Below are 72,089 nucleotides of genomic sequence, written 5' to 3'. Positions count from 1 at the left end.
GAGATGCTCTTCTGCAGACCTCTGTTCTAACGAGTGGTTATTTGAGTTACTGTTGCCTTTCTATCAGCTGGAACCAGTCTGGCCATTCTCCTCTGACCTCTGGCATCAACAAGGCATTTGCGTTAATGAGCAGTTGGACAGGTGTACCTAATAAAGTGGCTGGTGAGTGTAACAAAGCTGTAAATAATATATTAACCTTTAAGAATATGTATCAAAACACTGATCTTAAAGCTTTTACTAATGAATGTGAGAGCAGAATAGGTGCAGCAAGCAATAGACCATATTTTAAAACTATCAAACGTGGCTTAGATAATAAGCAACAAAAGTCTAAGTCAGTAAGCATCATGTAGATAAGACCTTGTCTCTCTGTTTTAACAAATGTCTTTCTTCAGATGTTTATGCTATTATTTAGATTATAACTTGTTTTCATATCATATCATGTTTCTGTTTAGAACGTGTGACCAGCTCTGTTCAGTCGAGGAGACATCTTCTACTGGGTAAGAGATGTGCTTAATTTATAATCCAAATCACTTTTATGATTTTTAAAAATTGTCACAATTTCCGCCATGAATATATTTACTGTGTTTGTTTTGTGTTTGATTTTTTACTTTTTTTGCTATTATTTATGTGAGTAGTTAAGTTAACTTAATCGATATGTGTTGTGGCAATATGAAGGAATTGTGCGGAACCCAGCATTTTTCACAGTGTGTGATCCAACTTCATTCATTCTTTTTCTTTTCGGCTTAGTCCCTTTATTATTCAGGGGTCGCCACAGCGTAATGAACCGCCAATTTATCCAGCATATGTTTTATGCAGCGGATGCCCTTCCAGTTGTAACCCAGTACTGGGAAACACCCATACACTCCTCCATTCACACGTATACAATTTACTTTATTCAGTTTACCTATAGTGCATGTCTTTGGTCTGTGGGGGAAACCGGAGCACCTCAGGCACTTCGGGAAACACGGCAGCCCCGTAACCAGCCTGGTGAAAGGGGTGGTGCTTTTTTTTTTAAAAAGTGGACCTTTTTCAGGTTTATGCTTCATTTTCTATTTAACTATAAAGTTTAAATGCTGCATTTAAGCACTATCTTTAGCTGTATTACAGTAGCTTGTCAGATGGTCATCCTAACCACACTTTTTGATGTACCAAAAATTTTCCTAAAGATTTAGAATAAAGACATATGAATAAATCTTGTTTTTAAAATACTATCTTATCACACTGTATATCATTAGGAAACAAATAGGAATCTGGAAAAGTTTTAAAATAAAAACTGTAGCCTATATTGTCATTTATTAGGCAAATAACAAACATTAAACTTTCCTCAGTCAGAATTTGACCATTTGAATAAAAAAAAAAAAAAAATCTTTCATTCATTTTCTTTTTGGCTTAGTCCCTTTATTAATTAGGGGTCAACACAGCGGAATGAACCGCCAACTTATCCAGCATATGTTTTATGCAGCGGATGCCCTTCCAGCTTTAACCCATCACTGGGGAACACCCATACACTCCTATTCAGACACAACACGGATAATTTAGCTTATTCAATTCACCGGTACCGCATGTCTTTAGATTGTGGGGGAAACCGGAGCACCCGGAGGAAACACGGGAGAACATGCAAACTCCACAGAAATGCCAACTGACCCAGCCAAGGCGTGAACCAGTGACCTTCTTGCTGTGAGGTGATAGTGCTTCCCACTGTGCCACCACACTGCTTTAAAAGATAATTATAACATTATACCACTACTACTATTACTACTACTAAAAATAATAATAATAATAGTGTAGAGCTTCATGATTTTTTTGTAAAAAAGTAGATTTGAATAATCATAAATAACAACAATAGCCAAATTAGTATTTAAATTATTTGTAATATGGGCCGCTTTTGGTGTTTCAAAACTTTTATTGATCAGTTTTGTGTCAAGAATAATTTTAAGATTTATAATAAAAGTCACTTGTAAAATGTTTTCTCTATTTAAAAACAAAACAGCAGTAAAAGATGACTTCACTTGGTCTTAAAGGCTTATTCAATTTTTTTTCCCCAAAATTTATGATCATGCATAGCAGACAAAATAGGAGAAATAAGCTTGTATGGGATAAATTCTGGCCCTTTGTCAGTGAGGGGTGGGTCTTTTCGAACCACCTGAACCTCCCCTGGCTATGGGCCTGAATAATGATCATACTGAAATTCCACATTCCAAAAAATGATAAAAACACCATACTCTGATGCAGGTAAAACTGGGAATGATCCAAGTGATGGCAATACTTACCAAAGTTCCAGCAAACACTTTCAAAACTCTGCTTTAAAGTCATGCAACCAACTTTTAATCATTGATATAATCAATCACACATCTACTAATTTAGATATTTTCTTCTTAGTGTAATTTTTTGCACTCTTCAATAGCCAGCCTGGTGAAAGGGGTGGTGCTTTTTTCTCAAAAAGTGGACCTTGTTGCAGTTATATGCCTCATTTTCTATTAAACTGAGGTTTAAATACCGCATTTAAAGCACTATTTTTGCAGTAGCTTGTTGGATGGTCATAATAAGCACACTTTTTGATGTACCAAAATATTTCCTAAAAATTTCAAATAAAGAAAACACAAATTTATGACATTATATATCACTAAAAAACAAAGAGGAATCTGTTAAAGTTTTAGTTTAAAAACTGTAGCCTATATTGTCATTTATTAGGCAAATAACAAACATTAAACTTTCCTCAGTCAGAATTCGGCCATTTGAATAACAAATAATTAAAACTTACTAATAATAACGATATTATTATTAATAATAATAATAATAATAAAATTGATGATGATAGTGTAGAACTTCATGGTTTTTCTTGAAAAAAAAGTACATTTGAAAAATCATGGAGAACAACAATAGCCAAATTAGTCTTTTAATTATTTGTAATACGGGCCACTTTTGGTGCTTCAAAACTTTTATTGATCAGTTTTTGTGTCAAGAGTAAGCTCCAAGATTTGGAATAAAAGTCACTTGTAAAATGTTTTTTCTATTTAAAGATGACTTCACTTGGTCTTAAAGCTTCTTTCTGTGTTTTTTTTTTCTCTCCATAATTTATGATCATGTTATAGCAATAAATTACGGTCCTTTGTCAGTAAGTGGTGGGTCTTTTCAAACACACCATAACAAAATATAATAAAAACACCGTACTCTGATGCAGGTAAAACTGCTAATGATATGATGGCAATATAGAGCAAAGTTCCAGCAAACGCTTTCAAAATTGTGCTTTAAAATCATGCAACCGATTTTTAATCTATTGATTAAACTAATCAGTCAGACATATACTTATTTAGATAAAGTTCTTCTATAGGTGTAACTCTGCAATAATGATCATAATGAAATCACATAACAATATATGATGAAAACACCTTCTGATGCAGGTAAAACTGCACTTGAGGTCTTTTTTAACGAAGCAAGACATGAATTAGGCAGCAATTTACCTTCCAAAAGTGTTAGACCACATTAACACACGTTATGCAAAAAATTTATTGTGCAGCAATATACATGATCTATTACACGGGTGGATTTAAAGAGGACATAAATAAATAAATATGCAACAGTACAAAGCTTCATCATCATCATCATCAGCAGCAGCAGCAGCAGCCATGGAATGTTCAAATACAAACTATTTACAGGTCTGAATCTCAAATAAATAATGACCAACACATAGGCCTACATCATCATCACCTCAACACAAATCTAAAACTTGCAGCACTTTTTTTTATCAAATATGTGCCTGCCCAAATGTGTCAAGTTTTTCAAGTCCCAGCCTGCAAGAAGCGACATGACATGAAGTAATAAGACATGACTTATTTTATTTCTAAAAAGCCTTTTGAACAGTTTCCTTCAAGGTGAACTAACATCTCCTAACATACCTCAGCTTAACACCCGAGCCCGCTAAAAGACCCGATTCTTTCGAGTCTGACCCCAAAGCAGCTCCTCAGGTCGCCCTTCTTGAATCGACTCCACGAGCGCTTTGATGTGGACAGTAAGTCGCCTAGGAGACGCTCGAACATGCCATACTTCCCCGCCAGCGCGGAGTTTCGCGCGTCCGACTCCCACAGTTGCTCCGCTCGCTCGTCCAGCGCGCTCTTCTCAGCTGTAGCATCCTTCTGCTCCATCACCGACTCCTGGGACTCCTCAAACGGCTTGTTCACTTCTTCATCTAACAGCTGCTTTAGACTCTGCCGTCAAATGCATATGATTAGTTACCTGTCGTGAAATTTGAGTGAGCTGAAAACTTGAGACTCACCTGTAAACTGGAAACTGGTTTGGCGCCGACCAAGTTTAAAAGCAGAAGCGAGGACACGCAGAAAACAGAGATGTTGGCGATCATTTTTGTTTTATTGTTATTCTGTAGGTCAGCACTCGTCTGTGGTGGCTCGTGCGCGTCTCCGTTCTGCCTTTCCTCGTATACCCGCGCACCGTGTCCAGGTGCGCTCTTTTATTTCGCCGATTTCGTCACGGCCACACAGGAAAATACAACAAACCCTACGGGTGGGGTGGGGGGAGTTGGGGCTTTTCATTTTCATCAAGATCCCTCCTCATTGACCGAGCAATAAAATGATGACGTTTAAGTAGGCTCCTCTAAATTGTATGTCAAGTGCAGAACATCAGCATCATCTCGCGTTATCTCATCATCTTTCATAGAGGTCTACCCAAAACAACATAGAGGATTTCTTTTTATTATTCAGTGCTTTATGTACAACACTCTCAGAAAAAAGGTACACGGTGGTACAAATAATGTTCATTAAGGAACAGTTTTGTACCTTTGTAAAAGTTGTACCTTATATGAAAAGTCCACTTGAATGACACTGTTCTGTATCTTTTGTTATACAATATATGAATAAATAACAATAAATAGTTGTCATATAAAAGCATGAATCATAATTTAAAAGTGTATGTTTAAAGAAACTCATAAACATTCATTATTAAGTTCTATAATACAAAACAACTGGTGCATTCTCTAAAAAAAAAATGGTACATTGTTGTACCAAAGAAGGTACAGACCCTTGTCACTGGTTGTACCTTTTTATGCGACAGAATTGTACCTTAAGGCAAAGAAACAAATTTGTACCATTGCAGTTTGTACTATTAAGGACATGATTTGTATTATGGAAAACCAAAATGTACCTTTGGTTTTTAAAACCTGCAGATACAACATTGTACCTTCATTAAAGGTGCAAATCTGATCCATGAAGGTACCACTACAAGTAGACATTGTAGTAGTTATTATTAATATTATTATTATTATTATTGTTGTTGTTGTTGTTGTCATCCTTATTATTAGTGTTGTCCTTTTTTATCATTTTTGTCACTCCTTACCATTGATTGGTTTCTATCTGTTTTATTTAGGTTATTTACTTCATTTATTGATCTGTGCAACCTGTAATAATTTCTACTGTTATGCATGTTGTGTGTGTGTGTGTGTGTGTGTGTGTGTGTGTGTGTGTGTGTGTGTGTGTGTGTGTGTGTGTGTGTGTGTGTGTGTGTACACACACACACACACACACACACACACACACATATATATATATATATATATATATATATATATATATATATATATATATATATATATATACACATATATACATATACATATATACTTATATATATATATATATACAGTATATATATATATATATATATATATATATATATATATATATATATATATGTATATATATACATATATATAGTTTAAGTCAGAATTATTAGCTCCCCTGAATTATTAGCCCCCATGTTTATTTTCTTTTAAACGGATAATTCTATTAAACGGAGAGCAAATTTTCTCAACACATTTCTAAACATAATAGTTTTAATAACTCCTTTCTAATAACTGATTTAATTGAAATCTTTGCCATGATGACATTACATAATATTTTACTGGATATTTTTCAAGACACTTCTATACTATACTATACTTAACTAGGTTAATTAGGCAGGTTAGGGTAATTAGACAAGTTATTGTATAACAATGGTTTGTTCTGTAGACTATGGAAAAAAGAATAGCTTAAAGGGGCTAATAATATTAACCCTAAAATGTTTTTTTTATTTTTATTTTTATTAAAACTGCTTTTATTCTAGCTGAAATAAAACAAATAAGACTTTCAGAAGAAAAAATATTATCAGACATACTGTAAAATTCCTTTGCTCTGTTAAACATCATTTGGGAAATATTTAAAAACAGAAACAAATTCAAAGAGGGGCAAATAATTCTGACTTCAACTGTATGTACGTGTATATATATTTGTTCTCTTTTTTATGTACTCTGACCTGTCCACCCAGTTACCTTTACATGCTCACACAGACACACACACACCTGCCAATACCTGACAGTTTTTTATTTGTTTTTAACTGTTTTTTTCTTCTTTTTCTTTTATTTGTAATCACAATTTGCCATTAGAATTACAAAAAATCACAGTTGCCCCCTCCTCGAAATGACGTCTATTCTCTTTGTGATGTCATATCCTCTACAACTGTTCTGCCATTCAGATCTGCCACTATTTAATTAGAAATGCCTCACTTCCCTTTTTTCTTTCCACATTATCTTGCCACATTTATTGTTCTGTCATATTGTGGAAGCTCTTAACTTTGCGCACAGTTCACTGAGCACTGCTCTTTCCCTGATGAGAAGCCAATGGGGCTAATTAAGATTTTAACGACAGGCTGCACTGCAGTGTGTTCCAAATGTCATGCGTTCGCTAAACTGAGCGTATATAAGATGTGTTACAAAGAAAACAATCGCTAAACTCAGCATTAGTCAGTTCAGCATTAAGATATTTGCTTTTATTGTGCTTTTGAAATCTTCAGATTCCATTCATGTTCAACACAACAATTAGCGTTCGCAATCTTTATGGCCCCGTGTCATTAGATTTGCAGAGGGAAAGCTATCTTCCAGATGGCCTCCGACTTGTTTTGCTAATAGCTGTGCTAGATGCCGATGGCCGCTAAAATGCTAATCAGTCCCTGTTTGCCTTCATACTGTGCTCCAGTGGAAAGCATGCAAGAGATCATCAGTCAAGCTCTGGCCACCTGTCCTCTTCATGGTGGGTGGAAACCAGCCTCGGGGCTCTGTTGGTTTGAGCCAGGCCTCTCTTGATGTTTCAACCCAAACCTGAATAGCCAGCGGCCGCTTTCGAAGTATGAGATACATTTATCTTAAAGTTTCTCTCTCGCCCTCCCTTGATCTTGCCATGAGACTCAAACGTGTGGAGTTCAACACGCTGCAAGAAAACACATGCAAGTAGAAAAAACTCCAGCAAATACGTTAATGATCGCGCTGGTCTGAAAATAGCAACAAATCGCGTCAAACATGTCTTGTGCTTTATTGTGCTGGATGTATGATAGGGCCCGTTAAGTTCATTTTAAATGACCTTTCACAGTAAATTTTCAGTTTATTTAGGCTAATAATATGCAAAAAACAAAGCAATCATGTAGTCATGGTGTAAAAAAGGAACAGAAAACTGATGCCATGTCCATGTTCACAGCATAGGGGAAATACATTTTTTTCATGAGTAAATTGCGTGTAACACAATGCAAACATGAGAACAGAATCAGATTACCGTCCTGTGTTGCGAACAACATGGAATGAACAATACATTTGCTGCAAACGTGCAAAATGTTTTGTGCATTTTTATTGCATTTTTTGCAGTTTTTGTTTTCGTGAATCCACCAGAGGCCGATGTATACGTTTTTTCAGACCTCAAATTTCTCTTGCGAGTACCATTCGTGCCTGCTCTTCTCACATAAATCTGACTGATCGATCAACTGAGCCCAACCAATAGTATTTTCAAAAGCACAAATGGAATTGCTCATCAACTTTTTTTTAAACTCGACTGACAGTGTTTTCAAAAGCAATACAGAAAAAGAGAAGCTCAGATGTTTACCTTTTTTTTTCAGATTTTATCACATTCTCACCCTATTATTTACTTGCTTATTTTATTTTATTGGCTTCTGTTTTTTGTCTTACCCACTTTCTGGAACCATACTTTCGTTGATCGTCAATGTCCTCTCTGCATCTCAAGTTCACCGACGTACATGGTGGACTGGTAACAGCGGGAATACCATCTATGCGGTGGTAAGCGGTCAGCTTGTAAACTCAAAAAGGAACTGCATCATACTGCCCCGTAGCGTTCATTTTAAAGACAAAATGCAGTCAAACATACCTCTGACTACATAATTCGTGATTTCCAAATATGTGCATAGGACTACATTGGATATTTGCTATAACTATTTGCAGCCTGATCTCACGAGAAAACGTAAGTATTTTACGTTTTGCCAGTTTAGTGGCTAATTCGTACGAATTCGTACGAGTTCAGTCGTACGAAATGGTACGATTTTAAAAAGGAGGCGTGGCACCTGACCCCACCCCTAACCCCAACCGTCATTGGGGGATAAGCAAATCGTACTAAATTGTACGAATTAGATCGTACGAATTCATACGAATTAGCCACTAAATGAAAAAGTTACGAATTGCCGTGAGATTGTGTTGCTATTTTTTATAGAGTAAAATTATTCAACGAACTCACTAATTCTGACAGTTAGTCTTGTTATTAATTATGAAGATGAGTGATCTGGACCTGAATTTATCAAGCTTGTCAAAGCGCCATTTTAGTCTTGAAAATTCATGAAATATACTCATACTTTGAAACTTAAATTAAAAAACAAGGTATTCAATAACATGACATTAAGAATCACTAATACTCTCTTAGTTATTTAAGACAGCTCAAGCAGTCATTCAGGTGGTCAGGGGTTGATTTCCCCAATAGGCTATTTTGCAACAAAACTATGCTAGTTATGTTCCCATGAATTAACAATTAGCTCAATTAACTCAAATATTTCTGTTAGATTTAAAATAGATTTGATCATAAGCAAATGAGATGTGTGGTGATGTTGTTACAGAAACGTGACGCGAGCGCCGAGCTTACACTATGTGAAACGTTTACACTATGTGATAATTCACTCTCGGTGCTTCCCGTGTGAAACGACAATGCATCTCTAATCAAGTATGACACCACAAATACTCTAAGCTCACTTTAATGGTGGGCAGGAAGCTAGAATACAACGTCCGCCCTGAAAATGTGACGCGAGCGCCGTGCTCAACTGCACAAAACGTTTCCATTAACATTATGTGAGAAAACGGCAGTGGGTGGCAAATCACCGCTTGCCGCTTCCCATGTGAAACGGCTTTAATAAGGGGCTCTAGGCCTACTCAAGTATGCAACAAGTACTGAAAGCTCTCTCTGATTGTGTTAGAGGTTGGAATATAAGCTTGCAACTAAATCATTTTTTAGTTGTTCTTATTGCAGTAGAGTTTAATACCCTCATAGCAAAAATATCAGTTTATAGATATTGATGATTGCCATTACATTTTTTTTAGATCTTAAATTTCTCTCGCGAGTGCCATTCACGCCTGCTCTTCTCTCGTAAATCCACCAGAGGCCGGTGTCGACTGACTGAATGATGGAGCGATTGACTAAACCCAACCAATAGGGTTTTCAAAAGCACCGATTGACCTGCCCACTCACTTCTCTAAACCCAACCAACAATGTTTTCAAAAGCAATCCAGAAAAAGAAAAGCCCTGGCGAAAGCCTGAATTTCACCACATTTTCAGATCTTACCACATTCTCAACCTGTTATTTACTTGTTTTAAAAATTCAAAGGCCCACCTCTGGCCCACAAAATCTGGTTTTGCTGGGCCCACATGCTGCCGAAAAGTACGTTACATGACTGGACCAAGTCTGGCTTCCAGGCAAGGGCCAAACATGGACCATATCTGTGTCAAGTCTCAGCCAAGCTATTAACCCATAATTGGGCCCGAACTAGGCCAGATAGGCTGGTGTGTCACGATTGCAATGATATTGTTTTATTTAGTGGGAGTCCTGCTGATCATTTTATTCTTCTGTGCACAAACATAGTGGCTTGTACTCGCATTCAGCTACCAAATCTTGACCCGCGTTGAACACAGTTGCGTCAGATTGCAGGTCTTTGATTTGAATTATGATTTATTAATTATTATTATTCCAATGCCTTGACAAACAGTCCTGCAAAACAGTGTGAATGTGGGTTTCTTGTTGCGTAATGATATATTCAACATTGGTAATCTGTGAAGTAAATTGTCATGACGTCAGGCACAAGACGTCAACATGTTGTCAGATTGACATTGTACTCCAGTGTCATGAGACATTGTATTTTGTTTGGAAATGAAAATCGGGTTGACGTCACAACCCGTCAACAATGTCCAACGTCCAACCTAAAAATCAACCAAAAATCAGCTTCGAATGATGTTACAGCTTGACGTTGTGTGGATGTTACTATGACGTCTATTAGACATTGGATTTTGGTTGCCATACCTGACGAATAAATGTCAGTATTTGACGTCAATAAGATGTTGGCTCTATGATAGATTTTAGTCACTTTCCAACACAACCTAAAATCAACCATATATCAACGTCATTTGGTGTTGTAACTGGACATCAAAATAACGTTGTCCTTAGACGTTGGCTAGACATGGAGTTTTGGTCACGACGCTGGCTAGACATTGAGTCTTGGTGACCTGACGTCACGACCTAAATCAAACCTAATATTAACATCTTATGACGTTGTGTGCCTGCTGGGTAGGTTCAACCCTGCTGCACACTTACCTGTAGGTTTCAAACAAGCCTGAATAACTTAATTTGTTTGATCGTGTGTGTTAGGGTTTGAACTATATTGTGCAGAGCTGCGGCCCTTCGAGAACTGAGTTTGACACGTGTGACTTAGATCATGCAAACAAATGAGCATTTCTAGATATATTTCTTTTGTTTGTGAGGCAAGTTTTCACTGAAATGCCCCTACCATGGACAATTATCAGTTTATAGATATTGATGATTGCCATTACATTTTTTTTAGATCTTAAATTTCTCTCGCGAGTGCCATTCGCGCCTGCTCTTCTCTCATAAATCCACCAGAGGCCGGTGTCGTCTGACTGACTGATGGAGCGATTGACTAAACCCAACCAATAGTGTTTTCAAAAGCACCGATTGACCTGCCCACTCACTTTTCTAAACCCAACCAACAATGTTTTCAAAAGCAATCCAGAAAAAGAAAAGTCTTGGCGAAAGCCTGAATTTCACCACATTTTCAGATCTTACCACATTCTCACCCTGTTATGTACTTGTTTATTTTTTATTTTTTTGACTTCTGTTTTGGTCTTACCTGCTTTTTGGAACCGTTCTTCGCTATTAATGATTGCCATTACATTTTTTCCCATTAAAAACTACACAAATGACAGGTTTTGTGTATTCCGTAGTGTTTGTTAACTGTGTACTCTGTAGTGCATTGGACTCCCCAGAACCAATGCCTATCATGGACCACGATGGGCATTTTCAGCTGCCTTCATTGATTTGTTCTTGGATGAGCGATGGGTGTTCAGGTATAGCTGCTTGAGATTTGTTTCAGATGGGTGTGGAAAGGTTTCCCAATATGAATGTAGATAGACATTACAGTAGTGGCTCCAATATATACCATACCATTAATAAGCCCCCTATTTTTTTGCATATCTTTTGCATCTGCATGAACGTGCTGTATTGCCTTGACATTGGGTGTTTCTCAATTCCAAGAATGCAAAAAACAGACTCGTGTTCTTGTGAAGATAGGTCTTGCCAAGTTACCTCGGAAGAACAAACTTGGGAGACCGCAAGAACAGGGAATGTGTCCTGTGAGAAATGAGATGCTGTGTTCTTCTTGATGGTCAGATGACTCTTACACATTTTTAACTGTTTTGGAACTGAACTTTGGCAGTTAATAATGATATTACACGAAAACATGAGGACGCAAGATTGCTGAAGAACCCATATTGAGAAACAGCCTCTTCCAAGAAAACAGATTAGGGTGTGGCAGGTGCAAGTCAATAGAACTTGATTGATGTTGAATTTGAGTGGACTGGGACTGTGTTAGGATCTGAAGGCACAGATGAGTTTGTGATAGTCTCCTCAGGACCATATTCCTCCCAAACTACCAGGTATTTCAATCAGCCGACCCATCATCAGGAATCCTGGATTTGATTGAGTTTGTAAACTGGGGGTTCCTGGAGGAGGAGAAACCATGTGGAAGGGGTGGGTTCAGTGGCTACTCGCTGTGAATTTGTTAAATTTGGGGTAAGTGCTTAGTAGGTAGTTCTAGATGAACTGTGACCTTGTTTATCTGCAGGGACTTCCAGGTTGACAGCTATGCCTTATCTGCTGGCTGGTCTGGGACATTTTAGTGTTTGTGTCTCCGAATTGCCTGTTGGAGATGGACGTCTCATCATACCCTCTCACTCTCATGAAACAAGTGGCTCATGGCTGGAACTCAAGATTTCCTCAGAGAGTTCCTTCATCCAGGGTAAAAGAGGACACTGGTATTCAAATATGCACTGGAGTGGTATAAGACTAATAGTGGGTTGTCTGAGAGAGTTTTGAGTAATGCTTCCAGCTGTGTTGGTTGGAATAACAAAAGGCTCAGTAACTGCTTTTAATAGATTTCTAAATAACTTCAGCTCTAAGACTGATAATGTTTGCAAATGTATTGCCTCAGTGGAATCTTTCCCTTTTCGTGGCATCCCACACCTCCGTGGCTCTCCTCTATCTCAATATTCCATCCTTGCTCTAGCTTCTCTGTGCAAAGAGGTTTATCTAATGAAAGCAACCACTTCCATTATTGAACCCATCCCACTCCAATAGTATTCTCAGACACAATGCACTCAATGGAGCTAGTGACATCAATGTGAGGGGCAGGGTTAGGGGCGGGGTTAGGTGTGTGTATTAAAGGCACTGCATGCAGCCAGACCCTTCTCTTCTACTCTGCTGTTTAATTCTTGTTTTTTCTCTCTAGATGCTGTTTTTTTATATTTACTTATTTATATTTATTCATTTTCTTTTCAGGTTAGACCCTTTATTAATCCGGGGTTGCCACAGCAGAATGAACCGCCAACTTATCCAGCATATGTTTAACACAGCGGATGCCTATTCGGCTGCAACCCATCACTGGGAAACATCCATACACACTCATTTACACACTTACACTACGACCAATTTAGCTTACCCAATTCACCTATAGCGCATGTCTTTGGACCATGGGGGAAACCGGAGCACCCAGAGGAAACCTAAACGGACACGGGGAGAACATGCAAGCTCTACGCAGAAACGCCAACTGACTCAGCCGAGGCTCGAACCAGCGACTTTCTTGCTGTGAGGCAACAGCGCTATATTTATATATATATATGTATTTTAATGTTTTTTATATCATCTTAATATAATAAATGATTCCCTATGTGGTAGGATGGTTCCTGCAGCACTTTTTCTGCTGTTTATTTTAATAATGGCCCCTTTCAAATTCGCCATTTATAGTTACAATCATAATGCATATTGTGGCTTCTCAGTTACATACTCATCTCATTGATAACCTTTTTTTTTTTTTAGCCATGTCACCTAACAGCAAGAAGGTCGCTGGTTCAAGTCTCAGCTGAGCCAGTTGGCATTTCTGTGTGGAGTTTGCATGTTCTCCCCACAGAATTAATGAATTAGTATGTTTAATATTTTTAAGTCTAAACAAAAGGGCATCACGGTGGTGCGGTGGGTAGCACAATCGCCTCACAGCAAGAAGGTCACTGGTTCGAGCCTTGGCTGAGTCAGATGGGATTTCTGTGTGGAGTTTGCATGTTCTCCCTGTGTTCTCCGGTTTCCTTCACAAGTCCAAAGACATGTGGAATAGGTTAATTGAGTAAGCTAAATTGTCCGTAGTGTATGTGTGTGAATGGGGGTGTGTGTGTGGATGTTTCCCAGTGATGGGTTGCAGCTGGAAGGGCATCCACTACATAAAACATATGCTGGATAAGTTGGCAGTTCATTCCGCTGTGGCGACCCCAGATAAATAAAGGGACTAAGCCAAAAAGAAAATGAACAAATGAAGTCTAAACAAGGAATGAAGGATCCCTTTCCAAGCAATATTCAGTTTTAAGAACTCTGACACTCTTTGTTAGTCACACATTTCCTTGTCCACTAAAGGAATCTCACAGATGATAAAACACAGGACAGTCTGTCGGACATCCGTCCTGTCAGCAACATCCTCAAACTCTCTGGAACGACACTCTTGAGTCTTATCATGGGACCTAGTGGCAACAAAGCAAGCCTGTTACCGTAAATGAACACTCAGGAAAGATATGATTCCAATAAATATTGGATAACAGCACAACTTCTTGCCTACTTGTAAGGAAAAATTAAAGGCTGCATGCTATGGCATTTCAAAGCAATGACATTCACATATCCTTTACTGTATATAATATACTGACCAATGACAGAGCTTTCTCTGCACAGAAACCAGTTGATGTTATCATGCATTCATTTTCCTTCGGCTTAGTCCCTTTATTCATCAGGGGTCGCCACAGCGGAATGAACCACCAACTTATCCAGCATATGTTTTACACAGTGGATGCCCTTCCAGCTGCATCCCAATACTGGGAAACATCCATACACACTCATTTACACAAATACACTACGTCAATAGCGGAGCACCTGGAGGGAACCACGCCAATATGGGGAGAACATGCAAACTCCACACAGAAATGCCAACTGACCCGGCCATCCTTCTTTCTGTGAGGTGACAGTGCTAACCACTGAGCCACCGTGTCACCCTTGACGTTATCATTCCAAGGCAATGTGTTTCAGAGGTAAAATAAACTGAGGGATATTCATCTAAGGAAGGTGCTTGGGTTTTCAGAGAGTAGAATTATTCAATAGGTCTTTGGCATTCAAATTCATTAACGCCTCACAATGTTTTTCTGATGGAGTTTGGGTTTCTTGGCACAGCTGCCTTTGGCTAGCATTGCTGTCGTGAAAATACATTAATATTCAGTAGCTAATATCTTAGATTTGACTGCATTGACACCATGGGATGAGAGCAAAACGTATTTAGTTACTCAATATTTACTCATCCTCGATTGGTTTCAAGTTCTTTCTTCTGTTGAATACGAAAGAAGAAAGCTGAAATCCTACAGTTGGAAAAACACTTACTATGAAAGTCAATGACTACAGGTTTGCAAATGTGTTTCAAAATATCTCCTTCGGCGTTTAACAGGAGAAATCAACTTTTATAAAGGTTTGAATCATGTACCACAGGGGTGTCAAACTCAATTCCTGGAGGGCTGAAGCCCTGCACAGTTTAGTTCCAACCCTGCTCCAACACACTTACCTGTAGGTTTCAAACAAGCATGAAGGACTCAATTAGTTAGTTAGGTGTGTTTAATTAGGGTTAAAACTAAACTGTGCAGAGCTGCGGCCCTTTTGGAACTGAGTTTGACACCTGTGATGTACAAGGTGAATAAATTATGAAAAAATGTTTATTTTTGGTTGAACTATCTCTTTAAACTTGGATGACGCGATATTGTTATATTTCAATATTTCAGTTAAGCAAAATGTACTACTTTGCATGAAAACAGCAAGTTATTCTGTTATTTAATTGTTTATTTAAGGTAAAGGTCATTTGACTTTTACCCATATTGGATTTACCTCCTTCTCAACATCCCTCCCACATCCTTTAAATTACATCATACTTCACTCGTGGTTTGTCCAGCCCTCTGAATTCCAAACTACTGACCACACACCGCTCTATACATAACTACTGTCACCTCTTCACCATCAACTGTGGTTCTATTCTAGTAATGATAAGACCAAGCTTAGACCTAGTTTGATATATTTAGCCTTGCCCTCTGCTATATATAACATTTCATGCAAATAGGTTATGTGTGGTTGCTAAAGTACTGCTAAATGGTTGCTAGGGTACCCCTATGGTTTTAGTTTGACATGTTTCAAATCATGTGGCTTTGAAGAGAAGTGGGTCCCACTTTATATTAAGTGTCCTTAACTACTATGTACTTACATTAAAAAAATAAATACAATGTACTTACTGTGTTCATAATGTATTTGAGAACACTTGTGGAGTTGGGATAGAGGTTGGGTTATGGACAGGTTTGTGGAATGGGTAGTTTTAAGGGTGGGTTAAGGTGTAAGGGATGGTCAACAGTGTATTTACAAATGTAATTACAAAAGTTAATTACAGATATAATTACATACATGTATTTAATCAAGCATAAGTACAAAGTAAATACATGTATATACACAATAAGTACATTGTAACAAACTATTAGTTCCTATGTAAGTACATATTAGTTAAGGCCACTTAATATAAAGTGGGACCAAGAAGTGTGTTATAACTTATTGTTCATTCATTCATTTTTCTTCAGTGTAGTCCCTTTATTTATCATGGGTCGCCACAGCGAAATGAATCGCCAACTATTCCAGCATATGTTTTACGCAGCTGATGCTTCGTATTGGGAAACACCCATACGCTCTTGCATTCACACATGCACACACACACACACACACACACACACACACACACACACACACACACACACACACACACACACACACACACACACACACACACACACTCACACTATGGCTAATTACATTCTTCATTTTCTTTTCAACTTAGACTCTTTATTAATCAGGGGTCGCCACAGCGAAATGAACCGCCAACTATTCCAGCATATGTTTTACGCAGTAGATGTCCTTCCAGCCGCAACCCAGTATTGGGAAACACCCCTACACTCTTGCATTCACACACACACACACGCACGCACGCACGCACACACACACTATGGCCAATTTAGTTCATCCAATTCACCTATAGCACGTCTTTGGACTGTGGGGGAAACTGGAGCATGCAGAGAAAACCCACGCCAACACGGGGAGAACATGCAAACTCTACACAGAAATGCCAAGGACTCGAACCAGCAACTTTCTTGCTGTGAGGTGACAGTGCGAACCACTGAGCCACCGTGCCACTTTTAAAATGCATTCAATTTAATTGTCCTAAAATATTTTGATACAATTTTGTACATGAGGACCCCCCTTGCCCCTCAGGTTCATCCAAAACAATTACATTTAATGCAAGAACAATACAACTGAACAGGTTAATCTTTGAAGTTCAAGTAAATACATTTAAACAAGATCATATAGCCAACAAGAATTTTTGCTTAGCTACCATTAGAAATTAATTTATGATCCGTAGGGTAAATGTACAGTACATCCTGTATTTGTTGGCTGCCATGCTTCAGCTAGTACAGTATAATGTATTCCAGTGGGAATCAACTGTTTCCATTTTCACACAGACTACCAAAGTAATGTGGGAAATATTCTGCCCTGAAGCTGGAGCAAGATGTTACTTATTGGCCTTTAATGGGTACAAGTGTTCTCTCTCTCAGAGGAACCCCGTCTTTGGTGTCTGAATTGATTTGGAAAAAATACCCACAGATTTTCGAGGTGATAAAGTCGCTCAAGAATACGGTTTTATTTAGTCCAACTAAACTAGAAGTTCATTCACCTCTTAGATAACATAATACAAAAGATTTTCCTTTCCCAAGATTGAATAAATGTGTGCATGTCAGCTCCATTTATTCATTCATTCATTCATTTTCCTTTGGCTTAGTCCCTTATTTTCAGGGGTCGCCACAGCGGAATGAGCCGGCAACTATTCCAGCATATGTTTTATGTAGCGATTACCCTTCTAGCCAGTACTCTGAAACACCCATACACTCCTACATTCACACACACAGTGAGAAAATCTACACAGAAATGCCAATTTACCCAGCTGGGACTCGAACTAGCAACCGTTCGTGCTGTGAGGTGACAGTGCTAAGCACTGAGCCACCGTGTCACCAATTAGCTTTATTTTTGTCCAAAAAACCCCAAAATTGCTCAACATGTATTTGTTGGTCTAGTAACCAGTCAGGTGCTATACTACTAGCCCTCAAAAAAATCTGAAAATCAAATCTGAGCCTATGCATACTTTATAAATGAGGCCTCAGTTGATCATATGGGTTATGCCTTTTACAAGATGTAAGTTAAGTCATTTGTGTCTCCAGAATGTGTCTGTAAAGTTTCAGCTCAAAATACACATCCACTTAAAACCCTAATAAGTTGACTGAACTAAATTAATTGAGTAAACTCATTGCCTCAATTTAATTGAGTAATGGAGTCTGCCAAAACTTGCTTATTTAAGTTTATTTAACTTATAGTAGACTTTACTTAAATTGTTCAGTTCACCAAACTTAGTGCTATTTTATTTCTTAGATGGAAAATATGTTGAATCAGTGACCAGTTTTATTTTTTGCATATATATATATATATATATATATATATATATATATATATATATATATATATATATATATATATATATATATATATATATATATATATATATGTTTTATTTCTTAGATGGAAAATATGTTGAATTAAAGAATAATGTACCCAAAATAAAGTTAAGAAACCTCCAATATCTTTGAAACTTCTCTCAAAACAAAACAAAAAACAAAAAACAAAAAACAAAAAAAACAAAACAAAACAAAACAAAACAAAACAAAAGGTAAGCTTTCCTTAAGGTAAGCATAAAAAAAAAATTTGATAAAAAAAGCTGGTGTGCATCCGTGTGTGTAATAATATACTATGAAAAAATGTTTAAATGAATTTTAAACAAAACAAGTAGCCATTTATTCACATTATGATAAATAATTACGCCTGAAGCCATTTGTTTTCTGATTCAAAAAATACCTTGCATTTAAAAGGCTGCACATATTAGAATTTTACAGACAAGACTACATTTGTGAAAATGATCTATTTTTTTTTCAAAGAATTTATTATGATTTTAAGCTCACTACACTTTTATGCATTTTCATGGTACATAAGTTAAATTAACACATATTTTTAAGTGACAGGACCAAAATGCAAAACTTTAAGTTATGTTCAGTCAACTTTACTTAAGTTTTTAAGTAAAGACAACAATAGGGTTTTCAGTGTCAAATTACTTAATATACAATGCAGCTTGAGTTCTTTTTAATTTATTTATCAATATATGTCACATTAGCCCTTCCAGACAAAGATTCTACCCTAACATGCATCCTTTAGCCGTCCTTTCAGCTTCATTAAGCTGTCTTTGCTAACTTTCTGACAGATATCAATGACTATCTGTAGGGCTTGGGGTCCCTGCGGAGGCTACTGTTGGTGAACCCACAACAGAAAAGGGAAAAATAAAGCAGTTAGAAGCCAGGATTTAAAAGATACACTGCCATTTTACACTTTTCTCCCTCATTATATAACAGCTTTTCATTTTTCATGATATTATATATGAGGGAAAGTAGCAGAAGTTCAGTTAGTCTGGGACGGTTCTTTATTTTCTGTGTGCTGCTTCAGTCATTACTCTTATATCAAGTCAGTAACCAGCAGTTCCACTATAACATTGCGTAATTAGTCTTATAATTAATCCCTTCTTTAATGAACAGATTTGGAGGATTTTATAAAGCAACATGCTGGTGGAACCCTAATCGATCACAGCTCCATTGTAATTCTGTGAATGCATGAGGTATGACTACCTTTGAAACCTGCTCAAATGCCCAAAAGCGCTAGCTGTGCCATTCAAACCTGGAAAGCCACCGAATCACATTAACACGGGCAAGAGTTGTAAGAAGTGATCTGCATATTTGGTTGTTGTGTTGCTGGCTCTGTCTGCCCACACAGCGCTGCCTTTTTTGGGGTTGGAATGTGTCAGGCCCCTCGACAGACGCGACCTCCCCTCAGATACCTGTCAAAGCCATGTATATGAACCACAAAATGTTGCATCAGAGTAAATAGGAGTTGTTGTTTTTTTGACAGATTTCTATGTGTTGTTATTCATCCAGTGAAGTACTGAAGAATCATACTTAATTAAAAGTAGGGATGGCTGACGTGAAACTGACGTTTCGACACAGTGTCGAGATCCCGAAACGCAAGTGTTTCCAAACACTGCACCGAAGCATGATCCGAAGCACCCAAGTCACATGACTAAATTGTTTCAAAACACTTGGTCACGTGACTAAAGCGATTCAAAGCATTGATCACCTTAGAAGGGTTTCGAGACCTGGCGAATCTCCATTTCGCTGCCAAGTTGGAAAAAATTCCGTTTCATATGCCCTAGTGGACTGCGCATGTGCACGATGTTACTATGCATTACATGACTTTTTGGGTTCGAATCCCGACTTGTACAAATACTCCGAAATCATGGTTTTATGTGTTTTCATCATGTTTCTGTTTTGTGTAGCCTAAATATGATACAGCTGCAGTTACGCCATCAATTTAGCATCATTTTTGTAACACTGTAAAACAATAATTAATATTTTTACAGTACTGTGATAGTTTGGTTTAGGGTTTGGTTAGACCTTAATAAAATACAATAAATGGGAAATTTTATGAATAATATAAACAATTCTTGATAACTTCAGGCCACAGTTTCTGATCTAGCAACAACCCTGTTTTAAGACCAAAACAAGACATATTTATTCACAGATTGTTTATTCGGATATCAGACCAATGTTGAAACAAAACGATACAAGAGCAAAGCATTACCAACTGGTATTACAGCATTTCAAAATAGCTGTATTAGCCTGGATTCACTATCCCCGGATGCTAGTCAGACACCTTAACCGCTCTGCTACATTAATCAAAAACCAACTTTACAAAGTGGGCTTTAATACCTTAATGTGCTCAACTATTATGTGCTGCAGCTGTTTCAGTGCAATACATAAAAAAATCACCACTAGGTGTCACTGTAGAGTGGGGTTTCGAAACAATTCGAAGCTTCGACACATTTGCTTCTGTGGAAATATAAATTTATATCATCTAATTCCAAATGAACAATAATCTACGTATAACTTAAAAGTTATATTCTCTGGTTTTTAATTATATTATTTCATTGACATGCCAGCTTGGAGTGATATTTAACCTTTATCTTTCTGACTACAGGCTAAGCCAGTGATGCAAATGCTTTAAACGACTCTGTCTTTGTCTTCGGGTGTTGCTTTTATGCTACAGAAACCCTATGTTGATGAACTTGTGTGGTCAGTAGCTGGGCCGTTTTTTAACACCTATGCCATGCTGACTCCAATACTGAATTTGCATGCTTTGTTTAGCTATATCCCCTCCTCCTAAGAACACAATATAGACATGAAATCTTTGTCTTAAATCAGACTTATGTGAGATTTGAGAGACTTGTGAAAGAACTTGCAGACTGCGGACCTCTAGTAGGCTCTTGCAGACACATGGACATCTTAAAGACGCTGTATGACTGCAGATTAACCAACACGTCTCAATAAAGGAATTCTGCTTGTTTCGAGTCTCCTGGACTGGTTTCTCTCTTCTTTTCACTCATTTATTTTTTTTTACAACACTTCGACTGTTTCAGTGTTTTATGAAGCCTCGCTTTGCCCACCACTAAGTAAAAGTAACTTACTTGCCTAAAAATGTAGTGCAGGTAGAGTAAAAGTATCTGTTGTAAATATTACTCAAAGCGGGAGTAAAAAGACCTTTCGAAAGTGCTCAAGAGTAGTGAGCATTACGCAGTAAAAAGCTGATGGATGTACATGTCATTTGTGGATGTGTGTAAACGTAACATTCTGTAGTGCATATAGTTATTGACACAAAACGTCATAAGACGTTAATATTAGGTTAGATTTAGGTTGTGACGTCAGGTGACCAAAATTCAATGTCTAGCCAGCATCTGAGGACATCAATATTTTTATGTTCAATAATGAAGTCAAATGACGTTGATGTTTGGTTGATTTTAGGTTGTTAGAAAGTTACCAAAATCTAATGTTGAGCCAACATCCTAAACCAAGGTCATACTGACGTCAAATACTGACATTTGTTTGTCAGGTTTGACAACCAAAATCCAACATCTGATAGACGTCATAGTGGTAACGTCCACACAACGTCAAGCTGTAACATCATTAGTTGATATTTGGTTGGTTTTAGGTTGGACATTCGACAATGACGTTGTCGACCTGATTTTCATTTCCAAACAATATTCAACGTCACATTGGGGTAGAACGTCAATCAGACATCTTGTTTCACGTCTTGTGTCTGCTGGGTGTTTAAGGCCGTTTCGGTCATCCTACAGTAAACATCCGTCATCTTTCAATCAGTGACATGCATCTAAACAGTCTCTGGGTCAATGCGTGTAAAGATTTTCCCGTACACTTTTAATGCTTCCAAACAGTTTGCTGAAATTATAAATCACCCATGTTTTGCTTTTTATGTGTGATTTGACATGACAGGAGTTACAGGACTGATTATTCTAATCCCCATAGACAAAACAGAAATAAAGTAGTGTCTGCAGGTTGAAGGGAAATAGTGGAGTAAAAGAACCAATACTGAACTAAAAATGAACTCAAGGGAAAGTAAATGTACACATTCTGAAAACTACTCAGTAAATTACAATTCCTGAGAAAAACTACTTTATTACTGTAATTTGAGTATTAGTTAACAGTTACTTTACACAACTGGATTCATCTGAATATTGGAAACTGTCTCTGGTATAATCCTTTAAACTATACTAAACCCCTATACTAAACTAACCTATACCAAGGTATAACACAGCTTAGTTCTTTTAGTAATATGTGATAAGGGTAATCTCTCTTAGATGTGCAAGTTAATCATAAGTGATGTTAAAAAGTACACTACCGTTCCATTTGAAGAAGTATCCGACTTGAGTCCTTGGCCCTCAGTAGTTCGTTGGCAAAATTTCCAAGACGCAAGTCAGAACTTAGCATACTTAGGATTGAGAAATGCCCCTATACAGACCTGCGTTTGCAGCAGGTCGCCACTCAGAGCGACAGGCAGCTACAAAGTTGCTGCAAAAAATTCCAGGTGCGAGCATGTTGCGCCAAGGCTGCCGTCATTTGCGATCTCCAGCAGTTGATCTTCTTGCACATGCTGGATTCACCTGATTCGTTGACAAATGGGTTGTGGATCCATTCTTTGGCAGTTTGTGAGTTCTTCACTGGGTCTTTATCTCTTCGCAAAGAATCTTTCCAAAGACGTCTGTTTTTTACTCATTTTGCTAGCTTGAGGCATCAATTTAATTTATTTCGCTTTTAGTGACCCAGATCTGATTAATGTGTTTACACTTGCTATACAATTTACGATGTCACACATGCGTAAAGGCGCGTTCTAACATCTGAGCCACACATAGCCACAATGTAAGAAATTGTCTTGCTTTTAGCTCTGCTAAATATGCAAAGTTTGCCCAACTTTAAAATGATATTGAGGCGAAGGAGAAGGCAAAGGTCCGTCACCGTAGCTTCCGCCTATGGTTTATTTATGTTGTCCTCTTCCATTCAGAGGAATTTGTGGGTACGAGAGAGATCTCAGGTCTGGTGGGAGCAAATTGTGGCGACTGACTGCTTTTCCATGTTTTCCACGTCGATGTCTCCACACACACTCTTCCTTCTACGTCATTAAATCGTGGAGAAGTAAACTTGTCGATAGTTTAATGACGTACAAAACAGAACGCCTCAATAAATCCGATCTGCCTGTTTACATGTCACATATCCGATTTATATCTGATTTATTTCCACTTATAAAGGAAGCCTGAAACCAATCTTTAAATATTTAACGCAATCTCACGCCAATTCGTAACTTTGGATTTAGTGGCTAATTCGTATGAATTCGTACAATCTAATTCGATCCATTTAGTACGATTTGTTCATCACCCAGTGACGGTAGGGGTTAGGGGTGGGGTTAGGTGCCACACCTCCTTTTTAAAATCGTACATTTTCGTACGACCGAATTCGTACGAATTAGCCACTAAACTGACAATACATAAAATACTTACGTTTCCTGGTGAGATCAGGCTGGAATATCTGAAAGCATGTGTTTTTTTAATATTTATAGCAAATCCAAAGAACCAATATGGTCTCCTCATCATATATATTTCATTTTACAGGATAGATGATTTACGTTTTTTCCAGCGTTTATGTGTTTGCACTGAGCAAACCTAAAAACTTACACCCACTTCATATTCCTATGCATTCTACGTAAACAAAAAATAGACCACTGCACTGCTTATCACTTTTGTGTTGGCTGAAAAATTAAGCGGTTATGAGGTTATGACTTATTGACCAACCTGAAATTAATGCCTGGAGTATAATTCGAAATAATCTCCCTAGTGGATTAAAGGCACACTTGGAATAAATGAACGGATAGTTATTAAACGTTCTTTTGCCTCCAGAGCATTATTTGGACAGAGGTACTAAACAGCACCATCTCTGAATGGTTACCATGGTGACACTGCTTCATATTCCTAGAAAACGGTTGGCTGGTTTATTGCACTTGTCTGAATGTGGCTTAACTCTTTGTCCTCAGGTTGGTAACCAAACAGCACTGAAATGCTTGACTGAATAAATTATATCACCTAATATAGAAACAAAGCTGCACTCCTTTTAAAGTGTCTGCATTGATAACTGAATGCCAACAGAAATGGTTAGCACCATAGTTTTTCATCTGTCCAGCAAGGTTATAATAGTTTGGGATTTTTCATTCGTTTTAGTTTTTATTTTGTTTGAACTTTTTGTTTTTAAATCCAGTTTCAGTGTTTTAATTAATTATTTTAATTAGTATTTTTTTTTAGAGGCAGATTTACTAGTTTTTATTAGTTTCTATATTTTAAAAAATGTCTTAGTTTTAGTTTTGTTTTTATTAGTTTCAGTATTAGTTTTAGTTTTTTTTCTAAATAAGGATATTAGAGGTGCAAGATTCAAAATCATCAGAATAAATATTGTGTAATAAAAACTCAACCATACATTTTTCGAAACATGTATTCAGAGGACAAGTGAACACTATCATCCACCACTGCTATCTACCCATCCTTAATTTTAAATACAACAGTAGTCTTAAGTACAATATGTGTGCAAGGCTGCTTCTGAGGTTAAATACACAGTAGTGATGGGAAGTTCAGATCTTTAACACAAAATCATTTGTGACAATCCTTCCATGTTAGGGCTCAACATACCAAATTTATGTAGTCAGCAATCATAATTTCAGTCAGTTAAAACATCACCTTGATCTGAAAAATTAAGTTTGCAACCCAACTGAAGCATGATTGACTTATTTAAATTCTATTACGATTTTTTTATTACGATGAAATAAACTTACTTAATCAAACTTAGTTGATTAAATTTAGTTCAGTCACAGCAGACTGTTTGTGTTCGGTTCACAGAATCATGCCTGCGCATTATTATCGTTTCACTGCTTCTCAGATCTGATCGATCAGTGTAACGTTACTGTTCTAATCACTGAATAACAGTATTGGTTTATTTCGAGTCAGAGGGGGTATTAAGCATGTTAAAAAGTAAGTAGTTTGTTTGCCTACAAAGTGACTTCTGGCCTAGCACCTTCTTATCTGCACTCACTTCTGCAGATCTATGTGCCCTCCAGAAACTTGCGTTCTGTGAATGAACGTCGCCTCGTGGTTCCATCCCAAAGAGGGAAAAAATCACTTTCGCGAACGCTCACGCTCAATCTGCCCAGTTGGTGGAATGAACTCCCTAACTGCATCAGAACAGCAGAGTCACTCGCTATTTTCAAGAAACGACTAAAAACTCAACTATTTAGTCTCCACTTCACTTCCTAAGCTGCAATTGCCTCTTTGAATATCACACTAATTGTACAAAAAAAAAAAAAAAAAAAAAAAAAAAAAAAAAAACTACTAACACTTCCCTTCTTAGACTTTACAGACCTGAAACTTGCCTTTAGTACTTATTCATTGTTGCTCTTAGTTGTGTAAATTGCTTCCTTGTCCTCATTTGTAAGTCGCTTTGGATAAAAGCGTCTGCTAAATGACTAAATGTAAATGTAAAAATGTAGTTTGTGGATAAGAGTGCTTACTGGAGACGCGAATTGTTTTAAATGATTCAGTTCGATTTGGTGAACTATTTTAACCAGTTTGATTACTAATACAGAAATAAAACACATTATTGGGCACAGATGTGTTAAATTGACAATTTTAAGTCTCTGTATTTAATGCTGTCACTGTGCTGCTGTCATGTCCACTCTTTGTTTTTGTCACAGAGGCAACAGGGAGGATGATTGGAGAAGAACCGGCTCGATCTGGCCAGCGGCAGCAGGTTTACAGACTCTGAGGTGCCATACAGGTCAAACACCGGACAGCGTGAAGTAAATAGATTCACTTCTAAAAGGCATACAGTAAGATAGAATACAATGACAAAAATGAAGGATGTTTTTGCTAGAATTTAAGGTAGTTTCAGTTAGTTTTGTATGTACACAATACAGTTTCAGTTAGTTGTAGTTTTTTAAAAAACTTTCGTTTTTATTTTTATTTCAGTTAAAGAAAATGATTTTCAATTTTAGTTTCCGTTTTTTTGTTTGTTTTCGTTAACCATAATAACCTCGCTGTCTACAAAGCAAAAATTTGTGTTGCTTAAAACAAAACGTTTTTGTCATTGACGGGATTCGAGGCCAGCAAGGAATGATTCCAGAAAGCAGGTAAGAAAAAAAACAGCCAAAGCCAAAAAATAAAATAAAAAAGTAAATAACAGGGGGAGAACGAGGTAAAATCTAAAAACATGGCAAAATCAGGTGAGGGCTTTTCTCTGGCATCAACAACATGAAAGCATAGATCCATCCTGCCTTGTATCAATGTTTCAGGCTGCTGATGGTGGTGTAATGGTGCGGGGGATATTTATAACGCTATGTCATAAAACGTGAATCATCTTAGACTGGTTTCTTGAACATAAAAATGAGTTCACTGAACTCAAATGGCCTCCACAGTCACCAGATCTCAATCCAATAGAGCACCTTTGGGATGTGGTGGAACTGAAGATTCGCATCATGGATGTGCAGCCGACAAATTTGCAGCAACTGCATGATGCTATCATGTCAATATGGAGCAAAATCTGGTCTTTAGAGGAATATTTCCAATACCTTGTTGAATCTATGCCACAAAGAATTAAGGCAGTTCTGAAGGCAAAAGTGGGTCCAACCCAGTACTAGTAAGGTGTACCTTATAAAGTGGTTGGTTAGTGTATATGGATGTGAACCTGTTCACTGATGTTCACAGATGATTCAAAGTACCCAGATGTTATTATGCTTCAGCAGTTGTTATCTCAGAAAAACATACCTTAGAATGCTCCAACTGACCAATCAAAATCAAGTATTCCAGATGTAGTGTATTAATTAAAAATAAAAAAAAACACTTATTGTCCCCATCTTTTTAAGTCATAAATAATCATAATTGAGATTACAAAGCTATTTGACCAGTGAACTAGAAAATTTTATTGGTTTTCATCTGAAATAAATCTAGTCACCATAAACTTGAAAGACAGATTCCATAAAGCCCGATTCAGTCTTCCCTCCTGACAGACTCTGGATTGTGCGGGAAATGCAGTGGATTGTGACTGTCAGCGTGGGGAGAAAGAGGCTCTCTGGCTGATCTGAGAGGTGGCAGGTCTGGTTCCTGGTCGTCTGCCCCCGTGACGAGCACATTATCTGCTGGAATGCAAGCCCAGTCATTTCCAATAATGATTCTGCCAGCTTCCACACCTCCAGACAAGTGAGTGTGGGTGACATGAGGCTGCGGAGGGAGGGAGGGGGTCTGAGATGCTTGTCAACTTGACTTCCAAGCCCCTCATTCACTATAATGTGATGCAGAGGTTAATTGTGGAGCTGTGTAATAAGTGTTAATGTTGTTGCCTCTGACGTCAGCCAGGAAGAACAGGGGACATCTGGTCAATCCCCTCTGTACCTTTTTTTAGACTGTCAAATATGCATTAGGAAATGCAAAGTATAGCTTGCTTACAGTCATATAACTAAGATCGCCGCGGCTATTTCACATGGCAGGTTTTTACATCTTTCTTACATATTGAGAGATCGTGTCGATCGACTTGAAGAGGGAATATGTCCTGACATAATCCACACAGACGCAACTTAGTAAAGTGTGAAGTCATGAATCATTTTAATCGTTGCATTAGTCTGAATGTAAATCCCCTCATCAGGCAGCGCTGGAGCAGTGTAAGAGAGTGGATCAAAGCGCATCAATCGAAAGGCATTAAAAAAAGAAAATGACACAACTTAAGACACTTAAATGCTTGCATTTATTGTATTTTCACCAGCTCTGTGATGCACGTCCTCAGCTTTATACATTGAGTTCAATTAAGGCTAATTTATACTTCTGCGTCAAGCGCATGCGCATGCGTATGCTACGGCGTTGACGCATAGCCCTACGGCATGGCCGTCGGTGTCGCTGACGTGCACCTCTCAAAAAATGTAACTACACGTTGCAACGACGCATAGCGCAAGCTCTGTGATTGGTCGGCTTGGTAGCGCTGACGAGTCTGGGCGGGACCGATAGCCGCGCAAATGGCGCGACCTCAATGGAGCAATTGTTTACAAGTATGGAGTCCTGTGAAGGAGCTCCGGATGGAAATTTTTGTTATGTGTTTACGTCATGGTTAAAGTTGTTGCACGTCCGCCGGATCCTGCCTCAAAATGAGCGAGTTTAAGCCACTTGTACATTCAGGAAGTGTTCAGGAAAAGCAAAACACCAGCAAAGAAACTCGACACAGAGGAACATTTACACCTCACTGCCAACTAGCATTTCGGAAGTGGTAATGCAAACCAACAGAGACAGCGCGCAGAAGTATAAATGCACAGCCACGCGCGTTGCATGCGCCGTAGGTTACGCCGGTCACTTGACGCAGAAGTATAAACCAGGCTTAAGAAGGAGGAGTAGGGGTGGAAGAGGGGACTTCAAAACGAAGCTAGCATTGGAATGAAACCCAGGGTATTTATAGTATTTAGGAGTCATCTGATTGTAGCGTAGTGAATTGGATAATGCGGATCCAGCCACTAGCAATCATAAGCACGTGATCCTGTAGAAAAATTTCCCATGCAGTAAAAAAGTCAGCCATTTTCTTCCCTTTTTTTTTAAATAATGTTTGTAGCGTATCTGTGTTCCAGGCAGATTGCTCCCTTCAGTTTAATTTTCCTCTCATTTTCAAGGCTATGCCCTCAATATTGATTCAGTCCAAACTCATTTTCTGTACAGTGCTTGAAGTACTTGACAAACACCAGAGCAAGCGGGCTCCACTTTGTGTGAAGAGCGCCGTGCATTAAAGCACGTTCAACTGGCTGCTTCATTTCACTCAAGTTTCCGTGTGGGACTATTCATTTAATCACCAATGTCTTACAGTGCTGCTGTACTATGGGAGGAAAACTGAGAGGAAAAACAGGAGGAAAACTGAGAGGAAAAACAGCAGGTAAACTATTATATTTAATGTGTTTACCCAAATCAACAGCAAAACTAAATGTTTATTGTTGTCAAGAATCTGCCAAATTAATAATGTCGCACTATCCCTTAGAGCACCAAAATAGGCTTCAGCTTAAATGATCGCCTGAAGAAAGCAACTGCTGGCACATTTGCATTGTTTTCCATTGTCTGGTCCTGACTGGACTGATCTGGTTGTGGGTAAGAACACCAGTCACAACGTGAGCTCCGTGTTGGCCATCTGAGGTCATTGTTCCCTACTTTTTTGTGTTGATTTATTTTTCAAGAATCATATTTTATTTTAGCATATCAGCTGTTGACTAATGGAGTCAACTTTACAAACTGGATGACATAAAACATTTCTAAATTAATCTATCTGCCTGTCTCTCTGTCCGTCCGTCCATCCATCCATCCATCCATCCATCCATCCATCCATCCATCCATCTATGTATCCATCCATATATTTAAAGTCAGAGATATTTCAGTTTGTAAGGTAGATTATAGTTTTTCTTGTTTGCTTTGACCTGGTTAAAGAAACTAGGTTCCACTTCATTTTCATTATCACTTTCCCAGCAGAGCAGAAGTCAGGTCTTGCAAATGTATAAACCCTTTTTCATTGGGTTGACACAATTCCCCCCACATTTTTTAAAACAGTTAACACGGCTGTCATTCAAGCAGGCCAAACCCCGTTGTTTTAGCTATGGTAACCAAACAGAAACCATCTATTCATAACCATTAGAAACTACCAAGATCAGTATGAATTCACTGAAGCACCAGTTTGACACTGCTTCACACAAATCTTCAATTAGCAATCAGTCTGCAAACATTAAAAACAGTAGAAGGTCTGTGTTGTTCTGTGCCAGCATGGATGTCCTATGCTCCCAATAGATTTGACTGTATATTGGTTCACATTTGTTTTCTATAATATTTACAGTACTTTATTACTTTTGTCTGTCTTTTGTTTTTACTGTATTTCAGTTTTCAGCCACAGTTTGAAAACTGTTATAAATTCAATATACATTTAATCAAAGCATTTTTTATTCTGGATCCGATTCTTTGCATAAAGGCGAATTTGAATAGAAAGAAAACAAACTGCATTGGCAATAAGCTACAATGGCAAGCAATGGTGCACTGATTCACACTGAGTTCTGTATTTCGTTGTCCATTGTGTAACGGTTAATTGAAAAAGCTCATAGACTTGTTTTTAAGTTGTGTTGTTTGAAGGTAAAACTAGCTTTTGTTGCATATTTTAATGTTATTTCTTTACAGTTTTTCTCGATTGCTTGGATGCAGTTGTCAACTGAAACTCCACATTTTCAAAACAGTTAACACAAAGGCCTAAACAGCGGTCAAAATGACACATTTTGCTTGCAAAAGGCACATATCATGTCAAAACATTTAACATATGCAACAAAAGCTAGTTTTACCTTCAAACAACACAACTTGCAAACAAGTATATGAGCTCTTTCAATTAATCATTAAACAATGCACAACAAAATACAAAATACAAAACTCAAAATGCACCACCATTGCTCGCCATTGTAGCTTATAGCCAATGGCATTTGTTGTCTCTATTTGGGCTGTCAAATTCGCCTTTTTGCAAAGAATTGAATCAAGAATAAGATGTGCTTTGATTGAATATATATTGAATTCATGACATTTTTCAAACTGTGGCTGAAAACTGAAATACTGTAAAAACAGACAAAAGTAATAAAATACTGTTAATATTAGAGAAAACACATGTAAACTAATATACAGTCAAAACTATTGGGAGTATAGGACATAGCCATATTGACCTCCTCCATCAATGCTGGCACAGAACAACACAGACCTTCCATCGTTTTTATAAGGTTTGCAGACTGATGGCTAATTGAAGATTTGTGTGAAGGAGTGTCAAACCGCTGCTTCAGTAAATTCATACTGATGTTGGTAGTTTTTAATAGTTAGGAATAGATGGTTTCTGTTTGGTTACCATAACTAAAACAATGGAGTTTGGACTGCTTGAATGACATCTGTGTTAACTGTTTGGAAAAATGGTGGGGAAAATGTGTCAACCCAAATGAGAAAGGGTTTACACATTTGCAAGACCGGTCCTCTGCTCTGCTGGGATAGTGATAATGAAAATGAAGAGGAACCTAGTTTCTTTAACCAGGTCAAAGCAAACTAGAAAAACTTTAACGTTTTGACACAGTATGTGCGTTTTGCTAGCAAAATGTGTCAATTTGACCATGAGTGCCACTGTTTAGGCCTGTGTGTTAACTGTTTTGAAAATGTTGAGTTTCAGTTGATGGCTGCATTAAAGCAAACAAGAAAAACTGTAAAGTCCTGCTTTTAAAACTTGCAGTTGACAGTAAGCTGCATATATTAGTACTTTTCAAATCTGCAATGTCCACTTTCAATTTATTTGATATTTGCAATTTTTATATTTTAATTGATGAAAAATTATGAAATGATAATAATATTTTTTGAAAATGAGATGTTTGAGTAAAGTTTTTCTTGTTTGCTTTGACCTGGTTAAAGAAACTAGGTTCCACTTCATTTTCATTATCACTATCCCAGCAGAGCAGAAGTCAGGTCTTGCAAACGTGTAAACTCTTTCTCATTGGGTTGACACATTTTCCTCACCATTTTTCAAAACAGTTAACACGGATGTCATTCAAGCAGTCCAAACTCCATTGTTTTAGCTATGGTAGCCAAACAGAAACCATCTATTCCTAACCATTAGACACTACCGAGATCAGTATGAATTCACTGAAGCACTGTTTTGACACTCCTTCACACAAATCTTCAATTAGCAATCAGTCTGCAAACCTTATAAAAACGATGGAAGGTCTGTGTTGTTCTGTGCCAGCATGGGTGAAGGAAAACACATGTAAACCAATATACAGTCAAATCTATTGGGAGTACAGGACATAACCACTATTGACCTCCTCAATCCATGCTGGCACAGAACAACACAGACCTTCCACCGTTTTTAATGTTTGCAGACTGATTGCTAATTGAAGATTTGTGTGAAGCAGTGTCAAACCGGTGCTTCAGTAAATTCATACTGATCTTGGTAATTTCTAATGATTAGGAATAGATGGTTTCTGTTTAGTTACAATTGCTAAAACAATGGAGTTAGGACCGTTTGAATGACAGCCGTGTTAACTGTTTTGAAAAATGGTAGGGAAAATGTGTCAATCAAATGAGAACGGGTTTACACATTTGCAAGACCTGACTTCTGCTCTGCTGGGAAAGTGATAATGAAAATAAAGTGAAACCTAGTTTCTCTAACCAGGTCAAAGCAAACAAGAAAACTTTAACTTGTTAAAGGGATAGCTAACTAACCCCTGAATCCCAATTTTCTCATTTGCTCATCCTTCGTTTGTTTCAAACCTTTCTGAGTTTCTTGTTTGTGAAATATGGTGTAATGTCTCCTCCCTGTGGTCAAACTCTTAAACGTGAAGACTTGATGCTGTGAAAACTTAACTTGGCTAAAAGCAGGCAAAGCTAAGTGAATTAACGATGACTAATTCATTCAACTTTTTTTATAATAATAAAAACCATGTATTTTAATTTATTTTTTATTTTTTTGAAGAGAAAAGAAACCCAACATGACCACACAGGCCTAACATTGTTTATTGATGAGCTTCAATAACTGGAGTGATATGGAACAAATTGGACAGACATGCAGGACCAACAACATTCATCTTTTCATTCAATTACTGTAGGTAGGTGTCTGAAATCAAGCCTTGATGCATCTGTCATTTTAAACTATTAAACCATCACAATTTCTTTTAAAAATGTTCAATTTCATATCGATAAGTTTTTCTTTAATATGGCGCATGCGTAAGAGGGGAGACTGATTTACAGCAAGGGTACTACACCCCTATACGGTACATACCAAGCAGAAATAGGCAATTTGTCCTGTCATAAGCATACAGTACACATCAGCTAAAGCTTAATGTTATTTTCTCACATTTTTTCCCCCTTCATCACAACATATACAGGAAAATATATTTACAGTATTTCACCAAGATGTAAGCTTCTCGTTCTAATGTGTGCTCACATTCCTAGGGACTAAACTGGTTTACTACAGGATAATCACCCTACTGTACTTCTATAATTTTAAAGGGTGTAGTACTTTCAAAGAGGCCAGACTGATCTACTACAGGTGAGATTTTACTCATGTTTTCATTCATATTTTTACAATACACAAATATTTTTCAAAAATGTTTACAGTAAATCACCCTACTGTAATTTTAGAATTATAAAGGGTGTAGTACTTTCGCATAGGCCAGACTGACTTACTACACGTGAGATTTTACCAATATTTTCATTCATATTTGTACAGTACACAAATGATTTTCAAAAATATTTACAGTAAATCACCCTACTGTAATGTTATGATTTCAATGGGTGTAGTAGATTCTTAGAAGTTTCACTAACTGATTACATGTGAGATTTTACTCATATTACATTCATAATTTTACAGTACACAATTTTTTTTCAAAAATATTTACAGTAAATCACCCTACTGTACTTTTATAATTTTAAGAGGTGTAGTACATTCTCAGAGGCCTCACTGACTTATTACAGGTGAAATTTTCATTCATATTTGTACAGTACACAAATAATTTTCAAAACTGTTTACAGTTATTCACCCTACTGTAATTTTATGAATTTAAAGTGTGTAGTACATTCACATAGGCCAGACTGACTTACTACATGTGAAATATTACCCATATTTTCTTTCATCATAGTACAGTACACAAATATTTTCCAAATATATTTACAGTAATTCACCCTACCTTACTTTTGTAATTTTAAAAGGTGTAATACATTCCCAGAGGCCAGACTGATTTACTACAGGTGAGATTTTACCTATATTTTCATTCATATTTGTACAGTACATAAATATTTTTCAAAAAATGTTTACAGTAATTCACCCTAATGTAATTGTATGATATTACAGGGTGTTGTACATTACCAGAAGTTTCACTGACTGATTACAGGTGAGATTTTACTCATATTTCTTATTCATATTTGCACAGTACACTAATATATTTTTCATTTTTTAAAAGTAAATCACTCTACTGTAATTGTATGATTTTAAAGGGTGTAGTACATTCTCAGAGGCCAGACTGATGTACTACAGCTGAGGTTTTATATTTTCATTCACATTTGTACAGTACACAAATATTTTCCAAATATATTTGCAGTAAATCACCCTACTGTACTTTTATAATTTTAAGAAGTGTAGTACATTCTCAGAGGCCTCACTGACTTACTACAGGTGAGATTTTACTCACATTTTCAGTCATATTTGTACAGTACACAAATACTGAAGAAAAATGTTTACAGTAAATCACCCTACTGTACTTTTATAATTTTAAGAGGTGTAGTACATTCCCAGAAGTCTCACTGACTAATTACAGGTGAGATTTCACTCATTTTTTCATTCATATTTGTACAGTACACCTCCCCCCCAATTAAAAAAATGTAAATCACATTACTTGTACAGTACACAAATATTGAAGAAAAATATTTAGTGTAATTCACCCTACTGTACTTTTATAATTTTAATAGGTGTTGTACATTCACAGAGGCCAGACTGACTTACTACAGGTGAGAAGTCACCCCCATTTTCGTTCATATATGTACAGTACACAAATTTTTTTCAAATGTGTTTACAGTAAATCACCCTAATGTACTTTTAGAATTATAAAGGATGTAGTACTTTCGCATAGGCCAGACTGACTTACTACAGGTGAAATATTACCCATATTTTCATTCATATTTGTACAGCACACAAATATTGATGAAAAACGCTTACAGTAAATCACCCTACTGTAATTTTCCCTTTCTAAAGTGTGTAGCACACAGTTTTTCACAGCAGACTGACCTACTACAGGTGGGAGTTTAACCGTTTTTTTTTTTTTTTTTTTTTACTTTATTTGTGTACAGTAGAGAAGTATTTTAGGGGGAAACACTTTGATTTTCAGATACATAACTATTGAGATTTTGATAAATCTTGTGTAACAATAAAATAATTCTTAAACAGTAAACACATAAATTAAATGTTTTCCTTCCAACATGCCAGTCTTTTGTAGTGGTGCTGCTGTTTATATATGAAAATGTATGCATAAATTTGTGGTGCAGAGGATCCTCTGTTACTCAGGAATATACAGTGCATTCAGAAAGTATTCATAGCGCTTCACTTTTTCCACATTTTTTTAATGTTACAGCCTTCTTCCAAAATCCTTTTGTTTTGTGAACTTTTGCTTTTGCATATTTTATTAAGTTTATTAAGCAAATGTTGTTAATGAATACTATAATAATTTTAACAGCTTATAAGAACCCTTATTTTCTTGCTGACTAAGGTTGTAATTAAAACTAGAGATAAACTGCTTTTTTTTTTTTTTTTTTGTAAATCATCTCAGTCATTTAGCCATGTACAGCATAGAATGTTCAAAAGGCATTAAATGTAAGACACTAAAATTCTTGTTTAGATTTTTTTTAAAATTTATAATTCTTTTCCCTTTTTGTCTTGGCACTGCTTTTGCTTGAGTGTGTGTGTGTGTGTGTGTGTGTTTGTGTGTGTTATATTGTACCCTGAGTGCCTTAGCCAAAGTAATTACCCCCAACCTTCATTTAACTGGAACACAAAGGGTTTGGGCACAGGCTTTTGTCATTTTAAAGCCTCTAAATAAGGGCTTCTCTGTCTCTAATCATTCATCATGTGCACCGAATTTCTCTCTCATTATCTGCCACTTCTACTAATTGAGATGATTTTGCTGTGTTCTTTGAGGATCCGGCTGCCATGAGATACTGCCGGCTGAAATTAAGACAAACACAGTTTCCTCTTATTGCGTTTTACCTCCAGCTGCAGACTTTATAAACTGATAAAGGGAGACTGTAATTACCTGATTCTTCTCTGTTTTGAAACAGTAGTAGGCGATTTCGGACGCAGCCTGTGTTAGGAACATGTCAATTTCAGCACACTTCTTTTATAAAGCTCTTTTCTAATGAGCTGGTTATCTAAATCGGGCAGGGGGAGAGGGTTGTGAGGACCAGGATTAAGAACTGATGGTTTAACAATATATTTTTAATTGACTGTCATCAAAAACAAATAAATAAATATAAACGTGATCAAGAACACCAAATAGCATCAAACAATATACAGAGGAAAATGTTGACCAGATAACAAATAAACTCAAATTTACAAATAAACTCAAATTACAAATAAACTCAAATTTAGAAAAAACAAACAAACAAAAAAAACACACAAACATGTGAAAGAAATATGAACAGTTTTTTATGTGTGTTGAAATGATAGAAAATATTGTTCTCGCAGTGAAAATGAAATATATAAATATTAGGATGAATTGTTACACATAAACATCTTGTTGGGATGCTATGGGAGCAAGAATACTTACTATGCCATTAAAGTATACAACATACTCAATACTGGAGAGCCCTCCACATCACATATATCTTGCAGGAAAGCCCCTCATATGACAGCTTTTAAAATAGACACAATCCTAGTAGAAAGTGCCCTGGCAAATCTGCTCAAATGCTTCATACAGTGCGTCCGGAAAGTATTTACAGCGCTTCACTTTTTACACATTTTTTAATGTTACAGCCTTATTCCAAAATGGATTAAATTTATTGAGTTCCTCAAAAATCTACACACAATACCCCATAATGACAATGTGAGAAAATGTTATTTAAATTGTTGCAAATTTATAAAAAAAAAATTCTGATTCCACTGATCATTCTTGAGATGTTTCAGCAGCTTCATTGGAGTTCACCTGTTGTAAATTCAGTTGATTAGACATGATTTGAAAAGGCGTACACCTGTCTAGATAAGGTCCCAGGGTTAACAGTGCATGTCAAAGCACAAACCAAGCATGAAGACAAAGGAATTGTCTGTAGACCTTATATGTAGACCTTATTACACAGGATTTTCTCAAGGCACAAGACTGGGGAAGCTTACCGAAAAAAAATTTGCTGCTCTGAAAGTTCCAATGAGCACAGCGGCCTCCATCATCCATAAGTGGAAGATGTTTGGAACCACCAGGACTCCTCCTAGAGCTGGCTGGCCATCTAAGCTGAGTGATCGGGGGAGAAGGGCCTTAGTCAGGGAGGTAATCAATAACCTGATGGTCATTTCATCTGTGGAGAGAGAAGAATCTTACAGAAGGACAACCATCTGTGCAGCATTCCACCAATCAGGCCTATATGGTAGAGTGGCCAGACGGAAGCCTCTCCCCACCTGGAATTTGCCAAAAGGCATCTGAAGGACTCTCAGACCATGAGAAACAGATATCTGGTCTGATGAGACTAAAATTGAACTCTTTGGAGTGAATGCCAGGCGCTACGTTTGGAGAAATACAGGCACCGCTTATCACCAGGCTAATACCATCCCTACAGTGAAGCGTGGTGGTGGCAGCATCATACTGTGGGAATGTTTTTCAGCAGCAGGAACTGGAAGACTAGTCAGGATAGAGGGAAAGATGAATGCAGCAATGTACAGAGACATCCTGAATGAAAACCTGCTTCAGAGTGGGAGACAGGGGCGACGGTTTATCTTTCAGCAGGACAATGACCCAAAGCACACCGCCAAAATATCAATGGAGTGGCTTCACAACAACTCAGTGAATGTTCTTGAGTGGCCCAACCAGAGCCCAGACCTAAATCCTAAAACTAAAACTCTTTTTTCACATTGTCATTATCGGGTATTGTGTAGAATTTTAAGGAAAAAAAATAATGTAATCCATTTTGGAATAAGACTGTAACATAAAAAAATGTGGAAAAAGTGAAGCACAACAGTATGAATACTTTCTGGATGCACTGAATGTGTGAGTGATAGTCTTGCCCGGGGTGCCCAAACTCTGTCCTGGAGGGTTGGTGTCCCAATAGTATCTGGATGCAGCCTTTATGATGCAAGCTGAGATTGCATCACACGATGCAATGCCAGATACAATGCACTCAATGGAGCAAGTGACGTCACTGTGACGGGGAGAGTTGGTTGTGGGGTTAGGTGAGCGCATTAAAAAGCATTGAATGTAGCTCAGACAGTGGCCTATTGTTGACTAATTTTATTGGCTGACGCTGCTATGACGATCGCGTCAGCCCCAACTTCAAACACACCCTCTGCCAAGCATTGATGCTGAAGCATGAATGGGGCGTAAGTTAAGAGCTGGGACGTGGGTTGGTTGTTGTGGACGAAAGTGAAGAGGGTTGGGAAGTCGCAGAGAGAAGAAAGTGAAAGTGAACAGCAAACAGGTGAGGAGGGAGATCAGTAAAATGAGGTGCCGGATCAGATTTCAGAGATGCCGGATCCGGCACAAATTAAACCCTGACTGTTACCGTACCGAAGTGTTCTTAAAAGGGTTTGCCACGATAGTGGAAAAGCAGCTCAATGTCAACGTGCAATGAACAGTGGTGTTTGAAGGCTTGAGACGCAGAACACAGCCGCCCTTGACTCTTCTAAAGGTCATTAATAATATAACAACACTAATACTAAAACAGTTAAGGCGTTTTAGAATAATCAAAACAACATTTCAGATGTCTTACAGTGTGCTCAGCCTGCTGGTTTGTCCATTCGCACAAATTTTTTCATCACATGATCTCTTTGAACAAAATCACATGACCTTTTTAATGCTCATACTGGAATTTGTTCGGTAAAAGTGTTTCCATCTCAGTTTATGTGCATCTTTTCTTATCGAATAAAACGTTTGTCCTACTCAGTTATGCGCATACGTTTTTTTATGCGCATTATCAAAATTGATTTGCATCTAGGTGTTTCTATCAACTATTTTATTTAAGCGCATGTCCAAAATGCGCATAAAAATAGGTGGATGGAAACATAGCTTTAGTGAAGTGAAGGGTCGGTTATTTAATCAACATATCGCATGGTAGCAACTCAAATTCTTTAGGTACGACGACAAGGTACTTGTGAAAGTGGCCACTGAGTGTATATAAAGGCCCACAGAGCAGATTCACTCATCTTCACGCAAAAATATAAAACACACAACCCGGGCTCATTGTGGAAACGTAGCCCCGCGGACGTTTCTGCGGACCGCGATTTACGTCCCGGGAGGTACGTATTCGAGCGGTTTTTGTTTTCGCGGATCCGCGAGAGGCCGCTGTGCGCGTTTTTTCGCGTCTCGGGCGCCTTTCGGGAGCGCGCGCCGTTCGCGCCCACGCCGTTCTCGCGCGAAAAGCCGCCAGATCGGCCGACTCGGCCGCCCTCCTCTTCCTCCTCCTCCTTCCCTAAACCCGAGCGACGGTTCGCAAAAGCCGTCCAGAAAAAAAAAAAGCAAAAGCCCTCGTCTTCGATTTCAACCGCGTTTTCGGATCCTGCCGCGTTCTCGCCCTTATTTACCTGATTTCCGGAACCTGCTGTTCCCCGGACTCGATCCCGGTCGTCGTCCACCGCGGCCGGCTCCTCCTCCTCCTCGTCCGGGGCCTCCGCTCCGCCGACGCAACGCTGTGAGCTAAGCGGACAAACTGATTGTATCGGGAAAGCCCTCCACTCGGAGGCGAGCTGTCGGCCGGCTAGCGCGAAGAGGAGGGGCGAAGCGGAGCCACACCGCCCCGCAGCGTTCGCTCAAAAAAAAACAAACGCGGCCTTTACGTACCTCCGGCCACGTAAAACGCGGTCTCCAGAAACGTCCGCGGGGCTACATTTCCAGAATGAGCTTGGGTTGAAAACACACTATGCAGACTACTTTAGTAAGTGTTCAGATCAGCTGTGAGACACTGCACCGGGAAGCAGAGAACTTTTATCGTTGTGTTGTTCTGGTGGGCGCTCCTCTGTCTCCTGCTCCCCCTGCAGCGCCCCGACCATCGATCCCAGCGTGCCAAAGCTACTAGCGCAGTTTTCCACCTGTACAGAAACAGACAGTTTTATCTTGTGATACTGGACTGAAAATTGGACTAAAATCTTGTAATGCAAGGGTATATATCCTAACCCATTGTTTCTCAACCACGTTCCTTGAAGACCACCAACACTGCATCCTTCGGATGTCTCATTTGTCTGTCACACCCATTACAGGTTTTTTAGGCTGTACTCACACTAAGCACGGTTGTCTTGAACCGTGTCCAGGTGCGATTGTCCCCCCTACCCCTCGACCTGCACTCACATTGCAGTTTTTGCGTTCCTAGCTCAAGCACGCTTACATTATCAATGATGCGACCGTTCAGTTTAGAGGAGAAGCGCTCTCGCTCAGCAAAGTGGAGATTGCTTTAGTTATATTGTTTTGTATTATTTTAGGTCTTTTAATATGCAGTGACATACAGTTAAATCTTTTGCTGAACAAATCCATCACTTTTGATGCTCATGAATGTCCATGAAAGTCATCGTGCTGCAGGTATTACAAGGTTTGCTGAAGGTGCAGCTGACGTAAAGCAAGGGGTTTGTATCTTTAAAAAACTAAGACAGTTCATGTTCAATGGAAACTAAGACTGATTAATAAATCCATATGAAATAGTCCTTTAAAAGTGACGTCGGGTCTTCGCACTCAGTCGTGCTTTGCACTCACAAAGCCCAACCGAACTGTGCTCTGGCACACCTCTTCCAATCGGGCCAGAGCTGGCCAACTGAACCTGAGCCAGATTCGGAGCACGCACACTTGTCAAACGAACTGGGAAATGGGACTCAAACATGCCTGGGCCCTTTACCCCTACCCCTCGTTTTGAGAGTTCACGTAAAGGGATCTCCCAATTATCTCTACACAGAAGTCAGGAGATTCACTAATTTGTATTTTTTTTGTTATTATTATGAATACAACAAACAAGCACATGTTTTAATATATTCATAACAGCGTTCGTGTTTTAAAGTCATGCTTTTTAAAAAAAACACCAAATACATTGCTATGTATAATCCATAATAATAACTCCTGTATAGTAGTACTACAACATACTTTTACATCTGACACTAAATGACACTCGAATACCCTGTCAGAAAAGTCTAGGAATCAGGCATGTGCACAGGTAGAACTCAGCCTGTGCAGAGCACAAGCCCTTTTTTCTCTTGGAGAAAAAAAAAATGCCCCTCAAATTAATCAAAATGCCCCTTCACTTCTCAATCACCAATCCCCCATTAATTTAAAACAAATTCACAAGTTAAATATCATTGCAGGAGATTTAAAAATATATATAAATGTGTAAATTTTGCAATAGTTTTTTTTTTTTTTTGCAAGTTTTGTTGAGCCTAGGAAAGATTGGCAGTCAGCTCGGCTTTGACTTTGTCTTCTTCTGATTGAATGACAGGTTGTAACAGGCCTGGATTGGCTAATCGGGAGGACCGGGAGAATTCCCGGTGGGCCGGTTTTGGCCGCAAGGGCCGGTGTCCCTAGCTCCAGAATCTGTTGCTCTCAGCAGTCACACTTTTTAAATTAATTTATTTATTTACTTGACCACAATCTTCTTATTCATTATTTTACCAGCTCTGCTCTTTTTATCTATTTTCTCGGGCATGATGCAGCCTGCAGGTTATTGATGATATAGGTCAAATGAGTCGCATCTTAATCAGCTGTTGTGGCTCGGTGGGTCACCGACCCGGGTTTGATCCTCATCTGAGTATTTTATTTTTTTCATTTTTATTGTTAAGACATATAATACTGTTACTGTTGTTGCACATTTGAAGTTCTAAAGCAGCTGTTTTCTCAAAAAAAGACGTGATAGTGTAATTAGAAACTGAATTGGAAATGAATTTATTTTAATATAGATAGTCGTGAACTGAGGTGGGCCGGTCTGAGGCTTGAAACTCCAGGGCTGAAAAGGAGTACCACTCCGGCCCTGGGTTGTAATGCTGCTGCCATTTTCTTAAAAAGATACAGTGGAAGTAAAGGACTGAACATGAAAACTGTAAAGCCTAATTTAACCTAATGCGTGGAGTTGTGGACGTACAGCAGAAGCAAATACAAGCATCAGATGTGTGTCTAAAATAAAATATTTATTCCATTTTTCTTTTCCCCCCTTTTAAATATCGATCATTTGATGCACTTTGCACCATTCTCTGTATCATGCTGCCTGACTGCCTGTCTGGGTTTCAACTACGTCCGCTAAATGTTGTCATGGGGGCGGGTACTTTCACTTTTCACTGCTCACCTCTGCTCGTGTTCAAACCAAACTAAGATCAGCGCGGTTTAAACTAAGATCGGTGGGGTTTTTTACATGGCGGGTTTTTTACGTCCTTCATACATTTTGAGAGATCGTGTTTATCGACTTGAGGGAATACGTCTTAATAATAATAATAATAATTACATTTATATAGTGCTTTTCTGGGCACTCAAAGCGCTTTACACACAATGGGGGGATCTCCTCATCCACCACCAGTGTGCAGCATCCACCTGGATGACGCGTCAGCTGCCATTTTGCGCCAGACCGCACACCACACACCAGCTGATTGGTGGAGAGGAGACAGCGATGAAGCCAATTGGAATATGGGGATGGTTAGGAGACCATAATGGACAAAGGCCAGTGGGCAGATTTGGCCAGGTTGCCGGGGTTAAGCCCCTACTCTTTTCGAAGGACATCCTGGGATTTTTAATGACCACAGAGAGTCGGGACCTTGGTTTAACGTCTCATCCGAAAGTCTTGACAGTCCACACAGACGTGACTTAAGGCGTGAAGTCATGTAGGATTTTACTTGTTGCATTAGTCTGAATGTAAATCCCCTCGTCAGGCACTGCTGGAGCAGCTTGAGAAAGTGGACCACAGCACGTTTGATGCAAAGGTTTTAACAAAAGAAAAATGCACAACTGAAGACACTTAAATGCTTTTATTAGTTGTATTTGCACCAGCTCTGAGATGCTCATCCACAACGTCATGCATTGGGTTAAATTAGGCTGTCCAGTCTCTGTGTTCAGTCCGTCACTACCATGAATGAAACCCAGACAGGCAGTCAGGCAGCGTAATACAGAGAGTGAACCAAATCACATTGGTGCAATTATAATGTATCTAATTTTTTTTTTTTAAATGCTATACCTCGATTTAATATAAAATTAAATCCTCTTAAAACGTAAATTTGAATTAATCGAAAAAATCACCCAGCCCTACTTTCGCCATGTATTTGATCAGAAATATAAATGAAACAATAAGTAGTGTATGTCTCAAAAACAACTTACATTCTCCATAGACACGTTGCTTCCAACAGGGGCTTTTTTCTTTCTTGAGATATTAGGGTTCCAGTGGCACACCAAACTGTCATTCTGAACGCTGTAGTTTTTGTGACCAATCAACCAGTAGGTGTCCATTTTTCCTTTTCCCTGAAAAATCAAATCGATTGTTACAATTCCAGAATCTGTAATTTCAGCAGTTAAACCAAAACTTGTCTTAAACATTTCTGCAGTATGCATTCTCCAACAAAGGCTCACTGTGAAAACGTACCCCGTATACATTTCTGGAGAGCGTGAATTATGTAGCCAGATCTACGCATGGCTGCATTTCGAATTTAAAAAGAACGCTACAGGGCGGTATGACGCCACCAATGGCTTCTATTTCTTCTCGCGCTATACCAGCTGGCCATTTGCTTCTGTGTTGATGGTTTTTCCGCTGGTAACAGATTGCTCAGTAGCTCGCCGTGTACAGTATGTCAGCGGATTTGAGATGCAGAGAGGAGTTGATTGTGATGACGGGGTTCAAGTAAAAAAAAAAGAATAGTTCCAGAAAGCAGCTAAAACAAAAACAAAAGGCAAAAAAGAAAATAAACAAGTAGATAACAGGGTGAGAATGTGGTAAGATCTAAAAACGGGGTAAAAATCAGGCGGCCGTAAGTGCTTTTGTTTTTCTGGATTGCTTTTGAAAAACACTGTCGTTTGGGTTTAGGGAAGGGGTGATTGGGTCACATGGTGCTTTTGAAAAACACTGTTGGTTAGGTTTAGGGAAGGGAGTATCGGTGGGTCAATTGGTCAGTCTGGTGGATTTACGCAAGAACAGCAGGCGCAAATGGCACGCAAGAGAAATTTAAGATCTGAAAAAGCGTACACAGCGGCCTCTGGTGGAAGTAAGTACCTCCTGGGATGTATTTCAGGATCTCCAGAAATGTATATAGGGTGTATGTATCAATAATGAGCCTGGGTTGGCATTCTCACCTTTACTTCAACCTCACCCCTCAGCTGCAGTTCATATGCATTGTCCTTCATGAGTGCCAGATATGTAGCAGAGCTTGCGTGAATCTTCTGCGCTGAAGACCAGATCAAACAAATATTTAGGTTCTGATTTATGGAAAATGACCAAAGATGGGAGGAAAACAAACACATTTGATGTGTCTGAAAAAAAACAAAAACTGTCCGAATTCATCCTGTTAACCAGGATCCTTCATTCTAAACATTTTATTTATGCTTCACATATCCTTCACTTCACAACGGTTAGAAAAGTATCTTTATTCTATGTAGTATGAATGGAATTCAGACGTACTACTACCAGTGTTGGGTAAAATACATCAAAAAGTAATTAATTACTAATTACATAATTAGGATTGTATTTAAATTTATAAATTCATTCATTTTCCTATGGCTTAGTCCATGGTTTATCTTGGGGTTTCCACAGCGGAATGAATTATCACCTACTCTGGCATATGTTTTATGCAGTGGATGCTGTTCCGGCCACAACCCAACACCATGTATTTAAATCACATTTTTAATTCCAGTGTTTAAAAAGTATCTCAGGTACTCGATAAGTTATTTAATTACTTGACTAAACACTAAAAAATGCAAGGTATAAATGCACTACATATAAATCTCAATGCCGCATAGACAATATAAATTAAACTCTTAAATAGAGCCAAAACAGGACATTTTAGCTTTATTATAAAATGTAACAATTTAAGAATAACAATAACAATGACACATGCATACCATATATTGACATACATTTCTGACTAAACAAGTACATTATAAGTAACTGTAATTAAATGACCTGAAAATGTAAAGAAATATGTCTTGCTTTACCTACTTTAACAACATGGTGGATGTAGTATGCAGTGTTGGGTGCAATTAGTTACAAAGTAACTAGTTACTGTAATTAGATTACTTTTTCGCAGAAAACGCTGCACATGATAACTAGGTAGATAAACATACGCAAGCTGGTAGATTCCATTCGGGAAGCTGTGTTGACTGTGTCTCCAAACAAACAATACCGAGGCATCTTGTATCCAACAACTCCAGCAACACAAGGACCTTAAATGGTATGAGACATAAAAGACATCATCCATTATTATTAATACATAAAGTATAAAAATAACTATACAATTTTCATAGACAGTTGAAGTCAGAATTATTACCCCCCCCCCTTTTAATTTTCCGCAGTTTCTGTTTAAAGGAGAGCAGATTTTTTCAACTCATTTCTAATCATAATAGTTTTACTAGCTCATTTCTAATAACTGATTTATTTTATCTTTGTCATGATGACAGAAAATAATATTTGACTAGATATTTTTCAAGACACTTCTATACAGCTTAAAGTGACATTTAAAGGCTTAACTAGTTTAATTAGGTTAACTAGGCAGGTTAGGGTAATTAGGCAAGTTATTGTATTGCGATGGTTTGTTCTGCAGACTAACGAAAAAAAATTGCTTAAGGGGCTAATAATTTTGTCCTTAAAATGGTGTTTAAAAAATTAAAAACTGCTTTTATTCTAGTCAAAATAAAACAAATAAGACTTACTCCAGAAGAAAAAATATTATCAGACATACTGTGAAAATTTCCTTGCTCTGTTAAACATCATTTGGGAAATATTTAATAAAGAGAAAAAAAATTTAAAAGAGGCTAATAACTATATATATATATATATATATATATATATATATATATATATATATATATATATATATATATATATAGAAGGCCCCTACTGGCCCATATCTATCAGCTGATAACCACTGAAAATGCCCATTTAATCAAGTAATAACATTCAAAGCGAGTGCAAATTAGCCATTAAATCAAATAGTTACGAATTGCCATGAGATCATGTTGGATTGACACAAAATGAGGACAGTTTTGGGAGAACATTTTGGACCTTTTCTTTGTTACTACGAACTAGCATTGATAAACTTTTGGCAAGATAAATAGAAAGCTGCATTACAACTGTAGCTGATGAATCATTGACAAGAAAGATCAAGAATAAATATTACATACAAATGTAATACTTTAGTATTATGCACTAATTCATGCACATGTAAGAGGTACTGTTATTATTTCTAAACCTGTAATCAGCAATGTTTGTGTAAAGTCATGATTCACAGACCAGTGTGTATTCCGGCGCGGAGCTGAAGGCGTTTGGTTGGCATATGGGGTATCGGCACCTGTCTGACCGCAGCCACCAGATCCAGGGACATTTTAGCGATCTCATCTGCATGCCTGTCTCCATTTCTTTCTGGCAGTCCACTGACCACCATGTATGCGTCTCCTATAGTCTCTACCTGTTTCATACACACAGATTCTGAGTTAATAGGATAGTTCACACCCAAAACGTAATATTCCATCATCATTTACTCACCCTTCACTTGCTACAAACATGTTTGAGTTTCCATCTTTTGTTGAACACAACAAGTTATTCTGATGTCAGCTGGAAACCAATGATTTTGATGTTTTTGTTTACCCTACTATGGAGGTTTCTTGAAAATTTCGGGGGGAAAAAGAAACTCAATATGGTTTGGAACCAGAGGGTGAGGGAATAATAGTGATAGAATACATTTTTGGGTGAACTATTCCTGTAAAAATGAATGATGTAATGTGATGGAAGTAAAGCAGAGGTGTGCAGTGGTGCTCTGAAATGAAAAGTTGTAGTTGATTAAATCTAACAAAATGGTTTTGTGATGCATCATTTATACTACAATTTTAAACTAGATAGACAAACATTGATGTTGGCTTCCCTACTAAAAAAAACAGCTTAAACCAGCCTAGGCTGGTTGGCTGGTTTTAGCTGGTCGACCAGACTGGTTTTAGAGGGGTTTTGGCCATTTCCAGGCTGGTTTCCAGCCATTTCCAGCCTGGTATTAGCTGGTCAGGCTGGGAGATGACCAGCTAAAACCTGCTTGACCAGCCTAGCCAGGCTGGGAGCCCAGCCAAAACCAGCTATGTCCAGCTTTAACCAGGCTGGTCAAGCTGGTTTTAGCTGGATTTAATTGGTCATTTTCCAGCCTTACCAGATAAGACCAGGCTGGAAATGGCTGGAAACCAAAACCCCTCTAAAACCAGCCTGGTCGACCAGCTAAAACCAGCCAACCAGCCTAGGCTGGTTTAAGCTGGATTTTTCAGCAGGGTTGAGAATTATAGTTTCAAAGTAGCTTTAAAAGCTTGATGTTTAAACAGTTTAAAGAGTTAAAAAGATAGTAGTTTCAGTGGTTTCTAAGCAGTTGTTCTGGTGTTCAGACTGGCTATTTGCATGATTAGCATGTTAGCTAGCTACATGATTATCATGCTGTTAGCATGTTTCCAACATGATTATCATGTCACTAGCATGTTGATAGCATAATCTTAGCAACATCAGCATGTTACATATTTACAGCATGTTTATTTTGTCATGGCCATGTTGCTAGCAGACATCCCAAGCCTCCCAGATGTGCATAAAGACTCCCGCAAATGACTGATAATCTCCATCGCGCCATCATTAATCATCAATCATGTTAACAAAATGTTACTAACATGCTAATTATGCTAACAACATGTTAGACTTTATCTTGGTTAAAGTGTTAATCGCATGTTGCTAGCATGAACAGCATGTTATTAGCATTCTTTTTTGATGATTAGCATGCCATTAGCATGTTGGTAGCATGATTAGCATGTTACTAAAATAACAAAATTTGTCTGTTACTAGCATGATTACCAAATCACTAGCATGCTGATAGCATGATCTTAGCATGATCAGCATTTTGTTAGCATGAGTACAGCAAGTTTATTGTGTCACTGGCATGTTGCTAGCATGATTAACATGATACTAACATGTTGTTAGCATGATTCTAGCATGATTCTACTGTTACTGACATATAGAATGGTTAGTATGTTACTACAAACTACAAACTATTGTTAACATTGGGACTAGCACAGGGATGGGCAGACTCAGTCCTTAAGGGCCAATGTCCTGCAGAGTTTAGCTCCAAACCATAATCAACACCTGTCTATAGGTTTTTAGTGATTTTGAAGCCACTGATTAACATGTTCAGATGTTTGATTAGTGTTGGAGCAAAACTCTACAGGACACAAGTTTGCCCATCCCTGAACTCCCTGCTGAAAAATCCAGCTTAAACCAGCCTAGGCTGGTTGGCTGGTTTTTGCTGGTTGACCAGCCGGGTCATTTTCCAGCCTGACCAGCTAAGACCAGGCTGGATATGGCTGGAAACCAGCCTGGAAGTGGCCAAAACCCCTCTAAAACCAGCCTGGTCGACCAGCTAAAACCAGCCAACGAGCCTAGGCTGGTTTAAGCTGGATTTTTCAGCAGGGCTAGCATGAGTATTGTTAGCATAATTAGCATGTCAGTAACATTTTGTTAACATGATTGGCATGTTACTACTTTGTTGCTATCAAAATTAGCCCCTTACTAACATGTTACTAGCATAATTACCATATAACTAGGATGTTGATAGCACGATTTTAGCATGATCAACGTTTTTATTGTGTGACGGGCATTTGCTAGCATGATTAGCATGTTGCTAACAAAATTAATCTGTTACTAACATGTTACTAGCATTATTACCATATCACTAGCATGTTGATAGCATAATTTTAGCACAATCAACATGTTGTAAGCATGTTTAGACCATGTGTCACAGGCATGCTGCTAGCATGATTAATGTGTTACTAGCATGTTGTTAGCATGATTCTAACATAATTATGGTATTACTAGCGTAGATAGAATGATTAGACCGAGAAACTCGGTCCTCGAGGGCCGGTGTCCTGCACAGTTTAGCTCCATACATATTGCAGTAAGCAAGATGTTAGTAAGATTCTATCATGGTCCAAGTGTTAATGGAATGTTGCTAGCATTAATAGCATGTTATTAGCAATCTTTTTGGATATTTGGCATGTCATTAACATTGCTAGCATGATTAGCATGTTACTACCATGTCGTTAACATGATAAGCCTGTTACCAACATGTTACTAGCATAACTGCGTTTGGGTGGTCTCTCCTCACCACCACCAGTTGCAGCATCCAATGTGACAGTGATAAAGCCTATTCGGTGGATGGGGATGATTGGGAGGCCATTATGGGTAGGGCCCAATGGAGGGAATTTGGCCAGGACATCAGGGCTACACCCCTACTCTTTACGAGAAGTGCCATGGAATGTTTAGTCACCACAGAGAGTCAGGACCTCAATCTAATGTCTCATCCGAACCAATTACATAAACCCTACATGCTTTCATATGCTCTATCAATAGAAATTGTAATAGTTAATTTCAGAATATGCTGATATGATACCTTGTACACATCATAGGAGTCAATGCGTGTGTCGAAGCACATGTAGAGGTTATTCAGCATCTCAACAACTTGTAATGGAGTGCAGGAGGCCGATATAGCAGTAAAACCCACAATGTCAGAGAAGAAAATTGTCACCTGGAAGAGAATAATTGTATTAGTTGTGTACAAAAAATAACAATCAACCCAAGAAAAATAAGAATAACCACATTGCTATATTTAATGAAGAAGAGAGTTGATTGTACACTGAAAAAAATGATTCATTGTTCATTCATTCATTCATTCATTTTCTTTTCGGATTAGTCCCTTTATTAATCTGGGGTCACCACAGCGGAATGAACCGCCAACGTATCCAGCATATGTTTTAAGCAGCGGATGCCCTTCCAGCTGCAACCCATCACTGGGAAACACCCACACACTCTCATTCACTCACATACACTACGGACAATCTAGTTTACCCATTTCACAAATAGCGCATGTCTTTGGACTTGTGGGGGACACCGGAGCACCTGGAGTAAACCCACGCAAACACAGGGAGAACATGCAAACTCCACACAGAAACGCCAACTGACCCAGCCAAACCAGTGACCTTCTTGCTGTAAGGCGACAACACCACCTACTGCGCCACCCCGTTGCCTAAAATTATTATTTAGATTTACAATTTTTTTCAACCTAAGCTCATTCTGAAAACGTAGCCCTGCGGACGCCCTGGAGACTGCGATTTACGTGGCCGGAGGTATGTGAGGCCGCATTTTATTTTTTTAAGCGAATGCTACGGGGTGGTGTGACACCGCTCCTTTTCGCGCTCACCAGCTGACAGCTTGAATCCGTGTGGAGGGCTTTCCCGCCACAAAAAGTTTGTCCGGTTAGCTAGTCGTGTACGTCGGCGGAGCAGAGAGCTGGAGGGGAGCCAGCCGCTACGACTGGGTTCGAGTCCAGGGAAGAGCGGTTCCAGAAATCAGGTAAGACAAAAATGGAATCTAAAAAATAAAGTGAACAAGTTCATGACAGGGCGAGAACGTGGTGAAATCTGCAAACGTAGTAAAAATCAGACGAGGGCTTTTCTTTTTCTGGATGGCTTTTGTAAATTGTTGCTTGGGTTTAGGGAAGGACGAGGAGAAGGAGGAGGGTGGGTCGACCAATTGGCCGGTCGCCCAGTCAATTATTCGGTCATTCAGTCAGTCAAACAGACGATCTCTCGACAGCGGCCCCCAGCAGCTTTACGCGAGAATAGCGCGGGCACAAACGGCACTTGCAAGAGGTGTCCGAGACGTGAAAAAGCGCGCACAGCAGCCTCTTGAGGATTCGCGAAAACAAAAACTGCACAAATACGTACCTCCCAGGACGTATTTCCCGGTCTCCAGAAACGTCCGCAAGGCTACGTTTCCGGAATGAGTCTGGGTTGGTTGGTGAGTGTTGCAAACAATTTATATGGGCTGAATTAAAACAAACAAATTAAGTTTAACAGCATTAAATTTAAGTAGTTTGTTTTAATTCAGCCCATAAAATTTGTTTGCAATGTAGGGCCGGTTCTGGGATTGTTTGACTGAGGTGGCAAATCAGACAAAAGAGCAAATATTATCGGAATTGATACAAAAGACCCCTTGTGAAAGCTTGACGTATAAAATTGACATTTAATATTTTTATTTAAATAATTACAATATCAAGCCAAATGTATTAGTTAAAAAAGTTCAATAAAAATAACAATAAACTTCTAATAAATAGAACATGCTAACATGAATTGTGCTTATTCACTTACGCATTTATTGTGTTCCAATATGAAACTTGTAATCATCCTGCTATGTCACGCTACAGTATATCAGTTTCCCGACCCAATTCCAAGAGGCACGCAAACAGTACATATTTTGTTGGTCTCCCTTATCTGACCCATTCATTTCAGGTTTTGGAGTCTCTTCTAATGTTCTGTTGAGTTGTTTCAGGTGTGTTTGATGAGGAAAAGGTTGAAAATGGGTTTGGAAACACTGCACTATATACCAGTTCTTCTTCTTATTAAAAAAAAGGATTTGCTTTAAGTGCTCTAAATCGAAGGGGACAGGCTTCAGGTGCACGCATTGCCCATACAGACGTGTGTCATTTACCCGACTCCCTCATGAGCTGTTTTATCTCCTGATGAATATGGAATACCATAATTACAGGCAATTACTACAACAAAAAGAACAAACAGAAGGGGAGCATGTGCGCTTTCCTGACACTACCGTCTTGCCAACATCCCTGATGAATATGCTTGTCTTTTTGTAGACTTGAAATGGATTTGGTAAAGGGGCTCCAATGAAACTATGATTTCTAGAAATGTACAGTAGACTCGAAAAAAGTTTGTTCAAACTACTACCGGGTTTCCCCAGGTGCTCCCCTACAGTCCAAAAACATGTGCTAAAGGTGAATTGGATTAATTAAATCAGCAGTAGTGTGTGTAATTGAGAGAGTGCATGGGGGTTTTCCAGTACAGGATTATGGCTTAAAGAGCATCCGCTGCATAAAACATGTGCCAGAATAGTTGGCTGTTCATAACGCTGTGGTGATCCCTGATAAATAAGGCACTAAGCCAAAGGAAAACAACTAAATGGTTAAGTAAACCTAAGGAATTGAGAATTAGAGAACTAGAAGAATTCCACTCTAAAGAATTGAGTAGAACCCATCGTTTCTTTACAGTGTTTACAAATAAAGTACCTTCTCGTAACTCTCAGCCTCAAAGTGTTTGTTTTGGCGAAGCTGCTTGGCCACCGATTTGGGCAACATCTGATGAAGGAGATCTTCGGCGAGACGCCGTTCTCTCTTCAGGTCTTCGGTTTTCTCCCGGAGGCTCTGAGCGTAGTCTTGGATCCATTCGGTCATTTGTTTAAAGGAGAGCAGAACTATGGGGTAAATGAGACAGGCAATGGTGAGCAGGCAGACCTTCAGGCTGATGCTAGATGAAATGTCTCTGGATTTCAGTTTCAGACTCCATCCAGCTCTGAAATGAACACATCTTTGCACGTTCATCAAGGCCAAATCTGTAGATCCTTCTGAAGACGTGCTAGTAGTGTACAGAAGATCCTTAACGTTCGTGAGGTTTAAATCAACGTCGATGTTTTCCATCCAGCATTGATGGAGGTTTTCAGACATGTCTTTTAAGACTGTTAGGAGTGCAGTCACTTGCCATATTTCATCCTGATTCTCCACCTTCTTGAGGTAATTCAATTCCTGAGCTGTCAGGAGCAGCTTCAGAGCAAGAACATCAGTCCAGGTTGGGTTGTGTTGGAGAAGACTGACGTCAATGTCCTTGACGCCCCATGTGTTTAATATCTCTTCAATTGCTAGAGTAAAAACTGTGGTGTCATTAGCATCCGCAAAGTTGCCTCTCCATGTAGCGTTGAGCATCTCAGAGAGATTAGATTGAAGATGATCACAGAACTCTTGTAATTCAATGTCACACGGCTGCCCCAAACTGTCCAGGTCAGTACTAGTGCAACACTGGTTAGCTGTGAGCATTATCAAGGAGTTTGTTTCTTGCTTATTTTTATCTACAGTTGATGAACTGAGCTTTCTTAATGTCTGGAGCTCTGCAATGAGGGCGAGTGTGACGTTTGTGCTGCAGGACGTCAGCTTTTCAAGCGAAGCTTCGGTGGCTTGCCATTGAGCCAACGATGAGTTGAAGTCCATGGCCACGGCTGACAGAAGAGCCAGCAGAGAAATCACACACGCGATCAGAATTCTCCGAACAGTACGGTTACGATTGTCACAACTGAGTAAAGACAGCCTGCGAAAAGAGCAGAAAACAACTCTCATATCGTGAATCATGAAGTGTTTAAGTGAGTTAAGCATTTTCTTTTGAGCCAACTACAAGTAGAAGACCCTTAACAGTTGATTACATTCAAAATTGTAGTTGACATTTACATCTATATATTATTACAGTTTTTCTCAGTCGCTTTAGTGCGTTTCTCACAACACCAGTGCATTTCTGCACAACAGTTAATGCATTTCTCAAAACAATTAGTGCAAACTGCAAAACCTAGCTGATAACCTGCAAAAGTGCGTCACATGCTCAAAATGGAGAGTTCATTCCTCAAAAGCAAGTATTGATGTCAGTCAAAGTGTCAGTATCATCAAAATGAAAAGTCCTGACACCATTGTTTATGAACAAGATAGTCAAATGGCTTTGTCATGTTTTCATTATGAGTTTACTCTGGACATTTTTTCAATGCAAAAAAGTCAGATGTTGGTGACACTTGCTGAAAACACACAAGATAACACTATTTACTCTTTGCAGAGCCATTTGAAAACTACAGTAAAGTGAGACATCGCTGCATTTAGTGAGGTATCTGAGTACAAGACACTGAATATGTATGTTTCACATTTTTACTGCATTTGCTCTTTACAATCCTAATTTATTCACAGCATTGTGCAAAAGAATAAACACACCCTTATCTACAACAAACATACACTCCCTTTGGGTTGAACTGTGCACAACTGTAACCAATATTGCAGTACATATCGGAACTGAACCTGCAACATACACAGGTCTGTAAATCATTCATCAAATTGTTCAATTTTAAAGACATTTTCAGGAAAATAAAGTTAAAAAAAATGTTTTTTATAAAGTTTGCTTGACCGATTTTGACATCAAGTTCAGCATTTTTGTATGCAATGACTCGAGTAATGAAATGAGGACTATTAGTTTTATATGGGATGACTATTCAGCATTCACAAGTTTAGTTCATTTTGACTGACATGACATAAGCAAATGATAATGTTATAAATAGCAGAGAGTTGTATGAAAGCAGTTGATGCATGTCCGAAAGCATTTGCAATTTGTTAAAAAGGAATGAGAAACTGCTACTAGGATGTGCACAAATGACTAATTGTTTTAAGAAATGCATTAACTGTTGTGCAAATGTAAATAGTGTTGTGAGAAATGCACCAAAGCGACTGAGAAAAACTGTAAGATATTGGCTGTTTATTAGTACTTACTGTAAAAATCCCTAACCCTACGTAATATTTGAACCTAACCCTGGTTTTAATAACGATTTAGGTTACTATTAAGTTTTTATTGAAATAAAAGTCATAGTTAATGGTTTGTTACAGTTTTTCCTAAGTCGCTTTGGTGCATTTCTCACAACACTATTTACATTTGCACAACAGTTAATGCATTTCTCAAAACAATTAGTCATTTGTGCACATCCTAGTAGCAGTTTCTCATTCCTTCCAACAAATTGCAAATGCTTTTGGACATGCATCAATTGCTTTCAGACAACTCTCTGCTGTTTTATAACATTATCATTTGCTTATGTCATGTCAGTCAAAATGAACTAAACTTGTAAATGCTGAATAGTCATTCCATATAAAACTAATAGTCCTCGTTTCATTACTTGAGTCATTGCAGACAAAAATGTTGAACTAGTTGTCAAAATCTATCAAGCAAATTTTACAAAATGTTTTAAATCTTTTTTTCCCCCTGAAAATGTCTTCTAAAATGAACAATTTCTCGACTGATTCACAGACCTGTGTGTGTTGTAGGTCCAGTTCCAATATGTGCTGCAATATTGTTTACAGTTGTGCACAGCTCTACCTAAAGGGAGTGTATGTTTGTTGTAAATAAGGGTGTATTCATTCTTCTGCACAATGCTGTTAATAAATTATAATTGCAGAGAGCAAATGCAGTAAAAATGTGAAACATACATATTCAGTGCCTTGTACTTGGACTAAATGCAGTGATGTCTAACTTTACTGTAGTTTGTGCAAATATATATAGCGCTGTCTTGAGCATTTTCAGGAAGTGTCACCAAAATCAGACTTTATTTGCATTGGAAAAACAGAGTAAACTGTTATAATGAAAACATGACAGCCATTTGACAATCTTGTTCATAAACAATGGTGGCAGAAATTTTCATCTTGATGATACTGACACTTTCATTGACATGAATACTTGCTTTTGAAGAATGAGCTATCTATTTTGAGCAAGTGACACGCTTTTGCAGGTTATCAGCTAGGTTTCGCAGTTTGTACTAATTGTTTTGAGAAATACATTAGCTGTTGTGCAAATATAAATAGTGTTGTGAGAAATGCACCAAAGCCACTGAGAAAAACTGTAATAGTAAGAAGTGTACCTTAAAATAATGTGCGACTACACACACACACACACACACACATACAAATGTTAGGTCCGCTGATTAATAATCACATGTACTTCATTAAACCGAATATTTCTTTAAAAAAATAATAATAACATCTTGATTATCGAATAATTTTAAGACAATTTCATTAATTCCCTGTACTGGGTTTCGGTTAGAAGTGCATCCGATGCTTAAAACATATGCTGGAATAGTTGCCGGTTCATTCCGTTGTGGCGACGCCTGATAAATAAGAGACTAAGCCGAAGGAAAACAGGAGTATTATCATACCTGTTATTTGTTATAGGCTAAATCAGACTTGCATCAACAGTAGATGTAAGCTAATGTTTGAGAATAAATATAGACAGTGTCACCTGCAAACATCACATTCTGCTTCGGGCTCCTCTTTGTTTTGTGCGGAGATCTTTTTTCGTGCTTTATGTCTCCTGCTGTTGAATTTGGTTAAAGTGCCTTTCAGAGAGGCCGATGACAGAGTCCCAGACGCGAAACAATCCTTTTTCGTGTACTCCAGTGATGACATGAGATTATCCGAGTATTTCACACCGACTTTCCTGAACGAAAATCCAAATCGAAACAATTATATCATATTTGTCCGTGTTGTTGTGTGTGTGTGTGTGTGCGTGTGTGCTCCTCTTTGATGTGCAGTTTGATGCAATACGTGACGTAGATTTAATTGCAGGGTTAAAATGAAATGGTCAGTGTTAATATACAAAGAAACGATTAAAACCTTTTTTTTTCTATCAGACGTTTACATTCTAGGACTGTATAGTCTAATCATAGAGAATTATTCCTTTATTCGTCCTTGATGCTCACTTTTGTTTTCTTTTCAATATTATTTACTATTCGTAGAAACAATTCTAAACTGTGTATAAAGTAAATGCCAATTCATAATCTGTATAGATAGATAGATAGATAGATAGATAGATAGATAGATAGATAGATAGATAGATAGATAGATAGATAGATAGATAGATAGATAGATAGATAGATAGATAGATAGATAGATAGATAGATAGATAGATAGATAGATAGATAGATAGAATGCCTAAACATTTATATAAATTGCATTTTTCGACACTGGTCTTTGCGTTAATAAAACCGTGACAATAGCCTATTACACTTTGTTTAACAGTTCACGGAATTTGTTTAACGGTAAGTTTTGGTTGTTAATGTTACATCTGCGAAATAATTTGCAAAAACCAAATGGCCCACATTTTAAAATATAGCCTAGCTAAATTTTAATTGAACAAAGCATATATTTTAATGAACTGAACTCCTTTTTTGCTCTATTAGAAAAATATCACGTCTATGCAGTCAAAGATATTTGCTAATAACAATTAAAAAGGATAAAATAACCGTGTATTACAACCGAAATAATTAAGAAAAAATCATTTTAAACTAAACAACCACATAAAATTAATTACTATAAAATATAAATAAATAAATAAATAAATAAATAAATAAATAAATAAATGAAATCCACGAGGAATAAATCTATGGCTAAATATAGGCTAGTTTTTTTCTCTGGGATACTGAACCAGTTTTTATTTAAAATAGGTTATAGGCTATTTAGAGAGGCACAATTAAAGATTTGTGCTGAGAAAACAACAACAACAACACACACATGTGTTAACACAAGCAGCAAACCATATAAAACCATGAAAATCTAAAATATTAGGTGTAAATAGTAAAGCGCCATGGGGCGACGCGGTGGCTCAGTTAGCACTGTCGCCTCCCCATGTTGGCATGGATTTCCCCCACAGTCCAAAGACATGCGCTATAGGTGAATTGAACGGACAAAATCAGAGCTAAAGTCTTTAGCACACCGGCCCTCTAGGACCGAGGTGGACACCCCCTGCCGAAGAAATAAATAAATGAATGAGTAAAGCGCCATCTTGTGCAAAAAAGCAGCATTTCCTGGTGTTTCTTTTTTCTATGAACGATTCTGTTCAGACTGATTTAATTTATACCATGATTTTTTTTAGACTCCAGATATTAATTTGAACGAAATTGCTATAGCTGAAAATAATACAAATAAACAACACACTAAACAGCAAATTTTTACATTAATAATAGGCCTATATCGTGTATTAAAGTAAAAATAAAAGTTTAGTAAAATTATCCAAGCATGGACTGAATATAATGTTTTAAAAAGCTTAATTTCTTTTCAATTCAATAAAAAATTATTATATTGTACAATTATATTAGATGCAGTTATTGAACCCTTGCCTTAATGAAACAATATTATATTTAAGTATATCTGAAATCAAACATTCATAAAAACTGCAGTTACATTGAATGCTTTACATTTCTTTTTCTAGACATTAAACGCACATTGGGATGTTTACAAAGGTTATTATCAAATCTTATCAAATGAATGAATACACAGGATATATTGTTAATTACAGATCCATTATGAGCTGTGTTTGAACTCGTTTTGGCAAAATACCACAAAAAAAAAGCGATTTGTGCGGCTTGTTCAAACTAATTTGCTTTTCCTTTTTTATGCTGGTTCTCCTCACTTTCCGTTAGAAACAAAAATCGCCTTCAAAACTTAGTCAAGACTTGCTCCAGGATTATTGGTTTAATTACCTCTGAGGAGTCTAGCAGAGTTACACGAACAGCAAATGTTAAGGAAAACTTCAAGTGTGATATAGGAGACGACTCCCATCCTCTGAATCTTTTTTGTTCTGTTGCCCTCTGGAAGAAGGTTAAGAAGCATCAAATGCTCTTCTGACAGATACATTTACCTAACCAGAGGCAATAAAGCTTTACAACAACATTAAATTTAAGCAAGTTTTAAATGAAAATTTTTAATACATACAATTTATAATACATTAATTCCTATGTTTTTTTTACTATTTATGAAGCATGCTGGATTGTGTTTTTTTAATAGTGTTTGTAAGCGATCTGTCTCTTTATTTGTTTGTTGTTTCATGAAATCCTACTAATCTAACTGGTGGGATTAATAAAGTTGTTAAACTTAATTTAAATTGAGCTGAATCAACTCAATCAGTTTTTTTAGGGACAAATTAATTGTTTTATATTCAATCTACTTAAATTTTAAAAACAATTAAGTTGACTTTAATTTTATTAATTTGTGTCAGGACAACGGGATCCAGCATTTTTAACAGTGAATGCAGTGCAAGATTTTTTCCTCTGATAATTTCTGCCATCTAGTGGATTCAGACGAAACAATGAGCAATATCACAGAGAAGAAAATTTTAAACCGAGTTATGTTTAATATTGTTCCATAATGTTAGTTAATTTAATAATAATAATAATAATAATAATAATAATAATAATAATAATAATAATAATGTGGCGCAGTAGGTAGTGCTGGCGCCTCACAGCAGAAAGGTCGCTGGATTGCGCCTCCACTCAGTTGGCGTTTCTGTGTGGAGTTTGCATGTTCTCCCTGCCTTCGAGTGGGTTTCCTCCGGGGGCTCCGGTTTCCCCCACAGTCTAAATTCATGCGGTACAGGTGAATTGGGTAGGCTAAATTGTCCACAGTGTATGAGTGTGCGTGTGTGTGTGAATGTTTCCCAGAGATGGTTTAAGGCTGGAACGGCAACCGCTGCATAAAAACATGCTGATAAGTTGACGGTTCATTCCCATGTGCCGACCCCGGATTAATAAAGGGACTAAGCCGACAAGAAAATGAATGAATGAAATGAATGAATAATAATAATAATAATCATCATAATATATTAACATTAGATAATGCTCTGAATATAAAAAAATCGGACAATGAACGACTGTTATCTAACGTAAACAAAGATGAATAAATACTGTAATAAACATATTGTTCTTTGTTGGTACATGTTAGTAAACTAACAAAATGCAACTGTATTGTAAAGCTCTGTTGCAATCGGAAATGGTTTGAGTTACCTCAACTTTTTGGGTTTTACAGTGTATGACCATAACACAAGCCAGTTGAGTGCAATGATTCAGTGGGAATCCTTAATGAAACAAAATACAGCGTTCATATAAAAAGCACACAGGTTTTTATTGCATATCAATTTCATGTATAAATTCTTCATAGCATTGGAAAGATTACATTTGGTATACATATCTATTCTACAGAATTAACATCAGAATCATGTCTTTTTCCATGAAATTGCTCTAAAGTACATCTTCAGTAATCACAAGCATCAAAAAAAAAAAGAAGAATTTCAGAATTTTCAGTATTATTCTACAATCCTTAAATTTTCCTCATTTATTTCTCTCCCACAAGCATATTGTTCAGTTCAATAACCATCTGCCCATAGTATTTAAGGCAGTAAACAGGACTTAAAAGTCAAACCTACTAACCTAACCACATGTACAATAAGTGCATCTACAAATTCATTGTTTTTTTTTAATTATTTTTTTTTCCTTTTTAATTTAAGATACACATTTCACAAATGGACACCATTATGACCTCTAAAACACAAGTCATGCACAATATCTTTTTAATAAACATAACAGAAGCAATATACAACTCATATCCAAATGAAACAAGCACCATCTATTTTCAAACCCATGAATTTTCAGACACGTCAATGTCTTTTTTTTTAACCATATTTCGAAATACTATACACATTTTTTTTATTTGTTTTTAATAGACAGAAACCACATGATCGATGGTTTTTGAAATGATACGTTTGTTTGCAATGTAACATTGGGCATTTTCATTGTTCATTTTGACCATATTTCATAAAGGATTTTAACAGTGTGGGTCAATTCCTTCACCGACAGCGCTTGCTAAGTACAGTAGTATGTGACATGAATTCTCCATACTCATAATTCCATTACATCTCCAGCAATCCTATGCATCACACAGGCGTTGAGTAAATAATATAGTGAGGAGATACAGTATGAAACAGGGTAAGATTCGTGTTTTTACACGGCGTGTTATCAAGCAGATTCCCTGTGACCGGCCAGTCAAATCCAGCTTGTTTGGTTTGTGTTTGCAGATAATGTTCAAAGCTGTTCTATCAGCGCTTGAATATTATATGCGGGTTTATTATGAAAGCATCTGGTTATAAAAAATGCCTGTATGACCCATGAGTTAAAGTGCTTGTTAAAACCAGCCCTGCTTGAAAAATTCCATTAAAATCGGTACTAAGGTAGAAGTTTAGATGTAAAGGAAAGGATGAACTAGGCAGATGTGTGTGTGTGTGTGTGTGTGCTGATTTTAGTGGTTTATGAGGATCATTTTGTATAATTACATGGTATGATGCAGATATTATAATGATATGGTGGTTTTGTGAGGATGTGTGTAATTCAAAAGTGTTAAAAATCATACTTATTATACGTAATTAAAGACATACTTTGAGTTTTTGTTTTGTTTTTAGTCCAAATATCTAAAAATTCATACACATTTTCAAGACAAGTAAAAATATTGTCTTGTTTTCAGAAATAATAATGAGTTTTTGCATTAAAACAAGCAAAATTATCTTGTTTATGCCTCGAATTTTTAAGTTTTTTGTTTGTTGTTGTTGTTGTTGTTCATAACAGTGTTTCCCAAGCCTATTCCTGAAGGCAAAGCAACAGTACACATTCTTAACCATTCTTAAGCTGAATCAACTCATCAGAACATTAGAAGAGAGCCCAAAACTTGAAATGAATGGTTCAGATAAGGGAGACATCAAAAAATATGTACTGTTGGTGTGCGTTTAGGAATCAGTTTGTGTAATAACCCAGGAGGCACACAACGTCATAAGACGTTAATATTATGTTTGATTTAGGTCGTGACGTCAGGTGACCAAAATTCGATGTCTAGCCAGCGTCTGAGGACAACTTTATTTTGACGTCCAATAACGACGTCAAATGACGTTGATATTTGGTTGATTTTAGGTTGTGTTGAAAAGAAACCAAAATCCAACATCTGATAGATGTCATATTGAGTAAATAATAATGAGTTTTTGCATTAAAACAAGCAAAATTATCTTGTTTATGCCTCGAATTTTTAAGTTTTTTGTTTGTTGTTGTTGTTCATAACAGTGTTTCCCAAGCCTATTCCTGAAGGCACAGCAACAGTACACATTCTTAATCATTCGTAAGCTGAATCAACTCATCAGAACATTTGAAGAGAGCCCAAAACTTGAAATGAATGGTTCAGATAAGGGAGACATCAAAAAATATGTACTGCTGGTGTGCCTTTAGGATGCTTCTTGATTTACGAATTTTGAGATATTTGGATTTAAAACGAGACAATAATAATAATAATTTAAAAAATCATTTATTTCCTGCAGTTTTACTTTGTACTTATTAGGGTTGAGGTTAGGGTTAGGATAAGGCCATTTCATTTTTATAGTCGTTTTTACAGTGTAAAATACATTACGCCAATGGGGAGTCCTTATAAACCACCAAAACCAGTGTGTGTGTGTGTGTTTTAAGTGCTGAATTCAGATAATGACGAGTCTTTAAAATCCTAAAAGAAGCAAGAAGAGTAAAGCAAAGGTACGGATTCCTGACATTCAATCAAGAAAAGGTAACTTACATATTAAATCTACTCTACACATTCATGATATGCATTCAGCTTTACGATTCATTCGCTGGCTTCACAGTTCAGAGCTGAAGAAGGACTCACGTGTGTATTTGGACATCTTTCAGAAATCTCTTGTTAACGTTAAGCATCGCCGCTCTACATTTGATCACAAGCCACTATAAAAAGCAATTAGTTACTTAAAAATGAGAGTAAACATGTCTGTGGCAAGCTTGCTTTACTTAAAGTGAGTAACACTTTTATAAGTTGGAAGTGTTAAGTTCATTTGTGTAATAACCCAGCAGGCACACAACGTCATAAGACGTTAATATTAGGTTTGATTTAGGTCGTGACGTCAGGTGACCAAAATTCGATGTCTAGCCAGCGTCTGAGGACAACTTTATTTTGACGTCCAATAACGACGTCAAATGACGTTGATATTTGGTTGATTTTAGGTTGTGTTGAAAAGAAACCAAAATCCAACATCTGATAGATGTCATATTGGTAACGTCCACACAACGTCAAGCTGTAACATCATTAGACGTTTTGTTGTTTTTAGGTTGTGTTGGAAAGTAACTAAAATTCAATGTCGAGGCAACATCTTAAACTAATGTCATAATGATGTCAAATACTGACATTTATTCATCAGGTATGGCAACCAAAACCCAACGTCTGATAGACGTCATAGTGGTAACGTCCACACAACATCAATCTGTAACATTATTAGACATTGATTTGTGTTGTTTTTAGGTTGCATTGGAAAGTAACCAAAATTCAACATCTGTCCGACTTTGGACATTGAAGTTGGGTTCTGAACTCAAACCGATTTTCATTTACAAACAAAATGCAACCATAATGTTGGGGTACCGTATCAATCTCCGTCACGTTGACATCCTGTCCACACAACATCATAAGACGTTAATATTATGTTAGATTTAGGTTGTGACGTCAGGTGACTGAATATAAATGTCTAGCCAGTGTCTAAGGACATTGTTATTTTGACGTCCAATAACAATGTCAAGTGCCGTTGATATTTGGTTGATTTTAGGTTGTGTTGGAAAGAAACCAAAATCCATAATTGAGCCAACATCTTTAACCAGCGTCATATTGACGTCAAATACTGACATTTATTCGTCAGGTATGGCAACCAAAATCCAACGTCTGACAGACGTCATAGTAGTAACGTCCAAACAATGTCAAGCTGTAACATCATTAGACATTGATATTTGGTTGATTTTAGGTTGTGTTGAAAAGAAACCAAAATCTAAAATTGAGCCAACATCTTTAACCAACGTCATATTGACGTCAAATACTGACAATTATTAGTCAGGTATGGCAACCAAAATCCAATGTCTGATAGACGTCATGGTAACGTCCACTTAACGTCAAGCTGTAACATCATTTGATGTTGATTTTTGTTGTTTTTAGGTTGTGTTGGAAACCAACCAAAATCCAACATCTGTCGGACTTTGGATATTGACGTTGGATTCTGAACTCAAACCGATTTCATTTTCAAACAAAATGCAACATCCCATGATGTTGGGGTACAACGTCAATCTCCGTCACAGCAGGCACACAACATCATAAGACATTAATATTATGTTAGATTTAGGTTGTGACGTCAGATGACTGAAATTCAATGTCTAGCCAATGTCTAAGGACAACGTTATTTTGATGTCCAATAACGAAGTCAAATGACGTTAATATTTGGTTGATTTTAGGTTATGTTGGTAAAAAAAACAAGATCCAAAATTGAGCCAACATCTTAAACCAACATCATACTTATGTCAAATACTGACATTTATTCGTCAGGTGTGGCAACCAAAATACAACGTCTGATAGACGTCATAGTGGTAACGTCCACACAACGTCAAGCTGTAACATCATTAAACGTTGATATTTGGATGTTTTTAGGTTGCGTTGGAAAGAAATTATAATGTTACATCTGTCCGACTTTATACACTGACGTCGACTGGACATTGGATTCTGATGTCAAACCGATTTTCATTTTCAAACAAAATGCAACGTCCTACAACGTTGAAGTACAGCATCAATCTTACATCACGTTAACATCCTGTGCCCTCATGGGAATTTTAAGGCAACAGTTTACTCACTTTTTTTAAAGTAAAGTCAACTAATTTCTTCTTACATTTGCATTACAAAAGCAACATCAAGCATTCGAATAGTTGAGAGTTTGATATGTTATTTAGGACGAGGTGATGAATCTTCGAATGAGATTTAGAAAACAAATGTGATTTCAAGACTCTGCAAAGAGTGATCAATCATGTAAAAATATCAACATATAATGCCCATCTATTTGAGTCACCTGATAGTTTAAGATTTTGTATGTATGTATTTATTTGAATCACGCAGTGCCTACGTTTCTAAATGGTTGAACAGACGCATCATAAACCAGACTTCACCATTTATGTGCTCAAAAACAAAACACATTCTTCTGTAATTCAGATTTTGGCAACTTTCTCCAGGAGGAAGAGTTTGAACAATTCTGAATTTTTTTGCTCCGTGATGTTGCAGTAATTTCAATCCTTCAAAAGAGTGGGTAACACATGTTTTTTTCTTCATTTTTTTTCATTAATCAAAAAAAGGAATCAAAATAAATAAAAGACAAACACTCATTAATGTAAGTAGCAACAACAGAGGAAACCAAACAAAAGGAAGAAACTACCAACAGTGGAGGCGACCACTCGGAAAAAACGAAATGATTGTCAAAGAAAAAGGGGGTTATTTGGCACACAACACTCTCTGCTACCGACTGTTAACTTAGTTTGTACATCATACAACAATATCGTACAAATTTGGTCCTTCACTAAAGATTTATATTAACATTTAAGCACAGATGTGCTCAAAAAGGAAACAATACTGCTTACCAAAAAACAAAATATTACTGAATCCAACAAGAAGAAGAAGAAGACAAAAAGATTTTCCAATTGCCCCACTTGGAGAATAATTTAACTCTTCAAAACAAACGTTTCCGTTGGGACTAAAGGCCTGTATACAGCTAAAATACTTAATACCATAACAACAATAATTACAATGATGCTATACACATGAAACAACCGTGCTGCGTGATTTCTCCTATGTAGATTCAGATAGGGACGAAACCGAACTAAATCCAGCATAAACGTTTGCGAACTGCAGGGCGGAATAGTTAGCATGCTAGCTGTGGGATAAACGTACAGTAAGTGCCAATGCTGATCTACTGTAAGACTTCGGTTGGGAGTTAGCGTAAAGGAAACCCTAGTAATAAAATCAACTCGAGAATGGAATGCGCTTAAGTTGAACAAACACATCAGTCCACTCACATCTTCTCTGAGAGCGTTACGAAAACGAAACAAAAAGAGAGCAGTCTGTGAAATGCATATCATTGAAAATGAGGTGGTTTTTGGAGATGCGTTGGAGCTCTCTTGATGTAGCGAGAGAACATCACTACAGTGGGTAAAGCTGCAGACGGATAGATGCTGTATGGCTGGGACTGGACGATTTCGTGTTATGAAACTCTCCCGATTGATTGGTTCCTGTGTCTGTCGCACTCAACAGTACGTTCTCCTCCGTTCGCGCATAGTGGTGAATCGTCTCTTTTTTGACGCATCTTCGTGTTGGTCTGTAACTCCTCCTCCTTCTTCTCCCTCCGTGCCGTGTTCTCAGATGTTGTTGAGGGGGTGAAAGGAGCTCGCCTCCGACGGCCCTCCTCCCATGTTGAGCCAGGCGTCCAAGGAGTTCTGGGAGGATGAATGCAGATTGGTGTTCTCGGATAAAGAGAGCATCATTGCATAAGCCTGAGTGGAGAAGATGAGAGCAGTTCCAGCATTATGCATGTGACATTGAATTGCCAGAGAAAGTATACATTAAGATTATATTGAAACATCTGTTAATATTTTCCAAAACAACTAGCCAGAGAGTTATGGGATCAGAAAAATATCAATCTGTAAACTTTTTTTTTTTTAGATTTGAAATGAGGAAAATAAGCATGCATTATGGATGTGACCAAAAAAGTCTGCGAGTTTACAGTCTACAACATACTTCGTCGAAATTTTGAGAATTAAACCGCACAACCCAAAAGAAATAACGCTAATCAATAACAAATAACAAATATGATTGATTTTATAAGATTTTTGCATTTATGAGGGAAAAGCTTGGTTATGTATGTGACATCTCTCCATTATGGATGTAAAAAAAAGTGAAACTTCCACTTCTGTGGCTTTGGTCAATCAAATAGAATAGTTTGAAAACACTGACAGAGACATTTTTGAAAGTACTGTAAGTATTTTTAAAGTTCTGTAAAATACTTGCTTACACTCAAAATGTAGAAACGGTTTCGCTGTTTTGATGAAAACTTAATTTTTTTTGATGGGGAAATTTACATTTGGATGGAATAACTCATGAGAAAAGTACCAAAACATCATATTTGTGCATTTAAAGCCTGATCTCGAAAAGAAACGTGACTTTTTATGGTCAGAAAAGTCACTAATTTGCACAATTTAATTGTTACAAAAACATATATATATTTCTATATATATATATATATATATATATATATATATATATATATATATATATATATACATACTTTTTCCACATTTTCTTGTTACAGCCTTAATCCAAAATGGATTAAATAAATTTATTTCCTCAAAATTCTACACACAATACCCCATAAAGACAATGTGAAAAAAAGATTACAGCCATTTTCAGATCTCTCCAGAGATGTTCTATAGGATTTAGGTCTGGGCTCTGGCTGGGCCACTCAAGAACATTCACTAAGTTGTTCTAAAGGCACTCCATTGATATTTTGGCGGTGTGCTTTGGGTCATTGTCCTGCTGGAGGATTAACCGTCGCCCCTGTCTCCCACTCTGAAGCATACCCACAGCATGATGCTGCCACCATCACGCTTCACTGTAGGGATGGTATTAGCCTGGTGATGAGCGGTGCCTGGTTTTCTCCAAATAGAATGCCTGGCATTTACTCCAAAGAGTTAAATTTTAGTCTCATCAGACCAGAGAATTTTGTTTATAATCAAATTATGGTCTGAGAGTCTTTCAGATGCCTTTTGGCAAATTCCAGGTGGGGAGTGCCTTCCGTCTGGCCACTCTACCATACAGGCCTGATTATTGGATTGCTGCGCAGATGGTTGTCCTTCTGTAAGGTTCTCCTCTCTCCACAAAGGAACACTGGAGCTCAGACAGAGTAACCATCAGGTTATTGATGAACTCCCTGACTAAGGCCCTTCTCCCCTGATCACTCAGCTTAGAAGCCGGCCAGCTCTAGGAAGAGTCCTGGTAATTCCAAACATCTTCCACTTACGGATGATGGAGGCCGCTGTGCTTACTGGAACTTTCAGAGCAGCAGAAATTTTTCTGTAACCTTCCCCAGCCTTGTGCCTGAAGACAATCCTGTCTCGGAGGTCTACTTACAATGCCTTTGTCTTCATGCTTGGTTTGTGCATTGACATGCACTGTTAACCCTGGGACCTTTTATAGACAGGTGTATGCCTTTTCAAATTATGTCCAATCAACTGAATTTACCACAGGTGAACTCCATTTAAGCTGCTGCAAAATCTCAAGAATGATCAGTGGAAACAGAATATACCTGAGCTCAATTTAGAGCTTCATGGCAAAGGCTGTGAATACTGATGTACATGTGATTTTCAGGTTTTTTATTTTTAATAAATTTGCAAGAATTTCAAAAAATCTTTTTTACCATTATCATTATGTGGTATTGTGTGTAGAATTATGTGTGGCAATAAATTAATTTAATCCATTTTGCAATAAGGCTGTAACATAAAAAATTGTGTAAAAGGTGAAGCGCTATGAATACTTTCCGGATGCACTGTTTTGACGTCTATGGTCTGTGTTGCATTCATATTTCAGCTTTCTTGGTCCATTTGATTGGTTCACACAAAGGTTTGGATTGAATTTAAATAAAACCAAACCTGCCAAGTGTAAACACACCCTACTGATATAATGTCACTTTAATTTAAATCATGTAATAAAGGTATGGAGTTTAAACACTCCACGCTTCCTGTGGATTGGCAATATTAAAACAAAACCATTGGCTGGAGTCACACACAAACGACACGTAACAACTTCACATGAAATGTCGAGACCAGAGGACAATCTAAAGATTGATATACAAGGAAATGACACAGAAAGCTTAGAGTGTTAGTCATGTTAATGTAATTCAACTTAATTTTTTTTACCAATGCTGGACACTGAAAATATTCAATACTCAGAAATTAAAATAAAAAATGACAATGATTAGCTACCGCAAAAGTTGTGTGTTGTACAGTTGAAGACAAAATTATGATTTTTATGTTGTCCTATATGTTTTCAAATATTTCCCAAGTGATGTTTAACAAAGCAAGGAAACTGAACGTTTTTTCTTAATATATAAATTTTTTTCTTCTGGAAATAAAAATATTTCTTTTATTTTGGCTGGAATAAAAAAAGGTTAATATTATTAATATTATTTTTTAAATTTATTTTTCCCCTATTGTCTAAATAACAAACCACTGTCGTTCCAATACTTGCTTAGTTAACCTAATCAACCTAGTTGATTTATTCAATTGCACTTTAAGCTTAATATTAGTATTGAGTACTTGCAAGATATCTAGTTGAATATTGTGTGCTATCATCATGGAAAAGACAAAAGAAATCAGTTATTAAAGCGAATATCTAAAAAATAGAAATCTCTCAGTTAAAAATAACTTGCCAAATATATATATATATATATATATATATATATATATATATATATATATATATATATATATATATATATATATATTAAAAACATACACATTTCAAAGGAGGGCTAATAATCTTGTTTTCAACTGTATAGTTTTGCTGCATTTGTTTTTGCAGGAATTCCCAACCTTATAAGTTGACCCTTTATTTTATAGTAAATTACAAATGTGTGTGCACTTAAGTAAATTACTTGTGTGTAAATAGTAATTTACAAGTGTGTGTACACTCAAAAAAAATCACATTTGCTCTTTCCAGCTGGCACAGGACGTCAACATGATGTCAGACCCCAAAGTTGTGGGATGTTGTTTGGAAATGAAAATCAGGTTGTCGTCAGAACCTAACATAAGGCCCATATCAATGTCCAACCTAAAATCAACCAAATATCAACGTCTAATGATGTTACAGCTTGACGTTGTGTGGACATTACCACTATGGCTTCTATAACAAATTGGATTTTGGTTGCCATACCTGACGAATAAATGTCAGTATTTGACGTCAATATGTCTTTGGTTTAAGATGTTTGCTCAACGTTGGATTTTGGTCACTTTCCAACACAACCTAAAATCAACCAAATATCAATGTTATTTAATATCATTATTGGACGACAAAATGACGTTGTCCTCAGACGCTGACTATACAGTACATTGAATTTTGGTCATCTGACGTCACAACCTAAATCTAATCTAATTGTAATGTCTTATGACGTTGTGTGCCTGTTGCGCTTGTTTAAATTAATTTAAATGACCTGAATCAACACAATTCTTGAGCTTTTTTGGGAGACAACTTTCATGTTCAATCCACTTAAATTTGTATAAACTAATAAGTTAGCTTAATTCCTTCATGTTGTCCCAACACAAACTTTGTGTGGAACCCAGCATTTTTTTGACCATGTATATTAACATTATACGCATTTACCATAATATATTATATATCATATTTATTTGACTCCTATTGTCGTCGTTACAACAAACCCTGGCTGGGAAATCCTGAAAAATGTTGTAAAAGCAAAACTAAAATGAACTCAGTCCATATTCATGTATAACTCTCTGTCCTTCTCTCGTGCTCTGGAGCAGGTACGGTCACATACCTGGGTTTTAGCCTGCCTGAAAAGTGTTTCTTTCAGCGCCTCCGACTCTACCGAGGGGCTAAAAATGTCTTTAATGTCATAGGGCTCCTCGGCGGCCTTATGGAATTCCATGCCTTTTGGGAAACCAGGCAGAGGTTCCAGATCTAACAGGCCTGCATCCTCCTCAATACACCTGTACCGGGAAGGGGAGGGGGGAGGCCAGGGGTTTTAAAGAGAGGGGACCCTCGGTTAGATCTAAATACTCCCAACTGAATGCATTGGAGGAGCATGCGGTGGCAGAGATGGTGACGGGACATCAAAAAATAAATCAAACTAGCAGATGAAAAGCACACGACAAATGGTTTCAATGTGTATCTCTCTGTCCATGCAGAGTTACAGTAAGTCTCCCTTTCTGTCGTTTCACATAAAGGATGGATCTGTGAAGCATTTAGATGCCGATGGCAGGGATGGGATGAAAACAGTGATGGAGTGAATGAAAACGTAACAGAACTGACTGGATGCTCTACAGAATTGCAAGACAGTGGTAAACTTTTTTTTGTCTCTTCCTTTTTTTAAGCAGGCACACATACAGTACCGACAGATGACTTTAGCTGATTAGTTAGTGTTAGTTGGTAGTGAGTGAACTGACAGACAATGAGGCATCACGGGGGCAAACAAGATGGGAATCAACAACATACAGTACAAGCCATTCAACAATATTTACAAGTTATTTTTATGTTCTTCTGTAGCCTGATAATGATGCTCGACTAAATATCCTGCATACTGTACTGTTCTCAGTTTTCCGATGTTCTCAAACGAACACTCAACCAAAACTCAAACCTTTCTGCTTACTAAAAGTGCAGTTTGATAAGATTTCATGAGTCACATTCTTCACTGTTGTTAAACAGTATGTGTTTGGGTGGAATAAAGATGAATTCATTAACTTATGTAAGATTTAATTTTGGAGTTTGTGCTTTTTTTATTGAGAAATGCTCGTGAGCTAGAACTTGAGACACCCTAAGCGCAATGGCAATATGTTTGCATACATTTAATTCTAAATGAATTATTGCAATGTTAATTATTATAGTATTTTTGGTGCCCAATTAGTAAACATTGATATATATATATATATATATATATATATATATATATATATATACACACACACACACACACACACACACACACACACAAAACACACACACACACACACACACACACACACACACACACACACACACACACATACATATATATATACAGTTGAAGTCAGAATTATTAGCCCTCCTGAATTATTAGACCACTTATTTATTTTTTCCTCAATTTCTGTTTAATGGGGAGATTTTTTTTTAACCCATTTCTAAACATAATAGTTTTAAGAACTCTAATAAGTAATTTCTTTTATCTTTACCATCATGACAGTAAATAATATTTGACTATATATTTTTCAAGACACTTCTATACAGCTTAAAGTGACATTTAAAGGTTTAACTGGGTTAATTAGGGTAACTAGGCAGGTTAGGGTAATTAGGCAAGTTATTGTATAACAGTGGTTTGTTTTGTAGAATATCAAGAAAAAATATAGCTTAAAGGGGCTAATAATTTTGTTCCTAAAATGGTGTTTTAAAAAAAATAACTACTTTTATTAAACAAATTTAAACAAATAAGACTTTCACCAGAAGAAAAAATATTATCAGACATAGTGTAAAATTTCCTTACTCTGTTAAGCATCATTTGAAAAATATTTAAAAAGGAAGAAAAAAATTTGAATGGGGCTAATAATTCTGACTTCAGCTGTATATACACACACACACACACACACACACACACACACACACACACACACACACACACACACACACACACACACACAGTTGAAGTCAGAATTATTAGCCCCCTTTGATTTTTTCCCCCCCCAAATGATTTTTAACAGAGCAAGGAAATTTTCACAGTATGTCTGATAATATCTTTTTTTCTAAAGAAAGTCCTATTTGTTTTATTTCGAATAAAAGCCATTTTTAATTTTTTAAAAAACATTTTAGGGTCAATTA

General features: G+C 37.4%; 3 protein-coding genes and 1 long non-coding RNA gene across 53 annotated transcripts in view; 1 reads left to right on the top strand and 3 right to left on the bottom strand.

Annotated features, from left to right (window-relative positions):
* Positions 1-3,777: 3,777 nt before the first annotated feature.
* On the bottom strand, positions 3,778-4,402 carry nppal (natriuretic peptide A-like). The gene is made up of 2 exons (NM_001128741.1): positions 4,274-4,402; positions 3,778-4,205 (listed from the first exon to the last, which is right to left on the bottom strand). Exons 1-2 carry the CDS (start codon positions 4,355-4,357, stop codon positions 3,903-3,905), a joined length of 387 nt encoding a protein of 128 aa, NP_001122213.1. The 5' UTR covers positions 4,358-4,402; the 3' UTR covers positions 3,778-3,902.
* A 28,374-nt stretch (positions 4,403-32,776) lies between these two features.
* LOC141375936 (uncharacterized) lies at positions 32,777-36,318 on the top strand. Its single transcript, XR_012384771.1, has 3 exons — positions 32,777-33,781; positions 34,341-34,581; positions 34,772-36,318. It is a non-coding gene; the product is annotated as an uncharacterized lncRNA (long non-coding RNA).
* LOC137496387 (uncharacterized) lies at positions 36,270-56,394 on the bottom strand. 2 transcript variants are annotated; one of them, XM_073911207.1, is made up of 8 exons: positions 56,092-56,394; positions 52,299-53,367; positions 49,614-49,748; positions 46,442-46,616; positions 45,277-45,375; positions 44,290-44,381; positions 43,324-43,464; positions 36,270-40,079 (listed from the first exon to the last, which is right to left on the bottom strand). In XM_073911207.1, the coding sequence occupies exons 1-8, from the start codon at positions 56,256-56,258 to the stop codon at positions 39,939-39,941; spliced, it is 2,019 nt and encodes a 672-aa protein (XP_073767308.1). In that variant the 5' UTR covers positions 56,259-56,394; the 3' UTR covers positions 36,270-39,938. The 2 variants fall into 2 exon arrangements, 1 of the variants encoding a protein (XP_073767308.1); XR_012384770.1 differs by having other exon boundaries at positions 36,479-40,079; positions 44,307-44,381; positions 56,092-56,340.
* Positions 56,395-59,722: 3,328 nt separating this feature from the next.
* Positions 59,723-72,089, bottom strand: part of prdm16 (PR domain containing 16) — a 476,324-nt gene continuing 463,957 nt past the window's right edge. For 28 of the 49 annotated variants that reach the window (XM_021478494.3, XM_073911169.1, XM_073911175.1 and 25 more), the window contains one exon: positions 59,723-66,007. In XM_021478494.3, the coding sequence (XP_021334169.1) occupies positions 65,995-66,007 (13 nt within the window). In that variant the 3' untranslated portion in view covers positions 59,723-65,994. Of the gene's footprint in view, positions 66,008-70,059; positions 70,232-72,089 lie in introns of all 49 variants that reach the window. The other 21 variants (XM_021478491.3, XM_021478492.3, XM_005167301.6 and 18 more) reach the window with 1 other exon arrangement.

Source organism: Danio rerio, chromosome 8 (genome assembly GCF_049306965.1).
Source record: "Danio rerio strain Tuebingen ecotype United States chromosome 8, GRCz12tu, whole genome shotgun sequence".
Classification (NCBI taxonomy): Eukaryota; Metazoa; Chordata; class Actinopteri; order Cypriniformes; family Danionidae; genus Danio; species Danio rerio.
Note: the sequence above shows the minus strand (reverse complement) of the source record. Positions and strands in the feature narration are given on the sequence as shown.

What these genes read in the sequence shown, in the direction of transcription:
- nppal (NM_001128741.1), bottom strand. Translation starts at nt 4,357, where the DNA reads ATGATCGCCAACATCTCTGTTTTCTGCGTGTCCTCGCTTCTGCTTTTA. An exon ending in AACCAGTTTCCAGTTTACAG is followed by an intron (nt 4,206 to 4,273) that starts GTGAGTCTCAAG and finishes ATTTGACGGCAG; the next exon opens with AGTCTAAAGCAGCTGTTAGA.
- LOC137496387 (XM_073911207.1), bottom strand. Translation starts at nt 56,258, where the DNA reads ATGTCATCACTGGAGTACACGAAAAAGGATTGTTTCGCGTCTGGGACT. An exon ending in AGGCTGAGAGTTACGAGAAG is followed by an intron (nt 49,749 to 52,298) that starts GTACTTTATTTG and finishes ATTCTCTTCCAG; the next exon opens with GTGACAATTTTCTTCTCTGA. An exon ending in CCGCGCCGGAATACACACTG is followed by an intron (nt 45,376 to 46,441) that starts GTCTGTGAATCA and finishes ATACCATTTAAG; the next exon opens with GTCCTTGTGTTGCTGGAGTT.